The sequence below is a fragment of the Ricinus communis genome, chromosome 5 (genome assembly GCF_019578655.1).
Source record: "Ricinus communis isolate WT05 ecotype wild-type chromosome 5, ASM1957865v1, whole genome shotgun sequence".
Classification (NCBI taxonomy): Eukaryota; Viridiplantae; Streptophyta; class Magnoliopsida; order Malpighiales; family Euphorbiaceae; genus Ricinus; species Ricinus communis.
In genome coordinates this window covers 17,789,266-17,861,354 of record NC_063260.1, presented here as the reverse complement: position 1 = coordinate 17,861,354, position 72,089 = coordinate 17,789,266, and the positions used below count along the sequence as shown (strand labels likewise).

Genomic DNA, 72,089 nt, shown 5'->3' with positions numbered 1-72,089 from the left:
AATAGACCTTGAGAACTTTTTGTGAATTGTAGACCCCCAAAATACTAACTTGAAAATCTAAAAGACAATCCGATTTGCAGTCATAAGAAATATAAAATCAAGTATCTTAGAATAAACAAGAGAATTAGAACCCTAAGAAAACTAAATTCTTAAAACCCCAATCCTTTAAAACACTAAACAAAACCTTTTTTGAATGTTCCTTAAGATGTATTCTTTCGAGAACATAAAAATAAAGCATAATAAGGTAAAATACCAATTATCATTCAAGTTTAACTTAATTTGACATCAAAATTCGTACTAGCCTTATATAGGCGGCCTTAGAAAATCCTAAATCTTAACTAATAAGGATTTACATCTCATCTAGAATAAAGATAACCTTCATAACTAAAAGAGATAACTTAACAAAGTCCTAGTTAGGTTAAAAAAACATGTGTGGCCATCCAAAATAAGCCATAAATTCCTAATTTATATAAGTCATATAGATGGGCCTCATAACAAAAGCCAAGTTAGCCAAAGTCTTTATATGCTCCAATTCAGCTTCTTTGGTATTTTTAAGCCCAATTAGATTCATTCAAGCCCAATAAGCTAAATTATATTAATGAGCCTTCAATTTAAATCCAATTCTTCAAGCCTTGATGTGTGCTTAGCCCAAATATCTTGGATAAGTTCATTCACTTGTAATTTGAATAACTAGGACTCCTAGTTGAATTAGGATTCTTTTCGCTGTTTGAACTCCTAATATCATCAGGACTCCTTGCTGGATTAGGATTTCTATTTGAGTCAGGACTCCTTGTTTGATTAGGACCCCCTTGAGCTAATAGGATTTGCATCATTAAGACTCCTTGTTGAAGTAGGATTCATTGTGCTAGTTTGGTTTGTATCAATAGGCAGGATTTTAGATACGACAACAAAAGAAATCACAAGTTCTTTGTTCTCTTCCATACAGCTAAGCGTAAGGATCAAATCAGATTGATTTAGACACAGGAGTGGACAAAGAACACAAAAGAAGGAAAGGATGTGAGCTTATTCATATTTAGCTTCTAGTTTCTTATTCTTATGGAATTAAGGCTTTTGCACTATCAAATTCGCATACAACCTAATACTTGAGGCTATTGAGCATATTATTTCAGTTTTCTACCTTACAAGAAATCAAGTTATGGGTTTATTTAAGAACTCTATGGATTTATTAAGACTTGTGCTAGTGAAACTAGACTTATCGCTCATGTCCTTTCTTTAAATCAATTCGATTTTATCCTTACGCTTAGCCGCGTGGAAGAGAACAAAGAACTTATGCTTTTTCTCCTTATCAGATCTGAAATCCTACCTATGTTCTTATTTTATTCATTTCTTTTACGTGTCTCTTTCTAATCTCTGTCTAGTGTGATGGTTTGGTTTAATTTGGCGAGCATAAACACGAGTGTTAAGTGAAAGTGCGTGGAAGCAGCAATCATAGACATAGATCCGATGCTTGGACAAATGCGAAGAAAGAAAATTAGTTGATTGATTATCAATATCAATCTCCGAATGATCCCATTAATGAGTCTTTTAGAGGAAATAGGGAACGACGAGAATCAAGGCACGCCTAAATATTTTGATTCAATATTTACACTATAGGTAGGCCCACACGAGTTTCCTCTTGTTTGACTGGTTAACAACTCTCGCAGTCCCAAATTTTATGAGCCAGCTTAACTCGATCATCTAATTTTTTTTTGCATTTGTCCAGAAACTGGATCGCGCTTATGATTGCCGCTTCCACGCGCTTTCAGGCGGCACTTAATAAAACTTCAGCTTAAATTACTTCATTATATGCGTCCCAAAAATGAAAACACGTGTATTCTCACTTGTATTAATCAAAATTAACATGATTTCTTCCTTACACTCATGGATTTGCATCTTATCCTGCTTGGTTATCAAGCCACGCCTCAGTGCCACCGGTCAAGGTTGTCAATTGTGTTTCTATGATTCCTTACATCAACCCTAGTGTCACATTGAGTCCTTGTGCCTAGATGATACAAACCTGATCTCGAGGGATATTCAAACCCTTATTGATGATGGAAGTAAACCAAATAGACAAGATCACGCCCCTTTTGAAAGCACCCTTACTAATAAGTTAGATTTATCGCCCCAAAGATAAACTCGTAGTTTGCAATTAAACAGAATTGTTACTCTTAGCTATAAATGAACTAAGATCAACAATTATAATAAGATGAATTGTTTAACAACCTTGAAACTGATAAGCTAAAAGATTGTATAAATAAGTAGATGTGAAATCAAACTAATCAAATCAATTTAATTTCAAGCAATTCAAAAGGAACACCTTTAGAATTAAAGTGCAACGTACTAGGTTTTTGCAAAGCAAAAGAAAAATTCATTCAATAAAACATGTTCTTGGCCGAATTACATAGGGCTCTATTTATAAAGTTTAAAACAAAATAGTTATAACCCTAGAATGACTAAGATATGCGGCTAAGACTCCTAAATCAATAAGGAAACAAATAGCTCCTTAAAGAAAGGAGATAAGATATGCGACCAAGACTCTTAAATCAACAAGGAACTAGTTGACCCTTTTGACTTTATTGACTTAAGCTTGTTTGACTTTGATTAAGCTCATAATCTTCAAAGTATTGTTGTCATCTTCAAAAGCTCCACTGTTGACCATCTTCATAAGATACTCTAAGTAAGAATTCAAAGCTTGCTTGAACTTCTTAGTCCTTAATCGAGTCATCGGTCCATCATATGCTAAGGGATCCTTGCTCCATGGCTTGAGGACATCCTTGGTTGCATCATTCCCCTCTTCTTCGAAAGGATTCGACCTTGAACCTTTACCTATATCATAATCAAAAGAAGACAAATCAACAACATTAAAAGTAGCACTTACACCATACTCATAAGGCAAATCAATTTTATAGGCATTGTCATTGACACGCTCCAAAACTTGAAAAGGTCTATCGCCTCTAGGCATCAACTTAGATTTTCTTTGATTAGGACATCTTTCTTTCCTTAAGTACACCCAAACCCAGTCACCAACATTGAATACAACCTTCTTGCGACCCTTATTATGTTGTTTTAGGATTTGATCATTTCGCCTCTCCAAATTAGCTTTCACCTGTTCATGCAACTTCAACACATATTCGGCCTTCTTGGCTCCATCAAGATTAGTTTATCCACTTAAAGGTAAAGCAAGCAAATCTAAAGGACTCAATGGAATAAAACTATACACAATTTTAAAAGGATAAAAATGTGTAAATGAATGCACACTACGATTATATGCAAACTCTATATGAGGCAAACATTCTTCCCAAGACTTGATGTTCTTCCTGCAACATTGTCCTAAAGTTCTGTTCACCACTTCAGTTTGGGCATCAGTTTGGGGAGGACAAGTAGTAGAAAATAATAACTTAGTTCCCAACTCACCCCATAAAGTTTTCTAAAAGTGACTCAAGAACTTAGTGTCCCTATCACTAACTATAGTTCTATGAATACCATGTAAACATACTACCTCTCTAAAGAACAATTCAGCAATGTGTTATGCATCATCAGTCTTCTTACATGCTATAAAATGTGACGTCTTTGAAAACCTATCAACAACAATGAAAATGCTATCATGACCTTTCCTAGACCTAGGCAATCCAAGCACAAAGTCCATGGATATATCAATCCAAGGTGTACTAGGTACAGGCAAAGGCATGTACAACCCATGGAGTTGCCATTTAGACTTAGCTTATCTACACACAATGCACTTTTCACATATTCTCATTACATCATATCTCATCTTAGGCTAATAAAAGTGCTCATGCAAAACATCTAAGGTATTTTGAACACCAAAGTGTCCCATCAAGCCACCCTCATGTGACTTTCTTATAAGCAATTCATGTAATGAACAATTAGGAATACATAAACATTTCTCCTTAAAGAGAAAACCATCATGTCTATAGAATCTATCACATGCACCATGTTCACACGCAATAAATATAAAACCAAAGTCTCTATCATCTAAGTACAAATCCTTAATCAATTCAAAACCAAGTAACTTTGTTTTTAGCAAAGCAAGTAAAGCATACCTTTTAGAAAGAGCATCAGCTACCATATTATCTTTACCTTGCTTATACTTGATAATGTAAGGAATCACTCCATGGAGTTTCTCACTAAAATAGGCGATTGGCTTCCCATCTTGCATAAGGACAGCTCCAATACCTATACCAGAAGCATCACAATCAATCTCAAAATTCTTAGAAAAATCAAATAAACAAAGAATAAGAGAAGAAGTCAGTTTGTCTTTGAGCATTTGGAATGCCCATTCTTGCTTTCCCCCCCAATAAACTTCACATCCTTTTTCACGAGCTCATTCAAGGGTGCGACTATTGTGCTGAAATCCTTCACGAATCGCCTATAAAAACTCGCAAGCCCATGAAAACTCCTGACTTCGCTAGCATTCTTCGGTGTAGGCTAATCCTTGATCGCCTTAACCTTTTCTTCATCGAATTCAATACCCTTTGCACTAACAATAAAGCCAAGAAACACAAGCTTGTTTGTGTAAAAATTGCACTTCTTCAAGTTAGCAAACAAATATTTTTCATGCAAAGTAATCAAAACCAAATGCATGTGCTCAACATGATCATCTAAGCTTTTGCTAAAAATCAGAATATCATCAAAATAGACCACAACAAATTTACCTATATATGCACGCAAGACATGATTTATTAATCGCATAAATGTGCTAGGTGCATTTGTCAAACCAAAAGGCATAACCAACCATTCATATAAGCCAAATTTGATTTTAAAAGCAGTTTTCCATTCATCACTAATTTTCATTCTAATTTGATGGTAACCACTTTTAAGATCTATCTTTGTAAAAATACAATTACCATGCAATTCATCAAGCATATCATCTAACCTAGGAAGAAGATGACGATATTCAATAGTTATCTTATTAGTAGCACGACAATTAACACACATACGCCAAGACTCATCTTTCTTAGGAACTAATAAAACAGGTACAACACAAGGACTTAAAGACTCACGAATAAAACCTTTACTTAGCAAGTCCTCCACTTGGCATTGCAACTTCTTAGTCTCTTCCGGATTCACTCGATAGGCCGGTCTATTGGGAATGAACGATCCTGGCACAAAATCAATTTGATGCTCAATGCCTCTCAAGGGCGGTAACCCATTAGGCAATTCTTCTGCAAAATACATCTTCAAACTCTTGCAAGAGATTCATAAAGACACCAGAAAGAGAAAAGTTAAGGTCGTTAGTACTAAACAATGTTTCCTTGTACATAAGCACAAGTACTTGCTTATTAGAACATAAAGCCTTTCTCACATCTCTATCTCTTATAAGGAAACTTACTCTTTTTCTCCACTGAACTCTCCTTTTTCTTACGCATTACTCATTTTTTTCACTCCATGCTTACGGAAACTCTCGTTTTCCTTTCTTTTTACTACTCGAGGCTCACATCCCTCATTTGTTTTCCCACAGCTCTCCTTTTGCTCGTGCACCTTTTCTTTTTATGTGCACTCTCTCTCTTTTATTTTTTTTTCATATGCATTCATGCGTGCCTTTAGCACCTTTTGATCTTCATAAACCTCCCTGGGACTTAAAGGAGCAAGAGAATAATGCACACCATTTATAACAAGAGAATATGAATTGGTACACCAAAATTAACCACATTCCTATCAAACAACCATGGTCTACCCAACAATAAATGACAAGCATGCAGTATTACATCATAAAGCACCTCATCACGAAACTTATTAATGCTGAATGCAACCTTAACTTGCTTGGTTACCCGTAGACTTCCATAATCATTCAACCATTGCAACAAATAAGGCTTGGGATGCTTAAAAGTAGGCAACTTCAACCTATCTACCATCATAGTTCTAACAAAATTGGTGCAACTACCTCCATCAATGATCAAAGTACAAATAGAATTACCATTTTACACCCGACATCTAGTATGAAAGATGTTTTCCCTTTGCACTTTATCATCATCCCCATGTTACAAGTTCAAAGCATGAATCGTGACAAGTATATTACCTTGCTTACTTAATTGGACATCTTCACAATCCTCCAATGGTGGCATGTTATCATCGTCATCATGTTTGGTCTCCTCATCACCTTCACTCTCGTCACTAGTAAAAACCACCTCACCACCTCGAATAACCATGGTTCTTTTGTTTGGGCAATTTGATGAGATGTGTCCATATCCCAAACATTTGAAGCATTGTACCTTTCTTTGCTTGGACTTCTCTTGTGACGTTGGTTTGGCATAAAGTTTAGGTGCTGCCTTGATGTCCTTTGTCACCTCACGACCTTTGTTAGTGGTTTGTGTGCCACTTTTCCACGTCCTACTCCACTTGGAACTAGGCAATGCACTCTTTGTCTCGGTCTTTATTTTGCCTTTCTATCTTGATTTCCATGTGTAGCATGTCCTCCATCTCCACATAATGCTACAATTCAAGAATGTTAGCAATATCATGGTTAAGTCCATGCAAAAATCGTGCCATTATAGCCTCCCTGTCCTCATCTATATTAGCCTTAATCATTGCAATCTCCATAGTTTGCCAATATTCCTCAACACTCTTAGACCCCTGTACTAGATTCTGCAATTTATTATATAAGTCCCTTTGGTAGTGTATAGGTACAAAACGTTTTCTCATGATTCTCTTAACCTCTACCCAAGAATCAATTTCAGCTTCCCCAAGTCGCCTTCTAGAACTCACTAATTGATCCCACCAAACGGCAACATAATCATCAAATTATATAACGACTAATTTGACCTTCTTAGGTTCACTATAGTTGTGACACTCAAAGACACGCTCGACCTTCTTTTCCCACTCTAAATAGGCTTCAAGGTCACTCCTACCAGCAAAAGATGAAATTTCATTTTACTACTCCCCAAGTTACCATCTATTTTAGGCCCTTAACCTGTTCTAGGTTCTCTAGACTCAACCTTATGGTCATCACTATCCTTTATGACTTAGATTTTTCACTATCCAAGAATTCATTAATCTTATCCAATACTGTGTCACATTTACCAAACTCCCTATTCACATGTTCAACAATTCCCTTTAGAGCTTAAGTAAGCTCTTCCATGGTAATAGGTTCTTTGTCCTTAGAACTCATGTTTGATCTAGAAAATATGGAAAACAAGGAAAGGATCACTCCCTTACGTGTTTCACTCACAAAATTAGATGTTCAATTTGAAGACTTTAAAATTAAACTAATTTGTAAGCAATTAACACATAAACAAGTTACACAATCAAAGCAGAAAATTAATTTCAAGACTTAAATAAACAATTCACTTTATGAAAGAAAAGAACATAAGCATGCGAAACAAAAACAAGCCTATAATCAAAAACGTTTTACCCAATGAGCCAAGAATCCGTTTTTTTAGAAGGAAAAGAGAAGAATTCAAAGAATTGAGAAAGAAAAGAAAATGGGGCAAAAGTTCAACTTTAATAAGGCGTGACCACAACTTACAGCAAATGGTCTTCTGCTCAATAACATGATCTTCCCAAGGAAATTATAATTCTATAATTATTTTTTATAGAACTGTAATCAAAGCACAAAATAAACTCACGGATTCAACAGTTAACAATCCGGAGCAACAAACAATTAATAAACAATGAAACAACCTTTAACTTAAGAGAAAAATTTGTGGATCAAATATGAAAGGAAAAATCACCAAACTAGCAAGTTTGGCTCTGATACCAAATGATACAAACCTGATCTTGAAGGATATGTTCAAGCCCTTATTGATGATGGAAGTAAACCAAACAGATAAGATCACGCCCCCTTTCAATGCACCCTTACCTATAAGTCAGATTTATTGCCCCAAAAATCAACTCATAGTTTGCAATTAAAGGAATTGTTACCCTTAGCTATAAACTAACTAAGATCAATAATTATAATAAGATGAATTATTTAGCAACCTTGAAACTAATAAGCTAGAAGATTGTATAAATAAGTAGATGTGAAATCAAACTAATCAAATCAATTTAATTTCAAGCAATTCAAAAGGAACACCTTTAGAATTAAAGTGCAAAGCACTAGGTTTTTGCAAAGCAAAAGAAAAATTCATTCAATAAAACATGTTCTTGGCCGAATTACATAGGGCTCTATTTATAGAGTTTAAAACAAAATAGTTCTAACCCTAGAATGACTAGGATATGCGGCCAAGACTCCTAAATCAATAAGGAAACAAATAACTCCTTAAAGAAATGAGATAAGATATGGCTAAGACTCCTAAATCAACAAGAAAACCAATAACTCCTTAAAGAAAGGAGATAAGATTATGTGACCAAGACTCCTAAATCAACAAGGAACTTGTTGACCCCTTTGACTTTGTTGACTTTGTTGAATTAAGCTTGTTTGACTTCAATTAAGCTCACAATCTTCAAAGTATTGTTGTCATCTTCAAAAGCTCCATTATTGACCAGCTTCATAAGATGCTCTAAGTAAGAATTCAAAGCTTGCTTGAACTTATTAGTCCTTAATCGAGTCATTGGTCCATCATATGCTAAGCGATCCTTCCACCATGGCTTGATGACATCTTTGGTTGCATCACTAGAGGAACAAGGAATGATGGAGATCCCAATGGTGTAAATCTTGAATCAAAATATTTAGCAGTGCCTTGATTCTTGATTAACAGAGAACACAAAAGAAAGGAAGGAGTGAGCGATAAGTCCATGTTTGTTAGGCTAGTTTTGACATGTCTAGTATGATAGTTTGGTTTTATTTGGGGAATATAAGCACGAGTATTGAGTGAAAGCGTGAGGAATTGTCACTCATAGGCACCCATCCAATGCTCGGACAGATGCAAAGAAAGAAAATTAGTTGATAGTGTATATATATCATTTTCTCCAAATTATCACAAAAGAATCTTTTAGAGTAAAGAGGGAACGGTGAGAATCGAGGACGCCCAAATATTCCAATTCAAGATTTGCACCATTAGGATCTCCATCAATCTTTGATCTTCTAGGCACATCCTTTCTTTCTTTTGTGTTCTTTGCTTACCCTTATGTTTAAATGAATTCGATTTGATTCTCACACTTAGCCATATGGAAGAGAATAAAGAACTTGTATTTTTTTTTCCTTATTAGATCGGAAAATCCTCCCCATGTTCTCATTTTTTTATTGCTTTTGTTTGTCTCTTTCTACTCTCTGTCTAGTATGATGATTTGGTTTTATTTGGCGAGCATAAACACAAGTGTTGAATGAAAGCGTGGGGAAGTAGCACTCATAGATCCAATTCTTGGACAAATGCGAAGAAAAAAAGTTGTTAAACGAGTACTGATATAATTCTCTGAATGGTTGCAGACGAAAATTTTAGAAGAGAGAGGGAACAATGTGAATCAAGGCACGCCTAAATATTCAGATCCAAGCTTTTCACCAGTAGGGTCTCCATCTTCATTGTTCCTCTAGGCACGAGGACTCTTGATGACACAAGGATTAGCGTAAGGAATCATGGGAACGCAATTGACAAGCTTGATCTGTGGCATTGAAATGTGACTTGATGATCGAGCTAGATGAGATGCAAATCCACGAGCGGAAGGGAGAAATTATGTTGCTTTCGATTATTCTAAGTGGGAATGCGTATGTTTTGATATTTATGATGCATATAATAAAGTATTTTAGAGCGAGGTGTTATTAGGTATGCCCACGCGAATTTTCCCTTATTTCCGTTAAACTAGCTCATAAAATTTAGAACAACGAGAGTTGTTGACCAATGAACTCCTCTCTAGTTCTTGATTTGGCTTTAATTTATTTATCTTTCTTCATTTGTTTATTCACATTTAGGTTGCAGGTTCTTATTCTTATGAAATGAGGGCTTTCGCACTATGAAAACCACATACACTCAAATATTTTAGGCTAGTGAGCATATTATTTTAAAATTCTACCTTATGGGAAATTGACTTATGGGTTATTTCATGAACTTTATAAACTTATCAAAACTCGCGCTAGCGAACATAGACTTATCTTTCATGTCCTTGCTTTCTATTATGTACTTTGTCTATCCTCGTATTTAAATCAAATTAATTTGATCCTTATGCTTAGTTGTATGGAAAAGAACAAAGAAATTGTGCTTTCTTTCCTTATCGGATATGAAATTCCACCTATGTTCTCATTTAATTCATTTCTTTTGTGTGTCTCTTTCTAATCACGATCAAGTATGATGGTTTGCTTTATTTGGCGAGCATAAACACCAGAGTTTAGTTAAATTGTGCGTGGAAGTAGCAATCATAGGCACTAATCCAATGCTTGGACAAATGAAAAGAAAGAAAACTAGTTGATCAGGTATTGATATCATTCTCCAAATGATCACGGAGGAATATTTTAAAGGAAATTGGGAACAACGAGAATCTAGGCACGCTCAAATATTCGGATTCAAGATTCACACCATTGGGGTCTCCTTCATTCCTTGTACCTCAGACTGCTGATAATATAAGAATTGCCGTAAGAAATCATAGGAACACAATTGAAAAGCTTGACCGATGGCATTGGTGCGTGACTTGATAATCAAGTAGGACGAGACATAAAACCACGCGCATGATGGAGAAGTCATGTTGCTTTCAATGAATCAAAGCGGTAATGCATGCATGTTAATGTTTGGGACAAACATAATGAAGTAATTAGGACCGGGGTGTTATTAGGTAGGCCCACACAAATTTTTCTTAATTTTTGTTAAGCTAGCTCATAAAATTTGAGATTTTGAGAGCTATTGACCATTCAATTACTATGTGGTTCTTGATTTAGCTTTAGTTTATTCATATTTGATTATTCATTTATTCATATTAGCTTGTAGTTTCTATTTGTTATGGAATGAGGGCTTTCGCACAATGAAAATGGAATGAATCCGAATACTTAAGGCTAGTGAGTATATTATTTCAATCTTCTACCTTCTAGGAAATCAAGTGATGAGTTCTCTTAAGAACTTTACGTACTTATGAAGACTTGCGCTAGCAAACCTAGACTTATCGCTCATATTCTTTCTTTCTTTTATATTCTTTGTCTACCTTATGTTTAAATCAATTCAGTTTGATCCTTACACCTAGCTGTATGGAAGAGAACAAAAAACTCGTGACTTCTTTCCTCATTGGATCCAAAATCCTACCAATGTGCTCATTTTATTTATTTCTTTTGTGTGTCTCCTAATGATCGCACACGAATCTTTTAGAGGAGAGAGGGCACGATGTGAATTGAGGCACGCTCAAACATTCAAATTCAGGATTTTCACCATTGGAGTCTCCATCATTCTTTGTTCCTCTACACAAGAGGACTCCTGATGACACAAAGATTGGTGTAAGGAATCAAGGAACGCAATTGAAATCTTGACTGGTGGCATTGGGGTGTGACGTGATGATTAAACAGGACCAGACGCAAATCCACACGCGTAAAAGAGAAATCATGTTGCTTTTGATTAATCCAACCGAGAATGCGTGCTTTTTGATATTTGGGACACATATAATGAAGTAATTTAGGCTGAAGTGTTATTAGGTAGGCCCACTTGAATTTCCCCTTGATGCGTATCAAGAGTCAAAGCCAAGTCATGATCCAACTTCAAGTCAATGGCCGAATGTTACTCCAAGTCCAAAGGATCCATTACACATTCAAGAGATCTAATTAAAAGAGGTAGAGCTAAGAGAAGGAAGGAGGCCTTAATGGACTCATACAAGGTATTTAGGCCAAAATACAATAGCACATGGTGAGTTAGAATTAGTTAAAGTGTTATTAATCTAATATAATATGTTAGGCTATGAAGAAGCTTGTTCGACCGAATATGCTAAAGAATAAATGAGGGATGAAATTCCTTAAAGAGGAAACCAAAGAGGCGCCATTTTGTGTCTTATTGCCTTAATGGTGTATCACCTTGAAAAGGAAATTAAGGCAATTGCATATCTTAATTATTTAGGAATATATCTTGATTGATTTAATCACATTTTTCTTGATTAAGATTGAGTTAATCAATTAACTTTCTTATTTTGTTATTTTGGTACTCTTTTATTAATTCCTTTTAGAATAGGTTTTTATTATTCCATAATTAAGCATAGTTGCTTATTTTGTTGTTTAGAAAAACCTCTATTTAGCATATACTTTAGTTTATTCCTATTTAGCAAATAGTAAAGTAGGTTTCTTTATCTATTTTAACCCTATGTAGCCGAATGGCATAAGTTGATGAATCTTGGATTTTAATGTTATTGAGAGTGTTCTCTTTCTAAGTGCCTGTGTGGGCTAATTGTTTTGAACATTGCAACTTTGTTAACTATTAATTGATAGTGAGGGTTCATTCAATAGATTATTGTGAATTCTTAGTTGCGTACCATTTATCTTGTTCTAGATAGATCCTTAAAATGGATTGATATTGATTCTATTTAATAGATTATCAAGGGACATATCACCCCTTATTTTCGTTAAGCTAGCTCATAAAATTTAGTACTGCGAAAGTTGATGATCTGTCAACTCCTTTCTAGTTCTTGATTTGACTTTAGTTTATTCATCTCTATTTATTTATTCATCTTTACTTTTAATTTCTTCTCCTTATGGAATAAGGGCTTTCACATTATGAAAATCGCATGCAACCGAATATTTGAGGCTAGTGAGCATATTATTTCAGTTGTTTACTTGAGGGCTTTTGCACTATGAAAACTGCATGCAACCGAATATTTGAGGCTAGTGAAGTAGGAAATCAAGTTATGGGTTCTTTTAAGAACTTTATAGACTTATGAAGACTCGCGCTAGCTAACCTAGACTCATCACTCATGTCCTTTATTTCTTTTGTGTTATTAGTCCACCCATGTGTTTAAATCAATTTGATTTGATCCTTACGCTTAGCCATATGGAAGAGAAGAAACAACTTATGACTTTCCTTATCAGATATGAAATCCTACCTATATTCTCATTTTGTTCATTTCTTTTGTGTATCTCTTTCTAGTCTCTCTCTAGCATGATCATTTGGTTTTATTTGACAAGCATAAACACGAGTATTGAATGAAACTACAGGGAAGCAGCACTCATAGGCATTGATCCAATGCTTAGACAATGTGAAGAAAGAAAAAATGTTAATCAAGTATTGATATCATTCTCTGAATGATCGTGAATGAATCTTTTGAAGGAAAGAGGGAATCATGTGAATCGAGGCTTGCCCAAATATTTGAATTCAAGATTTGCACCATTGGGTTCTCCATCATTCCTTATTGCTGTAGGCATTAGGACTCCTATTAGCATAAGCATTAGGCGTGATGTGATGGTTAAGCAAGACGAGATGCAAATCCACGTGCGTAGAAGAGAAATCATGTTATTGTTGATTAATCAAAGCAGAAATGTACGCGTTTTGATGTATGGGATAAATATAATGAAGTAATTTGGGTTGGAGTGTTATATAGTAGGCCCACACGAATGTCCCCTTGATGCGTATCAAGAGCATTTCCTTGAAATATAAGATGATAGTCTGAGCATCCATATTCTCATCTTATCTTTGTAGTTCAGAAGTCATACTTCCTAACATCAAACAAACAACTTGGTCATCATCTTCTTCACACTTTTTGTACTCTTGAACTACCTCATTGGGTGCATCTGCAACCTTGAGTGACTAAAAAAATTAACTTATGAACAAGGCTCTTATTCCAATTTTAATTATGGAACGCAACTCAATCATGTTCTTAACATGTGACTTAATATTGAACGAGGGATTTGTTATTAAGTGGCGATTAAGGTCTCATGTCTTTGGCATGAACATACAATATATCGAATATAAGGGTTTCATGATTTGGCATGATCGTGCACATATGTATATTACATATATAATATAAGTTAAGCATGCCAAACTATTATGAATGACTATGGACTTTCTAAATTAATTATCTCAAGCCATCAAAGATAACTAGATGGTCAAAACCTAAGTATTGCCTTCATGATCTTCAAGTCTTGAAGCAATATCTCTTTCATCTCTATTTAGCGTCATATCTCCATCCAGATTATAAAATTAAATTCTATCTAACTAATTTAAAACAATACAACTATTACATAAGACCTGGAGAAACCTTGAGTTGCATCCAAGGGAAGTTAGATGAGAAAAGAATTTTACAGCCTAGAGAAAATTAGAGAAAGGCAAGGAATGCAGTCCTTATTTTAAAAATACCAAATCAAAACATTCAACCATTCAACACAATCGCATCGGTCTTTATAGTCCATAACCATCCATCATGCCAAATATAATCATATTATATAAAGCATATAAAAGAATCAAGATAGCATAATTCAAGTTATTTGATCATTACATGCAATTAGGACTAAATGGAGTATTGAGAATTAAAATAATTAAATCATATTCAAAAAGAATAATTCTTCTTATCTTAGAGTGTAATTTTTTGCCAAAATAAAAAATAAAGATATAAAGTCAGTCTTTCACCAAACAAACTTTACTAATCCTAGTCATACTAGGAAACAAAGATTTAATTTTAGTTGAAGAAAGTTGTAGAGAACTAAAATTAATTAAATTTATTTTAATTAATAACTAATTCTTGTTAAAATATCTTTAGTTTTAATTTTATGTTATTTTAGGACACAAAATATTAAATATTAAGACATAAGTCAAACTTATATCTTAATTAAGACAAAAACCATAGTCATACTAGGATACTAAAACATAAGTTCTAGGATAACATAAATTAATGAGAATATAAATTAATTAAATCAAATTTAAAAATATAAATTCCCTTATAATTTATGTGATTTTCGGCCATGTGTAGAATTTAGAACAAAAGTCAAACTCTTGTTTTAATATGGACAACTTCCTAGTCCAGCTACAAGTCCTTGTCCTAAAGAATAAATATTACTTGTATTAATTAAGACAACCTTTTAATTAATTTCCTAATCATTTTAGGACAAGTAATTATAATCCTAAGACAGCTACGATATGGCTTAAGACAAGGAGTCCCATGCTAACTAGGATACTTATATAGAAATCCCTATAGACAAGAACACTCCTTATTTAACAAGATTTAAATATCTAACAAGACTAAATAATCACATTAATTCCAGAATTAATTGAGTTCATCAACATCTATTATCAGGAAAATCAAGTTCTTTATCAAACAAGTCAAGATAATCAACACTATCAACTCGGGATGCTAACAATTTAGCTATCATAGTGGGCTAGAATCCTATTTATTTTAATATGACCTTGAGTATGTTCAACAAACTATATTAAAGTAAATTAGATAGACAACTATTTGTCAATTGTATCTATGTACAACTTCTAGATCAATAGGCGATAACGACGTTTATCTAAATATCATATATGTTTCACCTAATTCATGCCTCTAACTTCATATAATTATAAGTATGTGCATCCGAATTATATCAAATAATTAATTAAGACACATTAATTAAAATAGAAAACATGCTTAGGTAATACTAACCTTGGGTATGCTTAACAAATTAGCCTATGAACAAAGTTCTCATTCATATTTTCACCATGGAAGGCAACTTAATCATGTTCTTATATGTGACTTAATATTGAATAAGAGGTTTGTTATTAAGCGGGGATTAAGGTCCATGGTATTCATCTCTAACTGTTTGGATTATTCCTTGATAATACTCTACTACTCGTACTATTAAAGTCAAATAATGCCTTGATTATAATTGTATGCCAATAATTGTGATGTATAAATTAACACAGATCATTTGACAACTCCTTGTCTTTAGGGCATACTCTAACAATCTCCCACTTTCATTTAAGCAAAATTAAAGCCAATCATCATGGTATCTAATATCGAACTCTTTCTTATAATAATCATATTCTTGCTACGTCAAACAACCTTGTTAGAGGGTCAACTTTGTATCCTCAATGGATATTTATTTTATCTTTATATTTTACTAATATGTCATTTAATGGTAATGCTTCAATACAAATTTTGGATCACAGATCAAAACTTGGTTCTTTGAAAATGGCTCTATTGTCTATCCAACTCTTTAGATCAACAATACTTAAGAACTACACCTCATTCTTGAAAAAATATTAAAGATCCAAATATATCTCATACATTGCCTCAAGTATAATGAGATGTATTAAGCTCAAGTTGTAAGAATCTCCTTTTGAAACTCTTTCCAAAGTCATGCTTTCCTTTTAAAAATAAAATTAATATATCCTGTGAGTTTATTCTATGTGATTCACAATCAATATCTAGAATAACCATAAATTCTACTACATTACATAACATTATGTATATAATAGAATATTTTATTTTGGCATAAATCATTCTATTAATCACCTCTTTCTCAATAAGTGTTTATGACACATATCTTTGGAAAGAGATATTGTCATGAGACATCGCCCAAAATCTTTTTTTAATTCTTCCATGTTAAACTTTTTAATATATATGTCTATATATTCAAAGTCTAGAACATTCGTCCAATTTTAAGCATCTATCTCTATAGATCTCAATCCTAGAAAGTAAATTGCATGTTCTAACTCTTTATGGATTTATAAATTTCGGTAGACACATGATAAGGGACTTGGCACTTTTCCTTTATCTATATGTCCATAACATATAATATTAGGGAATATTATTATATTCCACTAACCCCTTCATATAAACTAGTTTGTTCTATATAGATTGATACTTATACTTACATTACTAATCAACCCCTTGATTAAGTATGTAACTTATTAAGATTTCTTTGTTCAACCTTTGGGCAAAGATTTTCATATTAGTTTTTGTCAAAAACTCACTTGCACCTTAATAAATCTTATCTATTTAGATGGTTCTGCCACAGTCTTCACTTGGTTAAAAAATAAGGTATCCACAATAAAATTTTGTGGCTATTGTATGAATGAAGAATATGAAAAGTGTTTCATAGATCTTATTCAAAATATTATATGCAATTATCAAGAACAAATATGATTGGTTCAATTATAAAGTTGACACTTGCATCCATAATCTATGAATCAATTAAGATAAATGTACAATAAAATGATTGCATTACGTTCTAAGAATGTTCGCTACAAAGGTCGATTAAAGCACTTTAACCATTCCTACACATTTTAATGGTTATGATGCATTGCTAGATGCTAATTTTGATCTATGAATATGGATTAAGTTAAATTAAAGAATTAACATTGAATTAAAAAAGTTTAATTCATAATCCATATTCATTGCCAACATCTTAGGAATCTTTTGGGCTACACACAAATAGACTTTAAGTGAGGATTAAAAAAAGGCTTTAAGCACTGGGTTATATGGGCTTAATTAAAGGTCAATTAATTAAGAGCTAGTAGGCCTTGTATAATAGGCCTATGATGGGTTATTATCTATGGATTAGTTATTATATTAATTAAAGTCTATTTAGGATAACAGAGCCTAACTTAAAGTAAGTTATGGTTTTGTAGAAACCCTAAACCTTTAAGGATTTTGATTAAAGGCCATATATATAGAAAGAGATTATATGGGGCGGCAAGGGTTAAGGTTGGAAGGTTGGCTGCATATCTAAGAAAGAAAAATGTCTTCTTTGAGATATATACCCTAAGTAAATCAATCAATAATATTAATTGATTCATCCCCTTTGCTTAGAACTAGCAATCGATCTCTAACATCTCTTCTCAATCTCCTAAAAGTGGTTCAGTGATATCTTTGCTTAGAAGCTTGTGTGAATCACCAAAAGAGGCTAGTAACTTGAATAGCTTTAAAGTGCATTAATCATCCTTGAAGAATTAAGAATCAACAAAGCAAGAAGCACTCCTTGGATTGACCGAAAACTTCCTTTGTAAGCCTTCTCCATCTTTTGCTTTTTTTTTTTTTGTTATGAATATCTTAATTAATGAGATCCTTCTGTTGACCCTTTCCTTAGGTTTTAAGAAAAATTTTAAGTTGCTTCTGTTGTACATTTCCTTATGTTTTAATATCAATATCTAACAATATAATCAATGAGTCTTAGATTTAGACTTAGCTTGTCTACACACAAAGCACTTATCACAAATTCTTTGCACATGTATGTGCATGTTAGGCCAATAAAAGTGATTATGTAATACATCTTATCACAAATTCTTTTATTATACTTTTGCATACTCGTTATATATAATTTTCTGGATTCTCTATAAAATAATTTTAGCTGCTTACTTATTTTTAAATTCGAGGACTTAAATTCTATAATAATTTTATTTTGTATTTTAATATTTAAAATAATCATATAATATACTTTTTAAAAAAAAATTAATGCAATTTTTTCAAAACAATAAAAAAAAAAAGATGAATGAAATTGAATTATCTGTTTTCACATTTAAAATTTGATAAATGTATCTTGAAGAAATTTCATTCTTTCGTTTCTGCTGTGTAGTTATCGAAATTTTTTATTAATTTCTTGAAATTTGGTATTTCAATTTTGTTAAATTTGTATCAGAAATTGTTGTCAACATTTTTAGTTGATTTCTTGATATTTGGTGTTTCAATTTTGTTAAGATTGACTTGCTACAATTTTTTGGCTTTTAAATCTATTATTTTTTAGCTTAGAGCATGCGTGTTTTTCATAAGTAAATTTTTTAGTTTTAAGCATATTTTTATAAGATTTTGCATGATAATAAAAGTTACCATAAAAGTTAGCTAGGTCCCTTTTTTTACACATCCGTGTAAATTTGCTAAAAATTTAACACATCCTTGCTAAGACATTAGTAATAAGCAAACAAGAGAATGCAGAGCATATGCCTTTGATGTTATGAATGAAACAACTAAGAAAATTACGAGATCAAAGCTATGAGAAAATCATACAACTTGTGTAATTTTCTTTAAATGTAAAACCAAAGTGCCTTGAAAATTCTAATGATGTAAAAAGAAAGAAAAAAAGCATCATCAGCTGATTGCTTTTTTCTTTTTTTGTCTTTTTTTTTTTTTTTTGAGTTAAATAACAAGCTTATTAGCAAAACCTGTCACCTAAGCTAACCGTCTTTTTATTTTTCCTTCAAAAGCATGTCAAGCATTTAGCTTGAGAAATGCCTTTATGACACCCATCATTTCTCCTCCTTGAAATCTTCCAAGACATCCTCTTGCTGCTGCTATCTCACTAAATTCACAGACTGAATCACCACCGAAAGCTTTAAGTTCTTGGTTACCACTCTCCTTCGGCATCTTATCTTCCTCTAGGTCTTCACCAGCCTTAATTGTTGGGAGAGGAAATGGTTCGAGGGAAGTTGCCACAATATTGGACTCTCCACCCACAGCACCCACAAAATCTGTTAACCGGCACATGGCAAATGGAACTGGTTCGAAACTGTGATCTCCATATTCAACTGGAGTAGAGTGATCACCAGTGACACAAAGGAAATACTGGAAGTTCCCGGTTGATTCAGCCTGCCAAAGAAGCTTGGCAAGCTGACCTATAGCTCGATCTACTGCTTCCAATCCCTTAACTTTAAAAATGCTTGCCTTATCATGACCTGCATCATCTATTGCCTGAAATACCAAGATACCATCACGATTATGACAAAGCACTTAGGCCATACGCAGTCAACCTTTTAAACAAACTCAACCAAGGTAAGAAAGAAAATGGGCAGACGAGAACATAGCCAAAGAAAATAGCATGTCAAGATTCAAACGATTCTTGAGCCATTGAATTAGCCTTTGACTTGTCAAAGAATATAGTAAGATGTTTTGTAAAACAGCATGCTGAAGATCTATTTAACTCTGGTTGCCCAAGTCCAATCAGCTGACATTTTGGTATTCAATCCCCAATTATTGAACAGAATTCATCTTGTTAGTCCTCAAGCTGTAAATATTAGATACATGGTCTATCTCAAATTGGCAGCCTATTACATTATAAGCCTTGAATAGAACCCTTCGGTAATATTTTATTTTTGTTACAATCTTGACTAATGAAAAGTTTGTAAAAAAAAAAAAGGCAAAAAAGCAAGAGAATAAAAAAGGAAGAAAATTTAAAACTGATTTCGGCTTGCAGTTTTTCCCTTCGCCCCCTACCATTACAACTTTTGAAACCTCAGTTTAAAAACATAGGATAAAATGAAAAAGAAAATGAAAAGAAAAAAGAAAAAGAAAGATAAGTCATTCTGTTAGAAAAAGGCCACATTTTGGAATGATCCTTCTGGTTGTAGAAACACTAGAAAGAAATAAAACAATGCTCAGATATTAAGACCTTAATGTGGAGAAACCCAAAGTCATAACCATCTGCTCTGCCCGGTTTGAGCTCATCCTCCCCTGGCACAAAAACATTAGGGCAGGACTGCAAAGGAGCAGAAAGTGCCTTGGCTATGGCAGAAGCTTTGGAAGTCAAAAGTGTACGATAATCTCCGGTAGCCCCAGGAGCTTCTAAAATGTCAATATCAAGTGATAGGCCTAAACCAGCAATAATCTTAGTGGGAGCTACCATGCATGGCCATAAACCATGTTTTCTTTCAAATGAGGGAACCTGCATAACAACAGAAAAAACTTATCGTGATGCAAGTTATTCATTATTACTTCATGATGTAAAGTTGTTCAGTATTGGGGGTATCTTCTTTTCAATCGTTTTGAAAGCTCTAATAATGGAATAGAAATCAAGAATATAACATAGGTGAAGAACATAAACTAGGATTGGTGTTCAGTACAACCAATTTCCCCTTCAAAAACTTAAAGAAAGTACAGTCACAAACAATTCAACCAAAATTCGGAGAGTAACATATGCTCCAAGATTTGTTCGAAGAGGAGTAAAAAATACTTCAAGATGAGTTTTTTTAAAATTTTGTTCTTACAAGGATGCCTATTTCTTTCCCAGAAAACAGGAAACAAAGTCATGAAATGGATGGATGCAGAAAACATACCTCAATTCGAATACCGCATCCTCGTAATAGGACGACATTGGCAATGTTCTTTCCCTCTGCAGCTCGTTTTGCATTCAGTGGGTGAGAGAGCAGAATCCGTGACATCTCCCTGGACAATTCATTGACAACTGCAGCTGTATGCCTTGCTTCATCAGTATCAGCTAAGGCTTCAGCTTGTAGAAGTAAGCGGTTGTCTTTCAATGGATCTGTTCCTGAAATATTTCCACTCAATCTTGGTCCTTTTACAACCACTCCGCATCTATGTTCTGTTGCATACCTGTATGAAGTGATTTTTCATCATCTTTTTCTTGGCTATGATTCCTAGCCCATCACTTTGCTTTGCATGTCGGGAAGGATAGCACAAAGAAAGTGGGAACTTCAAAGTTCCAAAGAGATGGTTAACATTTTCCTAGATTAATCAAGAAGGTTAGCTAAGTTATGTGCACCTGACTCTGACTTCGTACTCAGGGTAAGATGGCAACTTCATCCTATCCAGAGCTGCACAAAGAATTGGCCCTTCCTCTTCAAAGTGCCTGTCAGCTCTTCTACTGGTGACTATTCCAGTTTTCTCATCGAATGTTGCAAAATTTGACTACAGAGCAAAAAGTAGTTACTTAAATCAAATATAAAGGCTAACAGTGAAAAGACACAACAAAAGTTTTGGAAAAAAGTGTGCAAGTATTTTTTTCAACACACATAAATACAACCATAAAACATTAGTCTAAGAATATTGAAAAGGATGGAAAGAAAAAAAATACTATCGAATATATAATTATGATTTACCTTGAATGCAATATCACCAGGTGACATAGCCAGTCCAGCGCCCATTGATTCAAATGCACCTCGACCCCTATAATAAACTCGCGGATCATAACCGAGTAGTGAAAGATGAGCAGTGTCACTTCCACAACCCAAACCTACTTCAACAGGATCCATAAGGCCATTGACTCCAGAAGATGCAATAGCGTCCAAGTTTGGAACATTCGCTGTTTGCAAAGGAGTCTTGGACCCAAACCTTGGTAATGACACATCACCCAACCCATCAATAAGCACAAATGCCACTCTCCTCTTAGGCTGGTGTGGACTTCCCATGCTTTAATCTATTTTATGTTCCTGTATTTCCATAATGAACATATAAATGAAATGTCAAGGAAGGTGTTTAACTGCAGACTGAAGTGACAACTCAACCCCTCCAAAAAGAAAAGAGGAAGAAAAATGAGACAACAAAATAATACTCTTCATTGATTAAGGAATTGATTTTAAATCAAGAGATTTCCATTCATAGTAACAAGTGGGAAATTCAATTAGCAGATAATGGGTGCCAGATTTAAAGAAGGTACAATCAGCAACTTTGATAAATAATTGTGTTAACACAAATTAGATATCGTGAATGCTCAGCTAATGTCAATCAGTTTTCCAAAAAACAAAATACAGTGGAAAAGCCAGCAAAAACAATAAGCAATCTTTTTTCAGAAAATCCAAATGGATTTTTCTCACTACAGATAGAACATATTGATAAACAACAAAAATAATAAAGGCAATCATACAAGGACCCAAAAAGAAAACATCAAAAACTATTAAAGAAAAAAGATACATCAATGGTAATGAGATGTCCTAAAATGCATGAATTCTGATAAAATTCATAGATAGAAAGAGATTGAACATAAAAACTCATGAATAATTAAATTAATTAGTAAAGAAAAGGAATCGATCAATGTCTGGATAGTGTAGAAATTCTAACCTCACAGAAGCTTCAGTGTCAATCTAATTTACTTGAAAAAAGATGAGAAAAATATGAACTGAGAAAAATATGAACTTTTATGTTTTCGCTTTGGTTGGTTCGTTCAATGAATGATAAAAGAAGAATCTTTAAAAGCTTAGTGCTACCTTTCTGCTGTCTGGTTTTTGTGGGTTGACAAAATAGGCTCAATGTTCCAGGCGAAACGATTTTATTTTTGAAGAACAGAGAAATAATTTACTTAAAAAAAATGAAAAAGGAAGAAAAGAAAAGTGTATTTACGTATCTCTACTGTGAAACTCCCAAATTAACTAATTTGCCACTGTGTTTGGGCCACCGAAGAATCGGTTAGACATGTCCATATTACGCGCCATACGCTTGGAGCTGAAGTAGTTGAGAGTTTTGGTATTACTTTCACCTTCACATTCATCGCCAAGTGAATCCAAAACAAACTCATTTATTTTCTTTAACTAGATTATGTTTCTCAGCTAACACAAGCGAAAAATTGCAGCTGTTATGTCGCGTTTACTGCGTTCAAATGCCTCATTTCCAAGGCTCTAGTAAGTTCTTTTTTGAGTATGACATTTTTACCTGTTTGTGATTTTGATTTGAGCTTTTTTTTCTTTTCCCTTTTGGCTCAAGTTGTATAGTTGGGTCCTCATCTGGGTTTCATATAATTTCCTAAACTACTCCATGTTTCTATTGTTTTTTTGTTGACAAGTATACTGTTTAGGCTGATCCTCTAAGATGTTTTTTTCTTTTCTTTTGCATTGATGAAATTAATGGGCCTATCATTCTAATTTGATGAATTGTGATTTTCACCATTTCGTGTTGGGAGGTAGAGTAAGATCGTATGGCAAATTGAACTCGCATTGATTTCCACTTGTCACAGAATTTATATGCTTGGGATTTTCTTATCTGGATTATATTTCTTAGGTTTTTTTGTTTCATTCTGATTTTTCTTTTTCCTCATGGAAATCCAATGCTACTGTGTTAGGCATTTCTTTGCTGTCTGCAAATTTAAGAAATCTAACGCAAAACCAACTCTAAAGCAGTTCAGTGGCTGTGTTGAAATGTGGGAGATCACTGTCTACAAGTTCTGATACGGTCAATGGTGCATCAAAAGTTGAGGAAGCAGAGACAGTTGAATCAGGACCTCCTTCAACAGAGAAGGTTTGTTGCTATATGTAAAATTGCTAATGAAGAATTGACACACATGTGTTTATTCCCATTTAGGTGTACATGAAATCATTGTTACTGATGAAACAATTCATTGATTTAGGTCCTTGTTTTGGGCGGAAATGGATTTGTTGGTTCACATATATGCAAAGAAGCATTAGGGCATGGTTTGACAGTATGCAGCCTTAGTAGGTATTGCTTCTTTATTAGTTGTCAACAAAGATTTGATGTTCAAATGATGTTGGTGATTTCAGCTTTCCAATGAAGCTTGGCTATGAAGAGCTGTTAGGTTGAGCAGTTTGAATTGACCACAAACAAAGATGATATAGTTATTTAAGTTATTAAAACGTTTCCCAAGTTTCCCCACCTGCCATTGGCTAATTTATTTATTTCTTATTGCTAGGTCTGGGAGATCATCTCTACATGATTCTTGGGCTGACAGCATAGTATGGCATCAAGGTTCATCATGAGTTGTAATTGCATGATTCGTTTGTCCTACTTGTTATATATAGAGTGCAACACTTATTGTCTTTCTCCACCTACAGGGGATCTGCTTAAACCTGATTCATTAGAGCATGCAATGGATGGTGTAACCTCTGTGGTATAAGATCTTTTGATTAGCACTCTTGGCTTTAGATTATCTATTCTGAGAATGAATAGTTTTTTATGTATAAATAGTCTTAAACTTCCGCATGTAGAATCACCGATTTGTTGCTGATCAATGTTTTCCAATCACCAAAAATTGTTATGGAATGCTACTGCACTTGCATTTTCATATTTTAAAAATAATAATAAAATTGCATGTTACTAAATAACCTATAGCTGCTATGACAAATGGCAGAATGGATTGGTGTCAATTTGGCATGCTTAGCAAGTTGATAGTTTATGATTTCTTGCGAGCAGCATTGTGGGGTTTTGTTTTTTATATAGTGAAAGTTTTTGGGATTACTGGGGATATTAACATTCAAATTCCCAAAAGGGTCTTTTAGAGGAATCTTTTATTACTTTTACATCCTCTTGTCATTCAGTTCCTGCAATATGTTACCCTGTGCTTAGGATAGAAAAATTGCATTTATGCTTTGTACATTGAACAATAGGTATGATTACCTAATCCTTTTTAAGATGGATTTTATAGATATCTTGTGTTGGAGGTTTTGGCTCAAATTCTTACATGTACAAAATCAATGGATCTGCAAATATAAATGCCATTAAAGCAGCCACAGAGAAAGGTATGGAATCATTCTCTCATCAGGTTTCTTTTTCTTTTTCCTTCTTTAATCATGCTCAACTATTCAAGAGATGCCTAATGTCCTCCTTATGGGGAATAATAGTGCAAAGTTTGAAAGAATAATTGCTTTATCACAAAGTATAGAGCAATTGAGAACAAGAACAAGCATCTCAGAGTTGTGGGCAAGAAATAAAGTCAAGATTATTCTTTTAGATTTTAGTTCGATTACCAGCACAGGACACAGATTTATCCCTTTCAAATTTTCCAATAGTTCTGGTTCTGCCACGAGCTGGTTTTCATAAAATAAATGCCATAACATAGAAATCCAAGATCTTTAGCAAGTTTCTAATGGTTGCACGTAATAGGTTATTAACCTGTGGATATTGGTTTCATCACCATTTTGATTTTAATAATTATGTTTTGTATCCCAAGATAATTAAGTTTTGTGTCTATGGTTGTGTTAAATATCCATTAGTTGCATATAAAATATATATCAAAAACATTGATAGAACTGGAATGGTAAAGTTAGAGCTGTTCATGTGAACAAATATGGATTTAAATGAAAACAATTTAGGTGAATGCACAGAATGAATGAATGAGGCCGATAAACCTATGATGTCGATTATGCCAGTTTCATTTTCATTATTGGGATCTTGGGGTTAGGATTATCTGCAACAAAGACCAATATTGGCTTAGTGGATTGCACCTGTTGAAGTTAGAGAGAAGTAATGTGAAAGTGGATTTAGAGTCAAATCTAAGCTCTAGTGAATACTCTTGAGACCTTTTATTACTTAATTTGATGTCCTCAATTGCTTTAATACTTCAATGATATTGGATTTAGAGTAGAAAATATGATCATTGTTCTCATAATCTCGAAATTGCAAACTGAATGATTGAAAATCTACTTATCTAGTTTCAATGACGTTCTAATGCTTTTATTTCTCTAAGTTTCCTTCATTTCGATCTCATATCTATATTGTCCAATTATTATTTTTCTATGTTATACATTTTAGTAACTTTCTTTTCAAATTTGCATATTAGAGTTCCGAGTTCTTGCATACCTGTTTGATTGAAATGATTAAACACCATGCTGCTGCTTATTTACTTCAATGGCTTAAACACTTCCTAAAGTTAGTTATGCTAAAGAGGAATCATTTCTGCGTGAAATGTAATTTTGACTTTATTTGATGAGAGTCAACAGTTTAACACCTTTTTTCTTTTACTTGCAGTTTTACATAGATATTTTATTCTTTTTTCCTTCTCCATCTGCATGGATGTCTTTCAGGTGTAAAAAAATTTGTGTATGTATCTGCTGCTGATTTTGGCTTGATAAACTATATATTACGAGGATATTATGAAGGAAAGGTATTTTTTCATTTGTTTTGAGTTAACCCTCTTTATTAAATGCCCAAGCAATTTATCAAATTATTATGTCAAGCACTCATGGTTTCTATTCTTGCTCAATTCCCAATGGAGCCAAGCATCTTGGCAATATCTTTCTATCCTGATAGTAACACTCTCAATTGTGGTGTTATTGATGCCATATTTTTTTAGTTATAATGCTCAAAAAATCCGATTCATTCTTCCTGCTTAGGGTTTACGCTTGTCTTCTTTGATGCAGAGAGCAACTGAAACTGAATTGATGAAGAAATTTCAATACAGTGGTCAGTTTATCACTTGCCTCGTCATATATTGCAATTTTAGTATATTTATTATAGCTTTATGTATTACTTCGACCTATTTTCGATTTTCTTGGTCTGCCCATGAATCAGTGCAGTACCAGATTCTTAAATACTTTATGCTACCACTGATTCTTTCAGTTTTCCAAGTACATCATCTTGTCATGACATCTATGCTGCATGCTTTTGCTTTAGTCATTTTCAACTGTTACGTCATCCCCATGTAAAACTACAGTAATTATTTTCCCCTTCTGACATCCTGGTAAACTTCTTTCTAAAACTCTCATTAAGCTGGTTGTTTGCAAGGAGTTCATCGAGTGTTTGATGGGAAACACTGGGACTTATGAGGATGAACATTTAATGCTTTCTTTTTCCTTATTAATGGTAAAGTTATTTCAGCAAAGAACATGGACAATCTAATGTTTTTGAGGAACGTTTGTCTTCAATTCTTTCATGGCAGGCGTGATTCTTAGGCCAGGTTTCATACATGGGAGCCGACGAATTGGGACTATGAAGTTACCATTAAGTGTAATTGGGGCTCCACTTGAGATGGTAAGATGCGTATAGGATTTTATCAGCTCAAGTGCATCCTTCTGATGTCATTTTAAATATCCTTTCAAATCCTTCCAGTGTAGACAGATTAATTGCTTTTGCATCACAGTTATTCTGTTTATCAACATTTGTGGATAGGAAAACAAGATTTGCTCATTTGTGAATGATCGAGAATAGAGCATTACAAATTAACAAGGGAAATGTCCTAGTCACTAGGTCTAGCATGTTTTCTTTTTTGCATGAGTAGTATTAGTAATCGCCAAAAGGCAAATGCCTCATGGGTGATATTAAATTACTTAGTTGTTTCTTCTGCAGTGCCATAAAAACTTGTTGTAAAGTCTCTGTTCTTGTCCATGATGTAGTTTAATTGCTGGCCAATTGGCATAGTCTTTTATTATTTACAAGTTTCATTGGTCTTGGTTTGATTATAAATACTGCAGGTACTCAAGCATGCCAAGCCACTGACCCGAATCCCATTGATCGGTCCTCTCTTTATACCTCCTGTCAATGTTACTTCGGTGGCAAAGGTTGCTGTAAGAGCTGCAATAGATTCAGCTTTCCCTCCTGGTGTTCTTGATGTTTATGATATACTACAACACAGCCGATGAGTATAAGCATGAGCCTCTTAATTATCTAATTTTCACAATCTTCATGCTTACTCTTTTATCCTCTTGATTACAATAATAACCTCTTTGAGAAAGCAACACTTCTCTTGAAAGTCAAGTTTCAGAAAATTCCAGTATAAGATTTTATTTATTTATTTATTTCTCTTTGTCCGTTGTTGTCAGAGATTGATTGAATATTGGGATCTTATGCTATGTGATGTAGAAAATAAAGAAAGAAAATAAATGCATGAAAAAGTTTGGCTTGCTTTCCCTTCCAGATTCTTTGTAAACAAAACAGTTGCTCTTTAACTGAGACGATGAAAGCAGCTCTTTTACTCTTTAAACATCTGGGGCCCGCAAAGTGACCGTTCTTAATTTCCTCACCTCCTGTAAATTAAAGCTACATAAATCTGTCAAGAACTCAAAGATTCAAGGAAAAAAAAAACCAAAAAAGAAATCACATCCTATTACAAAAATAAAAATAAAAATAAAGTAGTCAAAGATTCTGAAACATGAAGTTTCTGGTGATGGACTCGTGAGATGAAATGAGATGAATGGCAATCCTATTGTCGAAGATGAGGTCAAAATTGAGTGCTTGATGTAATAAAGTTTTTTTAAGCATGTCGTTTATTGATACTGAAAATATAATTTATTTTAAAGTTTTTCTAACTGTTTTTGTGAAAGATTTACAAGTCAATAATGAGTTCTTACTGTACCTTGAGATTATATGCTTGCTTCTTTCACAATATTCGAACAAGATTCAAGGACGAATCTTTTCAAAGAAATGGGAAATGATGAGAATCCATATAGCACAAGAAATTTTACTCTAACAAAAAAAAAATCTAATGATGCAAATCCTACTTGCTCAAAAAATCTTACTTGAATAAAGAGTCTTAATTCTACTAGGAATCATAATATAATAAGGAGTCTTGATGATATTAGGAGTTCAAGCGACGAAAGGAATTCTATTTCACCAGGAATCCTAATCCAACTAAGAGTCTTAGTCTGATTCAAAAATCCAAATGAGATTGGACTTAATCAAGACAATGGGCCTCAAGATAATTTTATCAACTCAATCCGACATATGGAGGCATGATCAAGACAATATAAGCCCAAGATAATCAGGTCAAGCTATTTGGAATCCAATACTAAAAAATGGGTCGCATATCACATTGTTATTTAAGCTCAATTGTCATGTTTACTATATAGACTTGGCTTGGATGAATTTTAGAAATATATATATATATATTTGATATCAGAGCTTTGGCTCATCAATCAAGTACATATCCTTTATTTTTTAGTTGATTCATTTTTTTTAGTGTCAAAAAAATAAAAAAGAATATCTTAATTAGTTATTTTCTTCTTCTTTGTGATTTATTTTCTTGTCTAAAGTATTTTCTTGTTCAATTCGTATTCCTTGCTATTTTAGAGTCCAATTTGTTTGTTCCCTTTGTTTCTTAAGTGTTAAATACGTTCTTTATTCTACATAATTCAAATATGTCCTTTTCGTTTAATTTGTTCATCAAGCTTAGTTTTTTTGTTATTTCTTCTTATTCTTATGTGTTTTATTAAGTTTAGACTTAATCTTATTCATTAAGTCTAGTTTCGTTTTCAAGTTCGTGTACTTCTGTGTTCTAAATTTGATTCATTGGTAATTGAGTCGTTACAATTTTGATTGTTTGGTAATTGATTATTTTAGCCTTTATAAGCACAAAAAATTATAATGTGAGTGTTAAACACGTGAAATTATACGTGTGAGATATTTTGTCTAAAGGAATTTGCTAGAGGACGTCGAGATCTTATTTATCAATCTTATGATAGATTGTGAGAACAAAAGAATGATTATTATTATGAAAAGTATCGGCGATATTTTTATAATCATAAATTAAGCCAAAGAAGATAGAAAAATAACCGCGTCAAGATTTCAATACTGAACTTTCAAAGGATATAAAATCTTTAAGAAGCAGCCTTGATTCACTTAAAAATAATTTTGAAGATTTTTTTAAAGGGATTGGTTCATCGTTATGCTTAGGGCTATAAATGAATTGTCCCGCGAGTTATTGATAGCTCGAATTGATAAAAACCTCATTTGAGGTCATTCGTTAATTTAGACGAGCCAAGCTCGAGCTTGAGCTTGAGCTTGACAGAGTTTGGTTTGTTAGCCCACGAACCTGCTCGTTTATTGGCTCGCAAACAAGCTTGTGAGCTCGAGCTCGAGCTCGGTTCATTTATAAAGCTCGCGAGCACATTTCATAATCTTACTCGTTTGTAAAGTTTGTGAACATACTCGTTTATAAGTTTGATAATAGGCTCGTCTATACGCTCGAGCTCGAATTCAAAATAATAATAAAAAACTACAACGTTTAAATGTAGGTATTATTATTAGTAAGAATTACAATAAAAATAATAAATAATAAACAAATACATCCTATAACAATTTAATAAAATGACTCATTAATACAATTTTTATTTTACTTATGAATTATTGTGTAATATAAAATTTAATTACATTTTTATGATGATAAAAATATTCTAAATTCATCCTCTAATTATATTTATTTAATAAAATATTATTTATTATTAAAAAATTAATTAGTATGTAATACCCGAAATTTTTATATATTTAATAATGAGTTTTTATTTAAGTTAATTTTAGCTTTATTTTTATTTGGTTTAATTTGAAATGATTTAATGGAAATTTTAATATTAGTCAATTGAATGAATTATTTTTCTATACCCAATTAGTTTGAAATTTTAAGAATTAATTAAGTAAATTATTTGAAGGGTAGATTATATTTTTGGTTATTCTAATTTTTCCTCAATGTATATGTATATGTATAAATAAAATTATATATATTGGAAAATTTTAAAAGAAATTGTAAAGGATGTTTTTATAAAAGAATTTTGGAGAAATTGGTATTTTAATTAACTAGTGGTATTAAAATTTAAGTTGGAAAATAATTAGTAAATTGGTTATTTAATTTAATTGTGTGTTAGGACTAAATTGGAAATTTATTTTGAAATAAGGATTAAAAGTATAATTTTATTTTTATGGGGTTCTAATGGAAATTTGTGAGTTTGGTATTTTTGTAAATGTTTATGTCGACAAGGGTATTTTTGTAATTATATATTTTTAATAATTCTAATTTTGGTCCAAATTAAATAGTTAGGGGCTTAATTGACAAGACTAAAGGAAAGTTTAGGGGTTATATTGAAATTATTCTGGATGAAATTGTAAGTAATTAATAAAGTTTAGGGACCAAATTCTAATAAGGAAAAGTTCAGGGGCCTGATGTGGATATGGAAGGAAAAAGAAAGAAAAAAAAAAGAAGAAGAGGAAGAGAGAGAAGTTGGGCACGCCGGGAGAGAGAGAGAGAGTGAGAGAGGAAGGCGGCGGCGTCGTCCATCGGGCGCATGATGTCCATTGGCGTCGGCCAAGTGCGCAAGGAGGCAGCGGCTTCTAAGCGATTTTTTCGGCTGATCCCGGCGGCCTTGTCGGCTATTTCCGGTGGCGATCGGCTTCTCTCGGCAAGGGCTCTCTTCTGGCAGCAGTGGCGACGCCTGGGGTGGCCGAAGTTGCAAGATCCGGCAAAGTGAAATTTGAGGAACAACCGACGTTTTTGGGTTTTTCCGGCGAGCTCCGGTGAGCTATGGACGATCGGAGGGCATATCCCGACTCTCCTCAGCTCAAGCTTTCAATGGCACCAGTTTTGTGGCGATCGGGCTTGGTTTGCAAATCGACGGCCGAGATCGTCCGCAAATCTCTCCGGATGATCGGGTGTCAGATCGGAAAATCGGAAGCAGGGATCGTCGTCAGCGCGTCGTTTCGAGTCCGATGGTGAGTTCGGATCGTCGATCGGGCGGCTGGAGGCCGACCGAGCGACCGAGCGTCTCGGTAATTTTCTCTGGCCTGAAATTTTGGAAATTCTTGGTTTAATTGTGTGTCTATTGGTTTAATTTTCTCTGGCAGTTGCTTGCCTCGTGTTTTGTGTTGTGTAGTGAAGTTGGGAAAATAGTGAAATTTGGTTGTTGGATATTTGAAGTGTTTATCTGGCATGTCCTGGACCCGTTTTACGGGGGGTAAACGTCCGTGTTGTAGGGGAGGTTCTGCCGAATTTTCGGTAGAATTTATTCGAGTCGAGATTCTTAAACAGTCAGTCATAGGAATCTAGACCTAGGGTCAATTGTAATTGTTCAACATAATTGATAAATTGTTTTCCGTGATTAGATGATCTGTATGTTCGGCTCGCTCCAACCGAGGCACCGGAGCAGAGCTAGGAGGTCGCCCAATTCTGTGAGTTAAAGTCATTTAATCATTGCACTATTGCTAAGTCTGATTTTAATATGCTATTTTAGAATTTATGCTTGATATGATTGTTAGTATCGCAATATAAATGATTTCACTTGATTATTAATTATTGAAATAATATAAATATCATTATTAGTAACGTTATAATAATACAAACGTTATCATTTTCCCTCACGAATTGCACATTGCTTTACCCTAAATGTTTAATCTTTACTTCGATATGTGTTGGATGATTTCATTAGACAATGATATTTATTAAATGTGATGATTTCGATTTGAGGATGTGGCTTTCGTAGAACATGCCACTTGATGGGTTACATCAGGACCGTGTGCACACCGGTAATGATCATGGACGGGTAATAAGATTTTTATGAGTTCGCCCTGGTCGAGCATGGCTCTCTGGGCTGATTTGAGTAAATTGCGGTAATAAGATTATTATGAGTTTTGCCTTGGTCGAGCATGGCTCTCTCGGCTAATTTGAGTGAGACGCTGGAGTAAAGGACCCTGGTCGAGCTTCGCTCTCTGGGCGCCAGTCCTATTGGAATGAGATGCTGGAATAAAGGTCCCTGGTAGAGCATTGCTCTCTGGGCGCCGGCTTATTTGGATACTTAAGTGACTAGACTGAAGGTAAGGTTCCTGGTCGAGCATTGCTCTCTGGGCGCCCGTCTTATTGGATTAAGAGAGCCAAAAGGCTACTAGAATTTGGAGTTAGGGTTCTACTGAGCCACTCGTCCCGTAAAAGTAAAAATATATTATTTATTTATTTATTTATTTATTATGGTATGATTATAATATGAGTTGTATTTACGTGCATGGTTTGATATACTGATTCGAATAATTAATATTTTCTGTGAAGACTGCAATAGTCTCTAGATTATTTGATTTTAACTCACTCTCAGGACTGACAGTCTCAATTTATTTTCTTTTAGATGCGTGACTGTTAGTCTTCCCGCGACTCTTATTCAGTAACCCGACTCCTTCATCATCGGGTGATGTATTTGATTTGGTATGTAAATTGGTAAATCTTAGATTCTCCGCAGTAGTAATAGTAGATGTATCAGTTGTAAATTTTTCTGAGTTTCGAATCTCGCCTATTTCTTCTGGCAAACCGATTTAATTGTGTAAAATTTAATGTCACTGTAAATTATGGTGTTAATAATAGTAAAAGTCGAGATGAGATTTGTTTCAGTGGTGAGTGTCAGGCTTACTACAGGACTCGGTGGCCTTACGCCTACCCATTCCCTAGTGCCGGTCACGGGCCCACGGATGGGGTCGTGACATAGTATATAATAGGTCATGACTAACCAGGCACTAGCATAAAAAGAAAAAATTAAACATTATGTTTAAATGAATATAGTCAGTGGCATTGCCATTATTGTGAAACTTTATATATTTTAAGCTTAACACAAAGTATTTTCTTTTCAATCTTATGCTCTTCGCTTATTAGATATCTCATATTTGTCTAAATCAAATCTTAGAGTAAATAAAGTGCAGTATTAGTGTTGGATCATACGATTTCTTTGAGAAAATCTTAATTTAATTAAAACTTTAGATGGAATTTACGTTTATATTTATAAATAGTAATCAAATTGAAAACTAAGCTAAAATAAATCAAGACTGTAATTTATATAAGTTAATATATTATTATGAAAAATTTTTAGCTACTTTATTACATCACATTTTGACTATTTTATATTTTATTTTAAATTTTATAAATATTATTCATTAAAAGGTGAGTGCCACTAGAAAATAAAATAATGGGGCTAGTTAATATGTTTCTTCAAGTTAACACAGACTTGTGATATGTTTAGTATGATCTTCTTGCAATTTTAATGCACCGATGGTCTTTACTTTCATTATTCATATTGTTTTAGTAATAAGTCTTTTGCATGTTTTGCTATATTTTTAGAAGCTGATTTTGATTGTTTTTATTATAAATTTATTTTTTTATTCTTTTTGCTAAATTTGATACTTTCATCATTTTTTGCTATATCTTTAGATGTTGCAATTGATTAATTATTAAAAAATTATTTAACGAGCCCGAGCTCAAGCTCGAATTATGTTTAAAGAGCTCGATGTAATACCCTGAATTTTTCTTTTAATAATAATAATATTAGTAATAATTAATAACGAGTTTTTATTTAGATTTATTTTATTTTATTTTTATTTGACTTAATTGGGATGATTTAAATAGGATTTTGTCACGACCTGATCTGTGGGCCCGTGACTGGCACTGGGGAATGGGTGGGCTTAAGGCCACCAAATCCCGTAGTAAACCTGACTATTCACTAACTCAATCAATTTAAAATTCGAACTCAATTCTAAGCACTTTTCCACAATTAATTTTAACCATCAAATTCTACATATTCGGTCTGCCAGCATAATTAGGCAAGACCCGAATTTACATAAAATTACAACTAATAAGTCTAAAATTTCTACTGCGGAGAATCTAAAATTTTTAGAAGTCAAACATACCAAAATCAATTACATCAACCCGATGATGAAGGAGTCGGGTTGCTAGATAAGAACTGCGGGAAGACTAACAATCACCTAAAAACAATGAAAATTGAGACTGTCAGCTTCGAGAGCGAGTTAAAATTATATATCCAAAAACAATTACAAATACTTCAATAACACATTTATTTAATTTGAAATAAACATTTAGTCATGCTGAAATATACATCTCATGACATGCTTAAATAAAAATAACTTTCACATACTACGGAACGGCGTACTTCAGTAGAACCCTAATCCCAACACTAACATCTTGACTCTCTCATTCCAACAGAACTGGCACCTAGAGAGCGAAGCTCGACCAGGGTCCTTAACTCCAGTCCGGTCACTTAATTATCACTATCAGTCTTAGCTTTTAGGCTCTCTTACTTCAATAAGACTGGCGCCCAGAGAGCGAAGCTCGACCAAGGTCCTTAACTTTAGTTCGGTCACTTAGGTTTCCAAATAAGTCGGCGCCTAGAGAGCAATGCTCGACCAGGGACCTTTCCTCCGACAAACTCACTCTACTCAGCCCAGAGAGCAATGTTCGACTAGGGCAAGTCCTAAATTTACTTTTTAAAAATTTACAAACCTTTACTCCTTTATTTTCTGTCTCTGATTCAATACCAGTGCAACTCATCAAATAGCATGTTCTACAGTCGTTCCATCCCGAGTCAACATAAAAACACAAACCATAATACAGTAAATTAAACATATATGAATAGTCATTAAATAAATAATTAAAATATTAAATTATTTAATCATAACTATCACGTAAAAATCTTAGCATGACAGGTGTACAAATATATGACTTTAACTCACTACTTTGACGACCTCCTAGCTCTGCTCTGATGCCTCGGGTGGAGCGAGCTGAACTGATAGATTATCTAATTACGGAAAATAATTTAATCAATAACATTGAAACATTTGATAATTAACCCTAGGTATAGACTCCTAGGATTGACTGTCTAAGAATTTCGACTCGGAAGAATTCTATCGAAAATTCGGCAGAACCTTCCCTAATTTACGGACATTTACCCCTAGAATAACAGGTTCAGGACTTGCCAGAAAACACTTCAAATATTCAACAATTTATTTTAACGGGAGTTGGATCCCCAAGACTTCACTATTTTTTCCGACTCCGCCACACATCACAAATCACGACTAATGGCAGACAGTCCGACAAACCATTTATTTTAACTAACAATATTTCTAATGCTCGACACATTTCAATAAACACATAATTTTACCAATAAATTCTAAAATCAACGGGCCAGGAAATTACCGAGACGCTTGATCGCTCGATCGACTCGCCTCCAGCTGCCAGAGTCCGATCGACGATCCGAATGCACCAACGGACTCGAAACAACGTGCCGATGACGATCCCAGCTTCCGATCTTCCGATCCGACCCCTGATCATTCAGAGAGATTTACGGACGATCTCGGCCGTTGATTTTTAAACGGAGTTCGATCGCCACGAAACCATGCCATTGGAAAGCTTGAGCTGAGGAGAGTCCGATCGGCCAAAGCTTGCCGGAGCTCGCCGAAAAATTCAGAAAACGCCGGTTGCCCCTAACTTTTCTCCTCGCCGAATCTTGCAATTCCAACGGCCTCAAGTGGCGATGGTAAAAAAAAAAACCCGAAAGTTGCTGATCATTTTGAGTCTAGAATCACCGGCAATGGTTGCTGGAAACGCCATGAATAGCGACAAGAAACGGCTGCCATTTCTAACCATTCTACACCGCCTGTCGTCGCCATCGCAGCCCCTAGCACGCTCGCCAACGCCAGCTGCACCTCCCGCCAATGCCACCAGCCTCAACCGAGACTTCTCCACCACTCCACCATTAAAGCCGACGAAGCTTCCTCTCCCTTTTTCTTCTTCTTTATAGCTGTAAGATATAGAAAGGGAATAAATATTTTTTTTTTTCATTTTTTTGTCTATGAATTTTTAATGAACCCACCTCCATATGATCTAATATTTTTATCAAGCATAAGTTCTATTATGAGGCTTTGAACTTATGAATCTATTCCCTATTTTTTATTTATGAGTCAGCGGTTAGTCCTTGAATTTTGAAAGAATACAAAAAAAATATTATTTCTAAGTATCTTAATTGCTCAAATTCGGATTTTTAGATGAAAGAATTCCATTCTATCAACAAAATAAATATTTCAAAGAAAAAAAATGGCCAATTTACCCATATTCCATAGGAATAATTTAGAAAGATTTCTGAAGAATATTGTGATGTGATAATAAAAAATGAGTGGCAAAAGCAAAAAAAGACAGAAAAGTTATCATTCTAGGTGGTCCAGCCCTTTGTTCATTAGGGAGGACAAAAAGAAAGAAAACAAGAAACGTCGAGAAAGGAAAGATAATTTACAAGATACGATCTATCCATATCTAATGTATCAATTTCAAATATTGATTCAAATAACAATAGAAAGGTTTGAGTTGCTTAGTCTTATTTTTTTTGTTTTTAAAATCTTATATATTTAGTTAAATATGTATCTATAAAAAATATATACATATACAAAATATATACATATACAATAGGATCCTTGTATGTATTAGGATCTCTGTATTTGGCTCAATCCTTTTAGTAAAAGATTGGGCCCGAGTTTAATTGCAATTCAATTAAGAGAACGAACGTCAATTAGTAGATTACAAAGTATCCATTGCTGGGAATTCAAATTTAATCTCCTTCCATACTTCACAAGCAGCAGCTAATTCAGGACTCCATTTGCCAGCTTCGCGGATAATTTCATTACCCCCGCGAGCAAGATCACGTAAACAAAAAAAAATACCAAATAAAATACTAAATTAAATAATAAATACAAAAATACAAAGGGAATGCTCTTATCTTATTCAAAACGCCTTGTGATCTTCAACCAATTTTGCGCTTCAATATAATTTCCGGGAGTAAGTGCTATAGCTTGTTTCTAATACTCTGCGGCTTGATCGAACCAAGCCTCCGCAATTTCAGAATCTCCCTGCCGAATGGCCTGTTCTCCTCGGTCAGAATAGGCAAGCAAATTCCTTCCATTAGAATCGTACTTGAAAGTTTCCTACCTCATACGGCTTGGCAGTCAATTCTTTTGGTGTCCGAACCTGCCCCACAAATGTATTAGAAATGATACCTTGGGATGGGTGTAAATCTAAGCAAATCGCTTCTGCTCCAAGAACAGAAGACTTTGTTGGTTGTAAGAGATGTGAATCCACCTGTCCAATAGAGTTCTTGAGTGTTCGAGTTTATTTATGGCATGAAACAACCCGAAGCATGGGTCTAGCTTATTGATACTTTTCAGAAAAATCCACTTGAATGCATTTGATTTTTTGTTACCGACAAAAACCTGTACTCGATATTAATTCAAAAAAATTAAACTATTTATTTAAAATTTTTGAATAGTTTTTAATAGTCTAATTAAATTGGACTCCATATACGTATTTTCTATTTTTCTATTATTATAATTATATTATAATTATTAATATTATTATTCTAATTATTAATATTATTATTATATTATAATATTATATAATAATATATAAATTTTTAATAGATTATATAAATTTTTTAATTTTATATTTTATATTATATAAATAGCTAACTATATATTAACAATATATAATAACCCTCTATTCTATATAGTTAGTTATTATAGAAGTTATTAAGTTTTTATATATTTCTATTATAACTATATAATATAAGTTATAGTATATAGTTATAATTTGTTCTATATAAATAGACTCTAGATAGTGTATATACTATCTTTATATTAATATACTATCTTTATATTATTAGAATATAAATTAATAAGAAAATAGAATAATGTTAGAAAAAGTAATTGTAAATTGTAATAAAAAAAATTGAAAATTCTAATAATCTAATAATAAATTCTAAAAATTAGAATATTTAATTCTAAAAGAATATTTTATTCTAAAATTAAATAATTCTAAAATGAATATAAAAGAATTAATCCATTATTTACATTTACATTTTTTACATTTCATTTTTAATTCAAAAAATAGGTGATTCCTAAAATTATCTTGCATATTCTTTTTTTTATGAACAAAAAATATGAAAGAAAAAAGAAAAAAAATTGGAATGGAATAAAAAAGCGTCCATTGTCTAATGGATAGGACAGAGGTCTTCTAAACCTTTGGTATAGGTTCAAATCCTATTGGACAAATTTTTTTTTTCATATAATATACATATTATAATATAATAATCTATATATAGATTATATAGATTTTATATAGATTCTAAAATATAAATATATAGATTATAAATTTATAAATTATAAAAGAGTGAATTCTCGGGCAAGGCGTCTTACAAAAGAGATGAAAGGCTGACCGGGGTGTAACAAAACTCATGTTCTTTTCTTACCCATGCATAGAAAATATAGAGTCTTGCATATTTATATATCTCTTGGGAATCCCCTTTTTTTTTTACTAAAAAAAAATCGACGGATTCTAAATTATAACGAATTTTGGCAGAATTTTTAAAAAACCTCGTGAATTGACTTGGGTTACGGGTGTGGTTCTTGCTGTATTGACCGCATCTTTTGGCGTAACTGGTTATTCCTTATCTTGGGACCAAATTGGTTATCAAGAAAATTGTAACAAAGTGCTGAAGCTATTCTGTAATAGGATCGCCTTTGGTAGAGTTATTACGTAGAATTGCTAGTGTAAGACAATCCACTTTGACTCGTTTTTATAGTTTACACACTTTTGCATTACCTCTTCTTACTGCCGTATTTATGTTAATGCACTTTCCAATGATACGTAAGCAAGGTATTTCAGGCCCTTTATCGTATAGAGAATATAGATTATAAATATTTGTAATCAACCATTGATCGCTTGGGGGAGAAAGAATAGTATTTCATTGCTACAAATATGGATTATTGAAAAGAATAAGACATGTATTTGGATATTTCCCTTCAACTCCAATTTTTTTTTTTATTTTACATGAATAGTTGAAGCGAATTCTCCTAAGAGAAAAATGGATTATGGGAGTGTGTGACTTGGACTATTGATTTGGTCGTGCGGATATATGCCCTTATCCGCCACATTGGAATTAATAACCAAATGTGTCTTTGTTCCAACCACTGCGTAAGCCCCATATAGAGGATAGGCTGGTTCACTTGAAGAGAATATTTTCTATGATCAGATCCAATCATGTTGTACATGAACAGGCTCCATAAAACCCAGTAGAATAAGCGATATGGTAGAATCTATATTCTATTTTACCTATTTTATTTATATGTTTTATTTTATTTATTTCCTTTACTTTATTACTTAATACTTTATAGATTACTTAATACTTTATAGTATGGAAATGCAGTCATTTCCTCTGCATTGATCCGATTTATGATACTATCGTAGTGAAGTGAAATAAGGGATCTAAAGAATGACATAGGCTAAACTATATTAGTAACAAGTAAATCCTTTGTATGTAAAAAGTCTCGATATTTTTTAGAGATAAAGGCCAATCGAAAGGTCTGAGACGACCCAAAAAGTACTTAATCATGATCACCTTTTAGGCCTACTTAAGTATTGAGCATTTACCTGTAAGAATGAATACCTTGCAATAGATAATTAATTGCAACTCTAGAAAAAGGAATCCAATCAATTTTTTATTACATAATATTACATAAAATCATTCATATATGTGTAGACATGGCTAACATTTTACATTTTATAAGATCTATACATACAAGATTTTTTTTATATGGATCTGTTTGATTCGTTTGATTCTTGCTCGAGCTGGATGATGAAAAATTATTGGCTCTAATCATAGCTATCTCCATAGATTGCCAATACTCCTCAACACTCTTACTACCTTGTACTAAATTTTGTAACTTGTTGTACAATTTCCTTTGGTAATGCGATGGCACAAACCTTTTACGCATAATGCGCTTAACCTCATCCCATGAACCAACTTCGAGTTCCCCATAACACCTATGACCACTCACCAATTGATTCCACCAAATGACAGTATAATCACAAAATTCAACGACAGCAAGTTTAACCTTTTTAGACTCACTATAGTTATGACATTCAAAAACCCTTTCAACCTTCTTTTCCCACTGCAAATAAACTTCAGGATCACTCTTACCATGAAAAGACGGTATTTTCATCTTAATACTATCCAAATTAGTGTCAATTTTGGGTTGGAGATTATGTCTAGACCCTTTAGACTCACTTTCTAGGTCATCACCAAAACGATGCCCTTTAGATGTTTTAGGCATATCATTCAATAACCTAGTTAATTTGTCATCTTATTTTTGAAATTGTCTTTGCATATGTTCTACTACATCTTTCAATGTAGAAGCTAAATTTTCCAAAGTCAATGGTTGTTCAGAAGACATGGTTAGACCAGAAGACTAGAATAAGCAAGACGTGATCAAGTGTTATACTTTAGAGGCTTCTTATAGTTAAAGGCAAAACAAGAAAAGATCACTCCCTCACGTGTTTCACTCACAAAGAATTGAATTCCTTATAAAAATTAAATCAAATTGTTCTGGAAATCACAAAAACAAGTTTTTCACAACCTCTTGACGTTTATTAATTCTGAAGTTCAATAGAACACTCGTGAATCAATAAAACGAATTATAAGCATGTGAACAAAACAAGCTTACACCTAATCGAACAAGACTCAATTAACCTAAAAGAAAAGCTTTTTAAGAGAAAACAAAAAAATTACCCCAATCAGAATTTCAAGAATGAAGAACAGATCCAATCAATTTAAAAAAAATACGGAATGAATCAATCAAGGATCAATTCTTCAAGAACCACCCAACACAAACGGTTAGCGTTAGTTTTCCGTTTCTTTCCTTTTTTATTTTTTTTTTATTTTTTTAAATCTGCCTTGGTATGCGGGCAGCAATGAAAATAGTATACTTTTTTTTAATGATGTGAATAGAAATTGAGATGAAATAGAAGACAGTCCCTTAATTGAAAAGAAAGTAAACCAAACTTACAAGTTTGGCTCTGATACCAAATGATACGAACTTGAACCGGATACGTTCAAACACCAAGATAAACAATGGTGGGAATATCAAACTGATAAACGCTCCCCCTATTAAGAGGAAGCACCCTTACCAATAAGTTCGAATTGTCGCCCCAAAATCTAACTTGAAAGTTTGCAATTGATTATGGAACTAACAAACTTAGCAATAGAACTACTAAGCCCTTTAGTTATAAACAAATAAAGAATATTCAAACAACCCAAGAACTAATAAAAAGTTAATTGATTGATCAAATATGTAGATGTGAAACTAAACCAAACAAGTCAATTTAATCTCAAGAAATTTAACAAGGAGCACCTTAATGAACAAGAGTTAACAACTCAAAGAAAATAAACTTTCATTCGGAAATAATATATTGATCTCTTTGGCCGAAATACATAGCTCTATTTATAGAGTTTTGAAAATAATTCTAACCCTAAAGACTTAAGAGTGGCGGCCAAGACTTCCTAAATATAAGGAATAAAAATCAAACCCCTTTTACTCCTAATGTGCGGCTGCCTCCTTTAGGAAACAAATCAACCTAGAATAAAACTCCCTAATTAAGATAAAGACAACAAGGAAACAAATAAATCCATCTTGGAAAGAGATATGCACCTACCTCCTTCTCCAAGCATAAACGGCGGCTGCCCTAGGGTTAGATGATACGTCCAATACTTCTAGAAACCCTAGGAAGACTTTATTGACTTTGACCTTTGACCAAAAGCTGACAAGTCATAAGGCGTGATCACGCCTTATTGAAGATGAGCTTCTGCCTCAAGCTTCATTAATAGCAATTAGTGTCACTATCTTCAAGGCATTGTTATCATCATCAAAAGCACCATCATTAGCCATCTTCAAAACATGCTCCAAGTAAGAAATTAAGGCTTGCTTGAACTTCTTACTCCTTGCCCGTGTCATTGGTCCTCCATAGGCTAGTGGATCCATGCTAGTCGACTTAGATGCATCCTTGGTTGCATCAGCTCCTGTCAAAGTCTTGCTAGCATAATAAATGGGTTGGAACTTCTTATCAAACCTCTGTCCAAGTATAGCTCCAACTGCATAATCACTAGCATCGCACATTAACTCAAAGGGCAGCCCCCAATCAGGCAAAGCCATGATAGGGGCTGTGGTTAATAGTTTCTTCAATAACTTAAAAGAAAATAAACATGCATCATAAAAAAAAGGTGCATCCTTAACTAGCAATTGAGTAAGAGGCCTAGTAATCTTAGAGAAATTTCTAATAAACCTTCTATAGAAACCAGCATGGCCTAAGAAATCTTAGATATGGTTTCTATCTTAGCTCTATCAACCTCCATCCCTACATGTGAAATCTTATGCCCTAGAACAATTCCTTCTCTCACCATAAAATGACACTTCTCCCAATTAAGCACCAAGTTAGCCTCAATACATCTAGCTAACATGCGTTCTAAATTGGCCAAACATTGAGAAAAGGAATTACCAAAAACAGAGAAGTCATCCATAAATACCTCCATCGACTCCTCAATCATATCATCAAAAATAGCCATTATACACCGCTGAAACGTAGTCGGCGCATTGCATAGACCAAAAGGCATCCGTCTATAAGCAAAAGTCTCGTAGGGGCAGGTGAAAGTCATCTTCTCTTGGTCTTCAGGTGTAATTAGAATCTGAAAATAACCTGAAAAGCCATCAAGAAAACAGTAAAACATATGTCTTACCAATCTCTCTAAAAAGCCTCCTGTAATCAATGCAAACTCGAAAGCCTGTTACCATTCCTGTGGGTATCAGCTCATCCTTCTCCTTGCGGAACTACTGTCATGCATCCTTTCTTCGGCACAACCTGTACAGGGCTATCCCAAGAACTGTCAGAAATAGGATAAATCAAACCTGCATCAATTAGCTTAATTACCTCCTTTTTCACTACTTCCTTCATGTTCGGGTTAAGCCGCCTCTGTGGCTGAACTACTGGTCTATAGCTATCCTCCATCAAAATCTTGTGAGACTAGAAACTAGGGTTGATCGCGGGAATATCAACAATCTTGTAGGCAAAGGCCTTCTTATACCTCTTGAGAGAGTCTAAAGTCATCTCTCACTCCTTAGGTGTCAAATCTACTGCAATAATCACAGGCAACTTTTCTGCCTCATCCAAAAATGCATAGCTCAAGTGCTTAAATAATATCCTTAACAAGCACATCCTTAATAATATCCCTAGGAACCTTAACAGTTCTATCAGCTAACTGAATGTTCATCCTAGTGGATTTAGGTTCACTCAAACCTAACTTATCAAACAAACTAGTGGGCATCAAATTAATACTAGCTCCTAAATCAGCCAATGCACCACTAATAGGTAAATCACCAATGATGCAGGGAACAGTAAAACTCCCTAGATCTCTCCTTTTGAGTGGCAGCTTCTTCTGAAGAATAGCTGAACATTCCTCATTCAGAGTCACTAGTCCCAAATCCTCCAGCTTTCTTTTGTTGCTCAAGATTTCCTTTAAGAACTTGACATACTTCAGCATCTGCCACGATGGAATTGTCCTATTATAGCCCGACGCGTTGCTTCAATGGCTAGTCTTAGCCTTAACAAAAGATAGGTTAATACGCAATTGTTTAAACAAGTCAAGGAACTTACCAAACTGCTTATCAACCTTCTTCTAGTTAAGTCGAGCAGGGTAGGGGACTGGTGGCTGGTACTCTCTCATAGGGCTCTTCTGCCTGTATTCCACTTTCTCTACTTCTATCGCCTCAAGCTCTGGCTCCTTCCTAGTTGGCTTATCCTGCATGAAAACATCATCATCATCAGCTAATGGTAAAGCTAGATAACTACTTACCTGATCGCAAGGTGATAACCTTGCAATGCTCCCTCGGGTTTGACTCTGTAGTGCTAGGGAGCGCTCCTTGTTGCCTCTCAGACAACATCTTAGAAATCTGCCCAATCTGACTCTCCAAGTTCTGAATAGACGCCTGCTGATTTCTAAGAGCACTGTCGGTCTACTAGAACCTCATCTCAGTAGACGTGACAAACTTCATCATCAACTCCTCCAAGTTAGATTTCTTCTCAATTGGTGGAGGAAGCTGTAATGGTTTGGCCTGCTATCGCCGTGGTGGCCGATGCGCTCGAAAGCCCGTAGACTCATGCTATTTCTCCAACCGAAGTTTGGATGATTTCGCCAACCCGGGTTGTATGTATTGTTGTACGGGTTGTTCTGCGGTCTAGGTGCATTACCCATATAGTCTACTTGTTCAAGGTCAGCAGAAATAATAGAAGATGAAAAATTAGAAGGTGAAGCAAACATACCTCCCGCATTACAGTTTACACCATAGTGCGGGCCACCGCAAAACTCGCAGCTTATCTGGGCTGCATGAATCGGCATCCGTCGGTCTAATTTCGTTAAGTTCCACTGAGCCAAGGTCAGCCGTGGAGTCTAGCCGGTTGACCACTCCCTGCTTGATTGGCCGACTCCTAGAGGATTGCCACTGGTAGTTGTTCATGGCCATCTCCTCTATCAGATTTTTTGCACCTGCTACGGCGTCTTACTGTTCAGGGCCCCACCTGCTGCAGTGTCTACCATCTGCCTAGTAGTAAGGTTCAAACCGTTGTAGAAGGTCTGGACCTGCATCCATACTGGTAGTCCGTGGTGCGGATAACACCGGAGCAAATCTTTGTACCTCTCCTAAGCTTCGCACATGCTCTCGTCATCAAACTGCACAAAAGAAGATATATCATTTCTCAATTTAGTAGTTTTATCAGGAGGAAAGTACTTATATGAAAATTTCTCAGCCAACGATCTCCATATTGTAATAGTGTTGGCTGGGAGTGACTGCAGCAATCTTTTCGCTCGGTCCCTCAAAGAAAAAGGAAACAGCCTCAACCGAATGGCATCATCAGTTGTTCCATGTATCTTGAAGGTGTCGCAGATCTCCAAGAAGTTGGCGATGTGAGCGTTTGGGTCCTTGCTCGGTAGTCCCCTAAATTGTACACTATTTTGAACCATTTGTATCACGTTTGGCTTTATTTTGAAGTTGTTGGCCGCCATTAGTGGTCACAATATACTCGTCTGTGTCCCCTCAAGAGAAGGTCTAGCAAACTCGTACATTGTCCTGGCTTCATCCGCAGCCTAGTTGTTGTCTCCCATCCGTGCTGGTCTATTCACAGAGCTTCAATCTCTATTCGTGCCTCCTCTTCTTCTTGCATACGCTTCCTTAAAAGACGGAGGGATCGCTCTGGTTCAATAAGAGGGTCTACAGGAGTAGGATTAGAGCTCCCAGTCATAAACTACCTGAAATGAAAAGGCAGCAACCAAAGAACACATGAATGAATAAAATAATAAAGAATATAAAAAAAATGAAAAGACAGAAAATAAAAATGGCTAGATTAACACTAATGCAAATTCACTCTAGTTCACACAAAAAACTCCCCGGCAACGGTGCCAAAAACTTGATAGGGTAATTGTGTAGCTACAATCTAAGGCAGTGAACCTATCGATGCAGACTAGCACTAATGGCGAGTATCAAGGTCGTATTCTCTGGAATGGGTGATCCTAGAACTACTACAGCTTCTTATGATATCTAGCCCTAACAAAATCAATGAAGTTACTATTCTATGATTAAATGTAAGTAAGTGATTAACTAAGTGTCAAACAGTCTGAAAGGATTTCATGAAACAATCAAAGGAAAAAGCAAACCCAAGGGGACCTAAGCTAGTTGGATTTTAATGAAGGTAGAGATTATATTGATTACCAATTGCGATTACCCGTGGACGAATTCTTTACTGAATTCGGCGCCCTCTCGAGATAACTGAATTTCCAAACCTAAGAACCTAAAGTTGGAATCTCTTCCTAAGGATCAATTATTAAATTAGCATTAGGCTTTAATACGCCTCTATTAAGCTTTGTTAATTCTTAATCCGGCTAGTCAATTACCCTTATCTCTAAGTGATCATTAACCAGTTCTTACTATTCAAATTTCCAATTTCCAAATGAACTTCTCAATTACATAAAGCAATCTAAACCCCACAACTCACAACGTCTCATGAATAATGTGATTTCTCATTAATAATGAAAGCAAGAAGAAACAAGCATTGATAATCAAAGTCTCATAAACGTTAAAAGCAATCCAACAACATAGGAACCCCAGTGGGTTCAACAATTCTAGCTACTCATGCTAATAAGCAACACAAAGTAAAGAACAAATACCGAAAAGTAATTTGAAAGCATGTACACCCTTCTTCTTCAAGTCAGATGAAAAGCCCTAAATTGCCTTTTGAATGCCTCAAAATCCACTCTTGATCTTCAATTTGATGTTTAAACCAATGTAATCCTTCCTTCAATAGGCGAAATAGTCTCCTAAAGTCGAATATTGAAGTTTGGAAAAGGATGGCTCGTGCATGTATGCATGAAATCAAGTCAGAAAATCGAACCCTAGCTCAGTAAATCGCATTTGCCTTTATAAATGTCTCAGCACAGCCGTGTTCAAGCCTGTGTTGATCAACACGGGCGGAGTCCAAGCCGTGCTGGACCTCCGAGTCCCATAATTTAGGGCTTCTTCTTGGCCGTGCCCTCGCCGGTGTTGAGCCGCCATAGGCCGTGATGAAAGTCGTGGTGGCCTCAGAAACCATGTCAAAATGGCACTCTTGAAGGTCAAGTTTTGACAGTTCAGCACGGCTAGAGTCCAGGTTGTGCTCAACCTTGGAATGCTAGCCCTTGCTCAATTTTAATGGATTTTAGTCCGTATTTGCATGTATTTCCCTCGACTATTGATAATGTCCATCGATAATCACCTGAAACATGAAAGGAACCAAAACACAGGTGATTCTGGCATAAAACAAGATAACTATGCACAAAAATGGAAGTAATTAGGCATATAAACATGTATAAAATGATGCACATCAGCAAATGTGGTGGCAGATGCCTTAAGCAAGAAGTCAGTAGATAGCCTTGCTCACATCAGCATAGAGAAAAGACCTATGACTAAAGAATTACATGAATTGTGCAATCAAGGATTACAATTCGAAGTACTGGAGTCAGAAGTGATGTTAGCGCATTTCAAGGTTCGGTCCGTACTTATTGACAGGTTCAAGTCAGCTCAAAGTCAAGACCCACCATTAAGAAAAATCTAGGAAGAAGTGCAACGATATTAGATTAATGATTTTATTATAGATGATGATGGTACTCTCAGGATGGGCACTCGATTAAGCATTCCCGATGTGGATAATCTCAAGAAGGAGATTTTAAAATAGGCTCAATATACTGGCTATAGTGTTCACCCAGGCTCTACCGAGATGTACCATGATTTGAAGGGCATTTATTGGTGGAACATAATGAAAAAAGATGTGGCAGAGTTTGTTTATAAGTGATATCGACAGGTTCAGCTAAAGCACCAGAAGCCGTTAGAGTTGTTGCACCCGCTTCCCATATCATAGTGGAAATGGGAAAGGATTACTATGGATTTTGTGTTAGTTTTGCATAAGACTTCAGCAGGGTATGAATTTATTTGGGTGATTGTGGACCAGTTGACTAAGTTAGCACACTTTATACCCATGAAGACTATATATTCAGTGGCTAAGTATGCAAGGGTGTATCTGGAAAGGATTGTAAGTCTTCACGGAGTTCCTATTTCTATAGCGTTTGACAAAGGACCACACTTTACTTTAAGGTTTTGGAGAAAACTATAAGAAGAGCTTGATACCAAATTGGACTTCAGCACAGTTTTCCACCCCCAAACTGATGTTCAATCAAAAAGGACAATATGCTTAAGATGTGGGTTATGGATTTTGGTAGCCAGTAGGATTGATACTTGCCATTGATTGAGTTGCTTATAATAACAATTATCATGCAAGCATCGAGATGACTCCTTATAAGGCCTTTTATGGCAAAAAGTGCAGATCTCATATGTATGGGGAAGTACTAGGTGAGCGAAGTTAGTAGGACCGGTGTTGGTTCAGATTACTTTAAAAAAGATTTCAATCATCTGTGAAAGACTGAAGATAACTTTTAGTAAGCAGAAGAGTTATGCAGATCCGAAGCGGAAGCACGTGGAGTTCGGTAACAAGGAGTATGTATTTCTGAAGGTATCTCCTATACGAGGTAATGCAGTTTGGTAAGAAGGGCAAGTTAGCTCTGCATTTTGTGGGACCCTTCAAGATTTTCGATAGAATTGGAGAGGTAGCCTAAAAGTTAAATTCGTCGCCAAATTTCTAGCATATGCATCCTATGTTTCATATATCTATACTGAGGAAGTATATTTCAGATCCCTCGTATGTGTTGCAACCTCAATATGTGGAGGTGAGCAAAGATTTAATTTATGAGGAGCAGCCAGTCACGATTGTGGATACTTAAGTTTGCCAACTTCTCTCTAAGGTTATACCTATAGTTAAGGTGTTATGCTGGAATCACTCCACCAATGAATATACCTAGAAAACCGAGCAGGAAATGAGAGATTCCTACCCCCCATTTATTTCAGTCTTGAGGTAAGTCTTACTTCTTTTAAAATTCGAGGATGAATTTTCTTCAGGGAGTGAGAATATAATACCTGTAAATTTTAAACTTTAATTTCATTAATTCTCGAGGGCAAATTTTATGGCTGCTTAATTCAGATATATGATTTTAACTCACTACCGAGATTGACAATCTCAACTTAATTTTTCAGGTGTTAGCTAGGTCTTCCGCAGTTCTTCTTCTTTGGCGGCCCGACTTCCTTATATGACTGAATATTAAAACTCTAGATTCTCCATAGTTGTGATTTTGAAACTTATTATTTGTTTTGGTATGTTAAACCAACCGAGGAGGTAATACGTAATGGTGCTGACCTACCTATTAAATGTATAGTATTTGTGTGGTTGAATTTAGTAATGAAATATTGACATAATGGATAAAGATTATATTTAATGGATTTGGTGATCTGGCAAGCTTGTTTCAGGTTTTGGTAGCCTGAAGCCTATCCCATTCCCTAGCATCGGTCATGGGCCCATAGATCAGATTGTGACAGGTATAAATCTTTTGGTCTAAAGGTCTTGATTTGGAAGGTTGTTGCACCCCTAGATTTTGATGTGTGGATATAGAAACCACACTTACTGTTACAAACAATTCTCACTCATTCACTGCAATTATTATTCAACTTATACTGAACTCCCTTTTTGAATGCTCATTCCTTTAAAGCTCTTCTAAAAATCTTAAAGTTAATGAATTTCATTCCCTTGAATAGTTGTGGATCATTATAGCCATTTTCCTCCCTAAATTTTGAAAAACTTTCTTCATCATTATTGCCTCTTAAGGAGTGCACTTTATCATCGTCATCTGTCTCATTGAATTTATTTGTATCATCTTCATTTAAATTTGTATAATAAATTGGAGCAGCAGGTATTTCACCATCTTCATTTGATTTTGCATCTTCATAATCATGTGCTGCTTCATTTCTCTGAGGTCCCTTCTTTTGTGACTTCTCACTTGCACCAACAGTTTCAAATAAATCATCATCACTTCACTCAAAATCATCATATAACTCACTAGGGTCATCATTGCAATCTTCACTCAACACCTCCATCTCTCCATCTTCACCCACAATGAAATCAACATCACTTTCATCATCCCTAACAAGTCATCAACATTCTACTCTTGTAAATTATTATTAATACATGCTTTGCATCCCCTAAATGTTCTACCCTTGTTAGCGTCAAATGCATTATCCTTATCAACAGCAGGTTCAACATTAACATTTGGACTCAATGCCTCACCATCAATAACCATTGGCACCTCAATAGTTTCATTCTCTCCCACTTCTTCATCAACATTTGGTCTATCTTTGTTAAAAACCTCAACTCTCCACATTAATTTACTAATTGTGGATCTTTATTCACAATAAAACACAATTTGATGTTTTCTTATGCTTTGTTATACTATAACATATTCTACACATTCTTATCATTTAAAATTTCTTATGAGCTTAACTGCCATTCAACCCATCAATTTTGAACCACATTTGCACCCCTTCCTTATATCCTAAAACTATACCATAACATAAAAGCTCATGAAAAGAAAGATAATCAACATCAAGGTTTCGAAATTAATCTATCCTACCCTCCTACATAAATCCAACTTTCTTCTTTTTCCCTGTTCCAGTTACCTCCATGATGTATCTTAAGGTTAACAGTTCCCACATTTTTTCATATAGAATTTAGAATCACTACCATCACCCAACAGAAAAAGAGAAACCCCTCATATTAGGAACCCAACCATATTGGATGACAACTAAGTGGCTTTAGCATGATTATAGAAAAATAAAACATGTTCAACAATTTCCTCCTTAATGCCAATCAAGCACACGGGATTTGATGTTAATTCTATAAGCACAAGAAATCCTACTCCAATTAAGAGTCCTAATTTAGCTAGGAATCCTAATCAAACTAGAATTATATAGGAGCCACTTAAATATGATGGAACAATGACTAAAGCCCGCATAAAGAAGTTCAAGGATACTTTAGGAGTGCTTATGAAGCAAGAGTTGAAGCTTGGATTAGAGATCCAAAGTCCAAGTAAGATGGGGCTTAATCAAGAAAATAGGCCTCAAGATACTTTTATCAACTTAATTCAATATATGGAGGCATGACCAAATCAAGATAGGCCCAAATTCAATAAGTCAAGCTATTTGGAGTCCAATACTCAAGAATGGGCCACTTATTACATGTTACTTAAGCCCAAATATCATGTTTAGTTTATGAGCTAGGGTTTGATGAATTTAAAAGGTTATTTATCTTTTAGTTAAGTCCAATCTCTCTCTAAATGGGATAAGGAAAGGCCACACATGTATTTTAGTTTTATTAAGACTTTGTTTTACTTATACCTTTTAGGAAAGTTATCTTTATCCTAATTGAGATATAATTCCTTATTAGTTTAGAACTAGGCTTTTCTAAGACCTATATAAGCCTAGAATTTTCTATCTTTTTAAGTTGTTGAATACTTATTATTTTAGAGTTAATTCTCTTATTTTATTCTTTATGAACTTTTTTGAATTTATAATGTGAAGGCTTGGTATTTTACAAACTTAGTTAATGTAAACTTTTATTTATATTAAACGGCCTTTAATTCTTTATAATTAAGGTTCTTAGGTACAATTTATTTAAGAGTTTTATTAGGAGTTATAGTCTTTTTGCTTGATTAGGTGAACAATCCTTGATAAAGGCATCAACATTAAATATGGATTTGGCACAAGTTAGCCACGTTCGAATCAGAGCTCTACCCCAGGTTCTGCCTAAAAAGATTAGCCTTTGTTGCTAAAGAATTCATAGAAGCTCTCTATATGAACACCTTAAGCTTAAGAGACAAAGGAGATGACCATATAGACTTATACAAATAATTGGTAGAAATAGAGGACCAAGATAAATTGGCTAGGTGGTTTAGCTTATTACAACACATGATAAGCAGATGCCATCGATATAAACCCTTTGGTATCAAAATGTCATACTATCTTATTTCTCATATAATAAGAGCCAATAGGAATTCTATATATGGCCTCAATTTTATCTTTCTATAACATCATTCTCAGCTTTTGGAAATCCCATTGCATTGAACTAGTGAACAATTGAGAGATATATTGAAAACCACGGCTATAAGCCTTTTGAGTCTAGATTCTAAATCGAGGCAAATTTGGTATCCAAAGGTCCTCCCATATATGATTGCCTTCCCCATTGTCAATGTTAACTCTAAACCCTTATTTGAGGGTGTCTATGATAGATAGCATGCTAGCCCACCCCCAAGAATGTTTACCACCCTTGGATGCTTCCTAAATAGAGTAGCTAGGGAAGTACACTGACTTCATAACTCTATCCTATAAGCTGTGTGCGTCTGCAATTAAGTTTCAAGCATGTTTCTATAAAAGAGCTTAATTGCAAAGGTTCATGTCCTAAGAACCCTTTCACCTTTTAAACCTAGACTTATGAGCATTGATAGAAGGCCTAAATATTTTTCACCATCCTCCATGAACATCTTCAAAATTCTTAAAATATCAATCATCTCCTCTAAAGAGACTCATCTACTAAATTAGACTGTAGACTTATGAGCATTGATAGCTTGCCTCGAAGCATTGTAATACTTCTGTAGGATATTAACAATAGCTTCAGCCTCATAGACATCTGCCCTTCCCATGATCAATGTATCATAAGGAAACATCATATGGGAAAGGGGAAACATCTTTGTTCAATCCCAAACCCATCATTAATCCTTCATCAACCGCAAATTAGAGAGCAAAAGAAAGAGCATTTGATATGAAAAGAAAAAGAAAAAGGATAGGGGGTCCTCTACCTCAGACCCCTCGAAAGACTAAAGAAAGGAGAAGGAGCTCCAGTTAAGATTACACTATGAGATACTATTAAAATTCACTACAGATCAAATGGATGAACTGAGGCCAAAACCCCATTCTATGTAACACTTGCTCCAGAAAACTCCAGCTAACTTTGTCGTATGGCTTATGCATATCTAACTTAATAACCATATTTTTAAAGCCTTTGTTCATATTGGTTTTAGGGCCATGGAATACATCATAAGCCACAGTGATGTTATCAAAGATATGTTTCCCTTAGATTAAGGCATATTGGAAGGGGCTAATGGGTTGAGGCAACCAAGGATTTAATCTAGAGACAAGAATTTCACCAATAATTTTATAATTAAAATTGCACAGAGTGATGGGCCTAAATTGAGTGATAGATTCAGGGTTTGGGACTTTAGGGATGAGGACAATAATATTTTTGTTCTACTCTTTCAACAAGAAGTCCTTTTGAAAGAGTCTTAACAATAGCACACACTTGACTACCAACTAAATCCCAATTTTCTGGTAGAACACCCCCTAAAAACCATTGAGCCTTGGAGTTTTAAAGCTTCCCAAATTAAACACAATCTCTTTAATCTCCATATAAAAACTTAAGCAACTGATATCCTTGATACTACGCATGTTTGCATGCTTGATTTTGAGTTGTCTTTAGGGCAAATTATGTGTTTTTGTATTAGAAACACCCTGTTTTAGTTTCCTTTGTGTCTCAGGTGCTTTTCTAGGTACATCATCAAAATTAGAGAGAAACCGGACTAAAATCGGAAAAAAACAGACGAATCAGGCGCGTTAGACTGTTCAACACGTCCTACCAACACGCCCGTATTGAGGAGCACAATCAAGGTCAGAGGGCATGCTGAAATGCCTTACCCATAGTGAGAAGAAGCGATTTGCAACACGGTTTCCGAGAGTAACACGTCCTAGGAGAATGGTCGTGCTGAAGAGCACGGGGAGAATCCATGTCGTGCTAAAGAAGGGTGAAAGTACACTTTTGGCTCAATGCGGCATGGATCCAGGCCGTGCTAACCAGCACAGTCTAAATCCAGGCTGTGTTGAGTCCTGAAACCTAAATTAAAAGAAAAGAGAAAAAAAAGAGAAAATAGGGCCGCACAGAGAGAAAAAAAGAGCAGAACTTTGAAGTATCCAAGATAAACCCTAGACCTAACTTCCAGACGATCAAGAAGAGGAAAATAGAGACGAATTACACTTCAACATCATCAAAATAGCTGCTAATTAAGGACGGGGTTGAAGATTCAAGGAAAAGAAGAAAGATATCTGAGCTGTAGAGTGTTGATACAGAGTTATTCAAGAGAGAATAGCATCTCACAATTTGAGAAAAGGGTATTCATGTTCTTTTTGATTTTTGTCTACTTTGTATTCAATTCTTGTTTTAGTTTAATTATGAACATGTGTAACTAATTCTAGCAAACCCATTTGGGGGTGATCTTTAGCCATGTAAAGCCTGCTTTGTGCTTAAATGATTGGATTATTGATTTAAGATTATAGTTATCATTCAAGTATAATAAATTTATTGTTTCTCCTTCAATATTGAATCAATTTAAGAACTCCTTTGTAAATGAGAAATTCAATTGAGTTTGTACAACTGCTGCTTGTGTGATTAGGTGATTTGCATCCTAGAGATAGGTATAATAGCTTACTAGAATAAGAATTAGGCACTCTTATTAGCGGTAATTTAGAGATTAATGTTATTCTAAAATCAATTGTTAGGATGAGATTCCGGCTTTCGATCTTTAGGATTAGGGATTAGTTAACTCGAGAGAGAGACCAATTCATTCGAGAAATTATCCACAGATCACAATTCTTAATTCACTCATCTTATTTTCTTTCTTCAACTCTTATTTCTTTTTTAAAATTCAGCTTTCAATTGCATTCTTGATTATCTTTAGTTAATAAGTTTCACTACCTTCTAATCGGTTAGATAATAGGAATAACGTAGTAGCAGTAGTTTCTCAGTTCCCGGGGGATACAATATTGATACTTGCTATAGCTAGATTACATTCGATAGGTGCACTTGCCTATAGATTGCTAGTCATGTTTATCAAGCATTAAGTTTTTGGCGTCATTCCCGGTTACTCTTTTTTTCGAGAAATATTGTGAACTGTGTGTTCTTGTTAATTCAACCATTTATTCTTTATTCTTTATTTATTTTTGTCTTATATTCATTTATGTTTTTTGTCATTTGTTATTTCAGGTAGTGTATGACTAGAAAGTCTAATCCTGATCTAGTAGATCCTCTACTAGAACCAGAGCGATCCCTCAGGCAATTGAGGAAGTGATTGAACATAGAGGAAAAAGAGATTCAGTTTGAGAAGGCCGTACATGAGAGTGAATCGGGAAATATTACAATAGAAATGGCAGGCGCCAACGACAACAATAATAATAATCAGATGATGTGTGATTTTGCGAAACCATCGCTGGAGGGGACATGAACATGCATTACGAGGCCAGTTGTTGTCGCCAACAATTGTGAAATAAACCCTAATGTGATTCAGATGGTGCAGCAAATGGTTCAGTTCGGAGGCTTGCCGAATGCAGATCTTAACGCACATATAGCAAGTTTCTTATAGATTTGTGATACCTTCAAGATTCATGGGACAACAGACGACGCAATTCATCTCCGTTTGTTTCCATTTTCTTTGAGGGATAGAGCAAAATGGTGGCTACAGTCACTACCTCCTAACACTATAAATACCTGGGATTCTTTGGCAGAGAAATTCCTGTTGAAGTACTTTTCTCTTCTAAAACTGCTAAACTTAGAAATGATTTATCTTTTTTTGTGCAGTTTGATGATGAGTTGATGTATGACACTTGGGAGAGATACAAGGACCTATTGCAATACTGCCCATACTATGGACTACCAATCTGGTTACAGGTACAAACTTTCTATAATGGTTTGAATTTAGCTACTAAACAGATGGTAGATGCAACTGCAAGTGGTTCTTTAAGCAGCAAGACACCGGAGCAAGCCTAAAGCTTGATTGAGGAGATGGCCACAAACAATTACCAGTGGCACACTACTAGGAGCAGGACGGGACATCAAGGGAGTGTAGATCAGTTGGATGCCACTGCAGCCTTAGCAGCTCAAGTGGAGTTATTATCCAAGAAAATTGATCAACTTCAGATGCATGTCCAAGCAGCTTAAGTAAGCTGCGAGTTTTGTGGTGGCCCACATTACAATAGTAAATATATATCAAAAGGTATGTTTGCTTCCTCTTCTTCATCTAACTATGAACATGTGGACTATATGGAAGGTCAGCCTAGGCAGCAGAACAGCCCGTACAGCAACATTTCTAATCCGGGATGGAGAAATCATCTGAGCTTCGGATGGAGGAACAACAACAACTAGGGGCCACTAGGGTTTCAACGACTACATTAGCAGTTGCAATAATCTGTTCTCCCACCTCAGTCTCCTCAAACTCAAGAGAAAAGACCTAATTTAGAGGAGCTGATGATGAAGTTTATGTCCGCTTCAAAGACCAGAGTTCAGCAGACGGACGCAGCTTTTAGAGATCAACTCGCCTCCATTCAGAACTTGGAGAATCAGATAGGCTAAATTTATAAAATGATGAATGAGAGACAACCAGGGACTTTGCCCAGCAACAGAGTCCAACCCTAGAAATCATATGAAGGCTATCGCTTTGCTATCAGGTAAGCAGCTATCTAGCTCTATCTTATTTTTAATGATTATGATGTTGTGTAAGAAGAATCGGTAGGAAAGATGAAGATAGCAAGGTGATGGAGCCAAAGAAAATAGAGGGCAAGAAGAAGAATCCTCTAAGAGAATACCAGTCCCCGATCCTATATCTTGCCAGGTTGAAGTAGGAGAAAGTCAATCAGCAGTTCGGTAAGTCTCTTGACTTGTTTAAACAACTACGGATGAACTTACCTTTTGTTGAAGCTATTTCGCAGATGCCTAAGTATGCGAAGTTCCTAAAGGAAATCCTTAGCAACAAGAGGAAGTTAGAGGACTTGGCGATCGTAACCTTAAATGAGGAGTATTGGACTATACTTCATAACAAATTTCTAGAAAAGAAGCATGATCCAGGGAATTTTACTGCCCCTTATGTAATTGGTGATTTAATAATCAGTAATGCTTTAGCTGACTTAGGAGCTAGCATTAATTTAATGTCGTATAGTCTATTTACCAAGTTGAGGCTGGGTGAGAAGAAACCCACTAGGATGAGCTTACAGTTAGCTGATAGGACTGTTAAGTATCCTAGGGGTATTGTAGAGGATGTACTTATAAAGGTTGAAAATTTTATATTTCATGTTGACTTTGTTATTATGGAGATGGATGGTGAGAGTAATATACTCTTAATTCTAGGTCGACCTTTCCTTGCAACGTCTAGGGCTATTATAGATGTTTGTGATGGAAAGCTTGAACTTGGGGTAGGAGATGAAACTGTCACTTTTGATTTAAATAATTATATGAGACAGTCCTTAGATCATGATGATGCTGTATTTTCTGTTGATTTACTTGATGGTGTTATTGATACGCAGTTGCAGAAAATATTGCTTGATGACTCCTTATAGGTTGCCTTGCAGGCAGAGGATGAGAATGAGCTATCTAATGAGAGTGTGTTGGAGCAGCTTGCATTTTTGTTAGCTAATGAACCAAGCAAGAATGCTGATAAGTTTGTTGAGATTGACAGGGTAGGTGTGTAGAAATTGAGGCCGTCACTTGGAACCACCATTCCTTGAGTTGAAAGAACTCCCAAAGCATCTCAATTATGCATATCTGGATGAGGATAACAGGTTGTCTATCATCTTAGCAGCAGACTTGACACCCGAAGAGAGGGAGATGACTTTGGCCTCTCTTAGGAAGTACTAGAGGGCATTTGCTTGGAAAATTTCTGACATTTCTAGGATTAGTCCTAGCTATTGCTCGCATAGAATCCTTATAGTGGATAGCTACATGCCAGTGGTGCAACCACAGCGCAGAGTGAACCTGAACATGGAGGAAGTGGTTAAAAAGGAGGTAATTAAACTTCTTGATGTAGGTTTAATTTACCCTATATCTGATAGTTCCTGGGTTAGTTCTATGCAGGTAGTTCCCAAGAAGGGAGGGAACTATTTTCGAGTGTGTACAGATTATAGGGGACTAAATGATGCCACTCGAAAGGACTATTTTCCCCTTCCTTTTATTGACCAAATGTTGGAAAGGTTGTATGGACATATGTTTTATTATTTTCTAGATGGTTTTTCAAGTTACTTCTAGATCTTCATTGCACCTAAAGACCAAGAGAAAATAACCTTTACGTGCCCCTATGGTACGTTTGTGATGGAGGATGCCATTTGGGCTGGGCAATGCACCTGTAACTTTTCAAAGGTGTAAATGGCGATCTTCCACGATATAAAAATAAGGAGCCCATAAAGGTTTTTATGGATGATTTTTCTGTATTTGGTAACTCTTTTACCCACTGTTTACACAATCTAGAATGCATGCTTGAGCGTTATGTGGATGCTAACCTAGTTCTTAATTAGGAGAAATGTCATTTTATGGTTAGGGAAGGTATAGTGCTGGGACACAAAATTTCGCATAAGGGGATGAAAGTCGATAAGGCCAAGGTGGATACTATTGCTAATTTACCCCCACTTAGTTCTTGTTAGGAGCTTCTTAGGTCATACAGGGTTTTCTATAGGAGGTTCATTAAGGACTTCTCTAAGATTGCTAGGCCTTTAACTCAACTACTTGTAAAGGATGTATCTTTTGTATTTTCTGATAATTGTTTGCAAGCTTTTGAGTTGCTTAAAGAGAAGCTAACTACAGCCCTGATTATGGTTTCACCTAATTGGGAGCTGCCATTTGAGCTTATGTGTGATGCTAATGATTTTGCAGGTGAAGCTGTTTTAGGACAGATGAGAGACAAGAAGTTCCGACCAATTTACTATGCTAGCAAAACATTGACTAATGCCCAAGAGCACTATATCACCACTGAAAAGGAGCTTCTGGCTGTCTTTTCTTTGCATTTGACAAGTTCATATCTTATTTTGTGCTATCAAAGACTGTGGTCTACACGGACCATTCAGCACTAAGGTACTTGTTTAGCAAGAATGATGTAAAGCCTAGACTTATTCGTTGGGTTCTGTTATTGCAGGAGTTCGATATTGAGATCAAGGATAAGAAAGGTGCTGAGAACTTAGCGGTAGACCACCTTTCTAGGCTAGAAAATCCGACTTTGGAGGCGCTTGATGAAAGTGCAATTGATGATTATTTTCCGGATGAGTTCTTATGCTCAGTTCAGGTTAATTCTGATATCCCTTGGTTTTCTGATTTTGCAAACTATCTGGTTGCTAAAGTCCTTCCAAAGGGTATGACATTTCAACAAAAAAAAAAGAAATTCTTTTCTGAATTGAAATACTACATTTGGGAGGACCCTTTCTTGTTTAAAGTTTATGCAGATCATATTATTTGGCGATGTGTACATGGGGAGGAAATCCTCTAGATTTTGAGGCATTGCCATGATGGACGGAGGTCATCAGGCCGCGAATCACATAGGTAGGAAGGTACTAGACTCCGGATTCTACTAGTCGATGATCTTTAGGGATGCTAGAGCATTTCTTTAGGTTTGTGATGTATGCCAAAGATTAGGTAACATCTCTGCTCGTGATGAGATGCCCCAAATGAGCATTCAAGTTGTTGAGATTTTTGATGTTTGGGGCATTGACTTGATGGGACGTCTCCCTTCCTCTTATGGCAATAAATACATGCCTTTGAATACTTTTCTAAGTGGGCCGAAGCGTAATCTTTTCCCACCGATGATGCCAGGGTAGTTACAAGATTCCTCAAGAGACTATTTGCTAGGTTCGGGACACCTAGAGCTCTTATTAGTGACAGGGGGACTCATTTTTTGTAATGCCCAGTTAGAAAATGTGCTTAAGCGTTATAGTGTATCGTACAGGTTTTCTACACCTTATCATCCACAAACTAATGGGAAAATAGAGGTCACTAAAGGGTTTGAAACAGATCTTAGAGAAAACTGTAGGAGTGAGTAGGAAGGATTAGGCAGAGAAGTTAGATAATGCCTTATGGGCCTTTAGGACGGCCTATCATACTTCAACTAGCTTTACACCATATAGGCTAGTTTATGGAAAAGCATGCCATTTGCTTGTTAAACTTGAGCATAAAGCATTGTGGGCGTTGAAAACTTGCAATTTTGATTTTATTAATGCAGGTAAACATAGACAGTGGCAGCTTAACGAGTTGGAAGAGTGGTGAAACCAAGCATATGGCAACTCCTTAATCTATAAGGAGCATACCAAGAAGTGGCATGATAAAAGGCTAAGGAGCACTAAGGAGTTCCAAGTTGGGGATAGTGTGTTATTAGATAACTCACGACTCCAGCTCTTCCCGGGAAAGCTAAAGAGTCGTTGGTCAGGACCGTTCACCATCCAATAAGTTTTCCCGTATGACACAGTGGAATTGCACCATTCGAATAAAGGAAACTTCAAGATCAATGAGCATATGTTGAAACATTAGTATGGTGACTCATTGGAGCTCGACGAGCGAGTCAACCTTGTACTATATCAACAAGAGTAGCTCAAGCATTACCAGTCCAGCTAAATGACTTGGGGAGAAAAAGAAGCACTTTTGGGAGGCACCTCAACTTTTATTTTATATTTTTGACATTTAGCCATTAGTTTGGAACATTATTTTTCTAGTTTAGTCTTCATTTTCATTTAATTTTTGGGTTTTATATGCCATTTTAGTGTTTAGAGATATGTGGAAGGTAGCTTGAATGTTTGATTGTTGGAAATTGCAAGAAATTGCGCGTGAAAAGTGCCTGGAATGAATTTTGAGTTTCACCACAATTCGGTTGCTCAACACATCCCGAGAGCACACCCGTGCTATTCAACATAGACATGTTGTTGGCAACCAGACCGTGCCGAAGGAAACATGTGATTTCAGCAAGCTTTTTGAGAGTGACATGGTTTGGGGACACGACCATGTTATGGGCATACAGACCGTGTCGACCTGAAATGGGAATTTAGCACGCCTTCCACGAGTAACATGGGTTGTGAACACAGGCTGTGTCAAGCAACACGTCCGTGTTCTTGGCAGCCAAACCATGCTGACAGGAAAATGGACTTCAATACGTTTTCCGTGACTAACACGTTTTGGGAGACTGACCATGCTGATCAGTACAGCATGGAACACGGGTGTGCTAGCATCAATGTCTATATAAGTTGCGCTATTTCACAGGTAGAAAAATTTTCACTCTCCTCTCTCTTTGCACGTATAGGCCGACGCCCTCTCCATCTTTTTCTTCAATTTTCAACTGTTTTTTTGGCAAATCAAGTAAGCTTCTTCCTTAATTTTTGCTCAATACTCCATTGTGGTATGTTATTTTACTCTTTTCTCTAATTTAGTTCTTGAAATCTTTTATTATTTCCTATTTTTAATGTCTTTGTCAATTTTGTTATGTTGCTCAATTTCTTGCTTTTCCTTTAAGTTGAATTGTTGTTATTATTTATTTTAGTTTACTAGTTACTATTAGGGATATTATGGATTTCTGTTATTGTGGTATGCTATTTTACTCTTTTCCATAATTTAGTCCATTATTTCTGAAATTATTGATTTTGTTCTTTTTTTTATGACTCTGTTAATTCTATTATTTTGCGAAAGTTCTTGTTCTTCTTGCTGAATTGGAATTAGCTAATGCAAGTATGCCGAAAACGTGTTAAATTAATGTTGTATTGCTATTAAACTATTGCTGTTATTGGAATAATTGTCTCTTTAGTGCAAGAACTATGGTTTTGGCAATAGTTTGATCAATTTTCATGCAAGTAGGATGGCTGAGCGGCATGAGAGACCCAAAAAGGTAGGTATGTGCAAGAGAAGGCGTTCAGACCCAATCGACCTATCTCCACCTGCATCACCTGCACCTGCACCTAGAGCTCCACCTCCACCTCCAGCTTCCGCACGATATAAACTCTTACAGGTTTAGAGGCCCACTCACGAGGCTTGTTACCAGCAGCTGCGACACAAGTAGTTAGGCTGTGGGAGATGCATTGACTGGCAAGCATTGGAGACAATTAGCCTAGCCACTGAGGTTCGAGAGATACTTTAGACTCCACCCTTTGAGGCCTTCTTCGGCATTATAGAGCCTACTTATAGGGAGCTCACGCTTGAGTTTGCATCGACCTTCTTCCTTCAGACTAAGATCAGGGACTGGTCGCAGCCAGAAGCCATCTCATTTCTGTTGGGAGGGCAGACTTACATGATGAGTATTCCCCAATTTGGTGTCGCACTTGGCCTCTATGATCAGGCGACTATAGAGTCAGATGATTTTAGAGGCTCCTTATACAATCGGGGAGTTTCTTTTGACAAAGCCTAGGAGACCATCTCTGAGAGGGACGAGCCTTACTACTCAAGCAAGTCCAAGGCCTCCAGCCTCTCTAATAGCTTGCACTATATTCACTGCCTGCTCGCATATACATTAACAGGGCGAGACCCAGCCTAACGTATTCTGTTTATGGGAGTTGCATCAGAGAAGGAGGGTGGACATGTGATATGTGTTAGCTAAGTAGTGCAAGACTATCACTAAGGACCAGAAGAAGACTTGGATCTGTTTCGGACCTTATGTGACTAGCATTGTTAAGAGGATGGAGTTACTAAGCTGAGATTTGCTGGATGAGTTGACGCTTATAGGGGAGATGACCCCTGTTGGCCTATATACTTTGCAGCATATGAGGATGATTACCCAGAGGACAGGGCCCCTAGGGCCAGAATACAGACTTATTCAATCAATATCCTGGGAAGCTCGAGAGGAGCAGGGGGAGCACCCCAGACCTACAGATATTCCTGGCTAATCCCGATCTTCATCCTCATCAGCTCCTCGGCTGTCTAGTGTGCAGATTGATGAGCTAACTGCGAGATTTGATCATATCACCGACATATAGCAACAGCACACAGATAGGTTCAACAGGTTTAAGCAAAAGGTTCGAGCGCAGTTTCAGCATTTTAATGCTACATAGAGGCAGATTCTGGATCTCCTAAATAGGCAGTTGGCCCAGGGAGACAGGATAGAGGCAGCCTTCCATAAGAATAGGACAAACGATTTTGACTTCGCTGATTTTGATGAATTCTTCCCAACTCTAGCTGGCGATAATGCACCCCCTCCAGCAGCACCATCTTAGCCACCACCACCCAACAAGATGAGTAGGGCAGTATCTCTTTTTCTTTTTGAGTACTTAATACGTTGCTTTCCAACTCTTTTATACACTTTGGACAGTGTGTCCTTCAAGTGTAGGGTGGGTAAGTCGTTATGGCTTTTCTTTTTCTTATATTTCTTGATTGTGTTTATTGTATTGTTGATGATGTAAATATTTAGGATACTTAGGATGTTTATTAGTTTTTGTTTATCTTTGAAAGATTGATAGTTATGATTTTTCCTCCTTGTTATTTGTTGCTTTTGGAATATTATTGACCAATTTTTAGTTTATCATTATGGTTGGGATAAACCAATGTTACTTGACCATTCTTTAAGTTGGTAATTTAAATTTGATTAGTTGTTGTGTTTTGTCTATGAATTGATTAAATGATGATTTGATTGATGGTATTTGGACACCTTTTGCAAATGTACACACTTAAATTGTAAGTTTTTGAACCTAATTGAGCATTCATCGTAAATGCTCCTTCCTTCTTGTTTGAGTGTGCATTGTATTCTTCTTATTTCTAGAACTTGCTCGGTAATGCTTGTTGAGGTTACATAAACAATCAAATGTTATAAAATGATAAGGGCACTTAGGATTTACCATTGCAACCAAAAGCCAACCTGTAGATATTTTTCATTAGTTAGCCAAGTTTGAGCCTACCTACTTTCTTCATTTTTACCATTTTGATTTATCATCATACTTTGTTAAGCCTTTCATTTGTTGATCCCTACCCTATTTCTGAAATTTTTGCAATGTGTTCATTAAGTTGTTGGATAAAATATCAGTTTTATTTATACTTTAAATTCACTAAGTCCCTCAAAAATTTGGTTTAGATGCTCTCTTCAATCCAAAATAAAATTTATTGTCTCTTCTTTAAAAAAAATAGTCCTTTATTGAGTATTCATTCATTTTTCATCTTTTGAGCATCTTGTTTTAAAGACTTGGGAACTATAGTGAATTTAATTATCTTTGTTTGACATTTAGTCCTTTTTGAGCTGAAATTATGGGTAAGGCATTGCAAAAGTCCAGAAATTATTTACACCTTACTTTCAAATCTCCATACCTAAACCTAAGCCCCATTACAACCCTTGTGAAGATCCTTTGATTATGATATTTGATTGTTTGTAGTAGCAGAAATAGGATTTATGAGCAAGCCTATGGTAAGTAGGTTGAATATAATTGCGTTGAGGGATTTGATGACTACCTTTTAAACATTGAGTGCATAAAGTGATTCCTTTTGAGGCATATGGTTTCTTGAATATTTGATGTTGAATGTACTATTTAATTTCATCATACACTAACATAATAATTACACTTGTTTAGATTCCTAGTTTAGTTTTTAGTTGAGATTCAATTTGGGATAGATTAAATGTTGATTCATTGTAGTCCAATGCATGAATTTTAAGCAGGGTTGATTGCATTATTATGTACTAAACTGTTGATCGCTTGAGGACAAGCAAAACCTTGAGTGTGGAGTGATTTGATATCCTTGATATTACACATGTTTGCATGCTTCATTTTGAGTTGTTTTTAGGGCGAATTATGTATTTTTGTATTAGAATCACCCAGTTTTAGTTTCCTTTATGTCTCAGGTGCTTTTCTAGGTACATTATCAAAGTTAAAGAGAAACCAAACTAAAATCAGAAAGAAACAGATGAATCGGGCGCGTTAGACTGTTCAATACGCCCTACCAAGACGCCCATGCTCAGGAGCATGATGAGGGTCAGAGGGCTTGCTGAAATGCCTTACCCATGGTGAGAAGAAGCAATTTACAACACAGTTTTTGAGAGTAGCATGGCCTAGGAGCATGGCTATGCTGAAGAGCATGGGGAGAATCCATGTTGTGCTGAAGAAGGGCGAAAGTACACTTTTGGCTCAACACGGCATGGATCAGCACGGCCCAAATCCAAGTTGTGTTGAGTCCCAAAACCTAAATTAAAAGAAAAGAAAAGGAAAGAGAACATGGCCGCACAGAGAGAAAAAAGAGCAAAAGTTTGAAGTATCCAAGACAAACCCTAGAGCTAACTTCCAAACGATCAAAAAGAGGAAAACAGAAATGAATTCCACTTCAACATCATCAAGATAGCTGCTCATTGAGAATTGCGTCGAAGATTCAAGGAAAAGAAGAAAGAGAACTGAGTTGTAGAGTGTTGATAAAGAGTTATTCAAAAGAAAATAGCATCTCACCATTTAAGAAAATGGTGTTCATATTCTTTTCGATTCTTGTCTACTTTGCATTCAATTCCTGTTTTAGTTTAATCATGAACATGTGTAACTAATTCTAGCAAACCCATTTGGGGGCGATCTTTAGCCATGTTAGGCTTGCTTTGTGCTTAAATGATTGGATTATTGAATTAATATTGTAGTTATCATTCAAGTGTAATAAATTTATTATTTCTCCTTCAATGTTGGATTAATTTGAGAACTCCTTTGTAATTGAGAAATTCAATTGAGTTTGGACAACTGCTTGTATGATTAGGTGATTTGCATCCTAGAGATATGTGTAATAGCTTACTAGAATAAGAATTAGACACTCTTATTAGCGGTAATTTAGAGATTAATGCCATTCTAAAATCAATTGTTAAAAAGAGATTCTAGCTTTCGATCTTTAGGATTAGGGATTGGTTAACTCAAGAGAGAGACCAATTCATTCAAGAAATTATCCACATATCACAATTCTTAATCAATCAATTCATAATTTGTTGTTTGTAAGCCAGCTAGCTAAAGTGATCCCCAAATGGGTTAACTCATCTTATTGTCTTTCTTCAACTCTTATTTTCTTTATTAATATTCAGCTTTCAATTGCATTCTCAATTATCTTTAGTTAATAAGTTTCATTACCTTTTGATCGGTTAGATAATAAGAATAACATAGTAGCAATAGTTTCTCAGTTCCTATAGAATACAATATTGATACTTGCCATAGCTAGATTACATTCGATAGGTGCACTTGCCTATAGATTGCTAGTCGTTTTTATCAAGCATTAGCAACTAGAACTTGATTTAAACCCACATGGACACAAGGTTGTATGAACTGGGGCAGGGGAGCAACTTCTATCTAATCTACAGTATACAAAGATTGGAGAAATGAAGAGACCATATTTCTTAATTGAACAGTGTTCTCAACCCATCTGCTATTTGGATCTCTGAGCTTAAGGATCTAATTTACCTACCACCTCTAGATGGTAAAAGCATAGAATAACCTAGTATTACAGTCACCCAATTTAACCAGTCCACCCTGGATTTTTAAAACTAATGAATTTCCTTAATCCTCTAACACTGCTCAAGGTCCTTCAATAATTTCCTTCTCCTTTCTCTTAACCCTTAAGAATAATGCAGCCTTTGATTTTGGGCTAGCTGGGATTTAATGGATTTAATAACATTGGAGGAATTTTTCATATTTCCTTCTTTCTAACTACATAGACCCCTTCTACATCCATCAAGTTTCCTTGAACAACACAAACATATCATACCTCGGCTTATTAATGCCTTAAGCATCAGTAGCTACTTGCCCAAACTCGTTAAGCTCCCTCCATTTAACCTTAAAATAAAAAAACCTCCTCCAAGGTTTAATTTTAATGCCTAAAATGAGGAGCAGAGGTTTATGATTAGAGCCTACAGAGTCCTCACAAATAATTTGGGCATACTAATACCAAATTCTTCAATGTAGATTAGTAAGGCCTCTATCCAGCCTCTGCAAAATGTTATTAGATCCAGCTTGCCTTATAGGTCTAAGTGAAAGGACTCCTATTAAACCTAATATCCATTAAATTACAATCATTAACCTAATTGCTAAATAGAATCCACCGAAATTCACCCCACCTTCTCATTATCTTTAAGGACACAATAAAAGTCCTTAATACAAAGCCAAGATTCATTAGGAGGAGATTTAAGCACATTAATTTAGTCTCAAACAGACTATTTAAGGACCCTATAAGGGCTATCATACACAAAAGTAATAAAATGCCCCTTCCTATAATTATCATTATAGTAAACATGAATTCAATTATTAGAAGTAGCGGATACCTGATATGGAAGCCATTGCTACACCATAAAACCAAGCTTTCTACTCATTCTCTGACCTCTTGATAACCTTTATCCTCAAAACCCAACTTTCTTTTAATTTTCTCCAGAGTAACCACCTCATGTCTAGTCTTCATCAAAAAAATAACCCCAAGTCGATACTTATAATTGAGCTCCTTAAAAGCTCGAACTATTAGAGCTGACCCTAGGACCTGACATTTCTAACTTAGAAGACTCTTGGCTCCTTGGTGGCTTTTGGCGAGCCACCAATGCCTTTAGAAAAAGCCTCCACTTGATTGTTATATTGACCTTTTACCTTATCATTTTATTCTCCCACTTCATTATCTCGAACTCAAACCCCATCTGAGACTTCCTCAACTCTAATAACCTTTTATTATCTAGCAAGTTGCTTCAATCTTCTTTTTCTAATGATACCAAAAGAAGAAAGAATTGGTAGAGAAGCATTCTAAGCTGTTAGAGCTTTGCTTAGCATACTAGGTAACACCATCTATAGTAGTACTAAGGCTTAAGGATCTGATAGCAAGTGGTCACCAACCCACTTTAAAACACTTTTCATTGCTATGAGGACCCGACTTCCTCATCTTCTTAAACATGTGGTTTTTAATCACGCCTAAGCCCAACTCTTTCTCCATTGGGCCTTTATTCAAAGCTAGGCCAAAACGAGCCTCCTCTTCCACCACAAACTCAATATCCTTCAGCCCTAAACTTGAAGAAAAAGATAAGGGACTAACGTTTATTTTCCCTTCCATGTCCCCTCTACACATACTGGCCATATCCCTCAAAACAATCATTGTTCCCCTTCATTGATTATGATAGCACCTTGCTTTTTGTACCTCTCTATAAGAAGGAATGGTTGCATAGTGGTACTTACATTACGCCGCCACTCCTCATCTCCTCTACCAACCTTTGAGAGCCTAACCCCTTTTTTTGGGTTTCCTCCTACTTCTGTTGTTCCCCCATACCTGATGCCATGTGAAGAATGAGAATCATAGTATAAACACGCATTTTTCAGATTTAGATATCAAGAGAATTACATAAAATATAATGATAAAAGTTGATAGTTCTCCCAAGTCTCAAGGAATTGAAGACGGTCAAATCCAGCTAGGGTTGCTAGTAATTAAACCAAAAATTATTTTTTGAAATCAATTTAGACTAAATTGATAGAAAAAAATTAAGTTTTCAGGGTGAATTTGAAAAATTGGAAAGTTCAGGGGCAAGATTGCAAAAATCTCTAAAATTGCCAACCTAGAACCAATAAGCTCCGTGTATAGCTAGTTTGCTATACACAGAGTTGATAGGCTCTGTGTATGTGCAAAGCCGATCGGCTCTACACAGTCCCGATTAGCTCAAAATGCGGTTTTGTGTCATTTTGGATATTTTTCAACTCTAAACGCCAATTATTAAAATACGTCTTCTAGAAGATCTTATTAATAATTATTCAAATTTTTAAATATTTTTATGATTTATTCAGTATTTATCGTTCAAAACAATTTTGATAAATTCGAATAGTTACTAATAATTATTGAAAATCATCAATAATTAAAGAAACATATATCATGGCTTATAGGGTTTCCTTCATCCTTCTCTACAAATAGAAAAAGAAAATCCTAGGCCAATGGATTAGTAATTATTGGTAAAGAATGGCAGTAAGTTTTGAAGCAACGTACATAAATTTCTAAAAACTAAAACTTAACCAGAACACTTTGAATTCCTACCTAATCTTTAATTCAATCTCCTCCTCTACTCTTGAGAGTCGAGGATTTATAGAATATGGTGATAACCTGAGAGTTTCAAAACTATCATCTCTAGGGTTTCCTTCTTTTCTTGACTTTCTCTATGATTAGTAACATGCTAGGATTGTTTTGTGAATTAGTAACATGCTAGGGTTTTGTAATGATCACCCTCTAATAACTATTTCACATGCCTTATATACCTAGCTCTAGGATTATTATGATCGATTTCATTAAGTTTATATGTTATTCATTATGTTTATGTTGGGTTTTGAATCTAATAACATTTTTTTCTAGTTTTTGAATCTAATAATCATATGAATAGATCAACATGTTAGGTTTTTTCTTATGATAATTCATATGTGTTGGCATATGATGAGATCTAGTTTTATTGATTTCATAATATTAGTTTAAGTTTCATGCTTTTAGGAAAATTTCCATGCTTAGGGAATTTCGTATATTGTAAGTTTGTTTTTAATTAATTTGTGCCTTTTATCTTAAAAATAAGTTCAATTGTGTGTTTTATCGTGTTTTGTACATATACTAATCATTTTTTCTATATTTTTGTGCATATATCTCGGATGTATAGGAGTTGGAGTATCAAAGTTGCTAAAATTAACCTACGAAATACCCTAGAGCCGATCGACTCTGTGACACAACCAATCGGTTGTTCGTTTGTTAGTTGCTAAGTTTTGTTGATTTCGATAATTTTTATCATTTTTTACCAATTGTTGCATAATTTCAGTTATTTTTGAGTTAATTAGTTGTAAGAAGATTGTACTAACTTAGTTTTTATCGCTTTTCTTTATTTTTCTTTATTTTTCTTGATAACTAAAAAAGGGCACATCTAGACTTAGTAGCTTCTAAATTGGATCTTCGCATGTAATACATAGTCTATTGGGTTAAAAGATGGTAAATTGGGCCTAAATAATAAAATCCAATTAGATTGTATGGGCTTTGCCATGCCTAATTAAATAAACTGACCCACTTAGACTTAGAAAAAGTAAACAAGTCTTGGCATGAAAAATGTAGTCTATTTAGAATTAATACTTAGTAATTTGAGCATAACTTGTATTTGAGCTAGACTAGGCGGGCCTCTTCCTGCATAATTGAATAGGTAACTAGGTTAATCAAGTAAATAGGGTATTGATAACTAAAAAAGGGTAAATCTAGACTTATGGCTTCTAAATTGGACGTTGGCATGTAATTTATAGTCCATTATAGTAAATCGGGCCTAAATAATAAAATCTCATTAGACTTAGTGGGCTTTGCCATGCCGCTTAGACTTAAAAAAATTAAACAGGCCTTGGTATGAAAAATGTAATACATTTAGGAATATTTGGTAATTAGAGTATAACTTGTAATTACGCTAGACTAGGTGGGCCTCTTCTTGCATAATTGAATAGATAATTAGCTTAATCAAGTAAATAGGGTATTGAGCTAAGCTTAAAATGGGCTAAAATCAATTGGACCTAACATGTTGTGTTGTTTGATGTGTAGAATGTTAATATGCTATATTTATAGGAAGAATTAAATAGGCCTTGGCATAAAAAATGTAATACATTTAGGATTAATACTTGGTAACTAGAGTATAACTTGTAATTACACTAGACTAGGTGAGCCTCTTCTTGCATAATTGAATAGATAACTAGATTAATCAAGTAAATAGGGTATTAGGCTAAGCTTAAAATGGGCTAGAATTGGACCTAACATGTTGTATTGTTTGATGTGTAGAATGTTAATATGCTATATTTATAGGAAAAATTAAACAAGCCTTGGCATAAAAATGTAATACATTTAGGATTAATACTTGGTAATTATAGTATAACTTGTAATTGCGCTAGACTAGGTGGGCCTCTTCTTGCATAATTGAATAGATAACTAGGTTAATCAAGTAAATAGGGTATTGGGCTAAGCTCAAAATGAGCTAGAATCAATTGGACCTAACATGTTGTTTTGTTTGATGTGTAGAATGTTAATATGCTATATTTATAGGGAATAGGCTATTAATTAATGAAATTGAAAGTAGGGATACACATATAAAGAAGTTGGCTTCTAGATCCATCTCTAGATGTGGTGATACTTCATTATGAAATCTAATACACCACTCAATTAGAAAAAGTGTTCTGATAATTTACCCAAGTGGTGGCTCTCTTTCTCCACGCTACTCTCTATGACTAGTTAGCGTGTTCTCGATTAGGCTGAAAAGGCTTGCCATAGTTGCTAAAGATACTTGGGTGTGCACCCGAAGCCGCCGCCCACACATAGCACCTTCTCTTACTGAGGAGGGTACTTAATCCTTGTTGGAACTATGAGACGAGCTACCATCCTTCTTGTCTCTGTTGCGAGCTTCCAACTCATCCAACTTTTCCCACCAAGGCTCTTTAAACATACTTGGACTCACTAAGCTTCTTAACCAAGCTCCATATCTCAAATTGCTTGAATCAATGGATTCCTTATGATACTCCTCATCCTAGTCAGGACATATTTGCAATGCTATAACCTATCTTCTCATATAAAATATAGAACTTAGGAAGACGCTTATATCTGAATATGATCTAGTCAAACTCATGAAAATCCACCCTTTTCCTGCTCTTGTCATTAAAGAGACCTTACGATAGAGATTCCTCCACATTTATGTTAACTCTAAACTTGAGAATATCATGATAGTTGATTCGTCTCAGGGTCTTCTTCATAGCCATATATTCCCCCAGTAATTTAACAATCTGCCAGGCATTTTTAGAGAATTTACTCCATCATGAGCTATGTTATGGACCTCTACACAAAAAGGACAATATCTTAAGCTTAACCACTCCAAAGGGCTATTAGAAGCCCAACTCCATCTAGATCTCACTGCTTATCTTTGATCGAGCAAAACTCAAAGATAAAGACGTTTTGCTATTGTCTCTAGACTAAGAATTCTCTTAAAAGTTTCTAGATTTTTAAAAAAATGACCTTCACCATAGTAACTAGAAGATTCATAAACTTTGAGAACCTTCCCCGCCAGCAATTTTTCATTCAGATTCTTATCCATTTCTAGTTCTAAATGCAAATGCAGAATAGATACAGAGCACTACAGTTGCTATTTTTTTTTAATAATATCTTGCATGAGGCTGTCCTCCTAACGACATTTATGGAAAGGAATAAAATATTGGAAACCATTATATATATACACTAGCTGTACTTTAACATTTGCTTTAATTTAAATACTTTATATGTGTAGAGCCAGTAATAACCAAAGAAGGTC

General features: G+C 35.1%; 2 protein-coding genes, 2 long non-coding RNA genes and 2 other non-coding genes across 10 annotated transcripts; 2 read left to right on the top strand and 4 right to left on the bottom strand.

The window, feature by feature from the left end:
• Positions 1–18,749: 18,749 nt before the first annotated feature.
• LOC8272315 (probable 2,3-bisphosphoglycerate-independent phosphoglycerate mutase) lies at positions 18,750–22,849 on the bottom strand. Of its 3 annotated transcripts, none has more exons than XM_048374277.1 (6): positions 22,828–22,849; positions 21,591–21,920; positions 21,254–21,399; positions 20,808–21,084; positions 20,144–20,416; positions 18,750–19,446 (listed from the first exon to the last, which is right to left on the bottom strand). In XM_048374277.1, exons 2-6 carry the CDS (start codon positions 21,897–21,899, stop codon positions 18,967–18,969), a joined length of 1,485 nt encoding a protein of 494 aa, XP_048230234.1. In that variant the 5' UTR covers positions 21,900–21,920; positions 22,828–22,849; the 3' UTR covers positions 18,750–18,966. The 3 variants fall into 3 exon arrangements, with proteins under 3 accessions (XP_048230234.1, XP_015576042.1, XP_048230233.1); XM_015720556.3 differs by lacking the exon at positions 22,828–22,849 and adding an exon at positions 22,695–22,827; XM_048374276.1 differs by lacking the exon at positions 22,828–22,849 and adding an exon at positions 22,549–22,768.
• On the top strand, positions 22,831–28,065 carry LOC8272316 (uncharacterized protein At1g32220, chloroplastic). 3 transcript variants are annotated; one of them, XM_048374278.1, is made up of 11 exons: positions 22,831–22,950; positions 23,057–23,105; positions 23,601–23,718; positions 23,828–23,916; positions 24,128–24,183; positions 24,270–24,325; positions 24,860–24,953; positions 26,238–26,317; positions 26,574–26,616; positions 27,092–27,183; positions 27,624–28,065. In XM_048374278.1, exons 2-11 carry the CDS (start codon positions 23,062–23,064, stop codon positions 27,789–27,791), a joined length of 840 nt encoding a protein of 279 aa, XP_048230235.1. In that variant the 5' UTR covers positions 22,831–22,950; positions 23,057–23,061; the 3' UTR covers positions 27,792–28,065. The 3 variants fall into 3 exon arrangements, with proteins under 3 accessions (XP_048230235.1, XP_048230236.1, XP_002521204.1); XM_048374279.1 differs by having other exon boundaries at positions 22,869–22,950; positions 23,598–23,718; XM_002521158.4 differs by having other exon boundaries at positions 22,918–23,105.
• Positions 28,066–42,494: 14,429 nt separating this feature from the next.
• On the bottom strand, positions 42,495–44,661 carry LOC125370148. The gene is made up of 3 exons (XR_007216045.1): positions 44,207–44,661; positions 43,345–44,093; positions 42,495–43,252 (listed from the first exon to the last, which is right to left on the bottom strand). It is a non-coding gene; the product is annotated as an uncharacterized LOC125370148 (long non-coding RNA).
• Positions 44,662–45,011: 350 nt separating this feature from the next.
• LOC125370077 lies at positions 45,012–67,589 on the bottom strand. The gene is made up of 3 exons (XR_007215762.1): positions 67,095–67,589; positions 46,770–47,353; positions 45,012–45,854 (listed from the first exon to the last, which is right to left on the bottom strand). It is a non-coding gene; the product is annotated as an uncharacterized LOC125370077 (long non-coding RNA).
• LOC112535228 lies at positions 45,205–45,311 on the top strand. Its single transcript, XR_003079403.2, has one exon. It is a non-coding gene; the product is annotated as a small nucleolar RNA R71 (small nucleolar RNA).
• On the bottom strand, positions 55,661–55,767 carry LOC112535229. The gene has a single exon (XR_003079404.2). It is a non-coding gene; the product is annotated as a small nucleolar RNA R71 (small nucleolar RNA).
• Positions 67,590–72,089: the final 4,500 nt, after the last annotated feature.

Excerpts from the sequence above, each read along its gene's own strand:
- LOC8272315 (XM_048374277.1), bottom strand. The coding sequence starts at position 21,899 with ATGGGAAGTCCACACCAGCCTAAGAGGAGAGTGGCATTTGTGCTTATT. Across the intron at positions 20,417-20,807 it reads GATGCGGTATTCGAATTGAG|GTTCCCTCATTTGAAAGAAA; the intron begins GTATGTTTTCTG and ends GTTGTTATGCAG. Across the intron at positions 19,447-20,143 it reads TTGGGTTTCTCCACATTAAG|GCAATAGATGATGCAGGTCA; the intron begins GTCTTAATATCT and ends TTGGTATTTCAG.
- LOC8272316 (XM_048374279.1), top strand. The coding sequence starts at position 23,062 with ATGTCGCGTTTACTGCGTTCAAATGCCTCATTTCCAAGGCTCTA. Across the intron at positions 23,917-24,127 it reads ACAGTATGCAGCCTTAGTAG|GTCTGGGAGATCATCTCTAC; the intron begins GTATTGCTTCTT and ends TCTTATTGCTAG. Across the intron at positions 24,954-26,237 it reads TAAAGCAGCCACAGAGAAAG|GTGTAAAAAAATTTGTGTAT; the intron begins GTATGGAATCAT and ends GATGTCTTTCAG.